The sequence below is a fragment of the Perca fluviatilis genome, chromosome 20, assembly GCF_010015445.1.
Source record: "Perca fluviatilis chromosome 20, GENO_Pfluv_1.0, whole genome shotgun sequence".
Taxonomy (NCBI): domain Eukaryota; kingdom Metazoa; phylum Chordata; class Actinopteri; order Perciformes; family Percidae; genus Perca; species Perca fluviatilis.
The window spans coordinates 2,537,655-2,609,743 of record NC_053131.1 but is presented as its reverse complement, the minus strand read 5'-3'; the positions used below and the strand labels follow the sequence as shown (position 1 = coordinate 2,609,743).

The 72,089-nt window shown below is 39.7% G+C and overlaps 2 long non-coding RNA genes and 1 pseudogene across 2 annotated transcripts; 1 reads left to right on the top strand and 2 right to left on the bottom strand.

The window, feature by feature from the left end:
- Positions 1-17,959: 17,959 nt before the first annotated feature.
- LOC120549192 lies at positions 17,960-21,025 on the bottom strand. Its single transcript, XR_005637341.1, has 3 exons — positions 20,922-21,025; positions 20,495-20,695; positions 17,960-18,687 (listed from the first exon to the last, which is right to left on the bottom strand). It is a non-coding gene; the product is annotated as an uncharacterized LOC120549192 (long non-coding RNA).
- Positions 21,026-26,469: 5,444 nt separating this feature from the next.
- Positions 26,470-28,857, top strand: LOC120549193. The gene is made up of 3 exons (XR_005637342.1): positions 26,470-26,616; positions 26,843-27,054; positions 28,009-28,857. It is a non-coding gene; the product is annotated as an uncharacterized LOC120549193 (long non-coding RNA).
- Positions 28,858-53,677: 24,820 nt separating this feature from the next.
- LOC120548879 lies at positions 53,678-54,531 on the bottom strand (annotated as a pseudogene).
- Between the last annotated feature and the right edge of the window lie 17,558 nt (positions 54,532-72,089).

Sequence of the window (72,089 nt, the reverse complement as noted above, 5' to 3'; positions counted from 1 at the left end):
GTAGCAGACGTTTTTATAAAAATAGGCTAACAATTGTGTCATAACCACGAGACTTACTGTCTCATAGTAGAGGAATTACCGTACAGTACAGGAGAAGTTCGCAGGCAGTTTCGACTTACTTTAGCTGTTTAGGTTTAATTACTAATGTTAATTATCATTTTGGTGAGCAATAATTAGCCTGTGCCTATGTTATCTCCTTACATATACCTACGCTCTCCGTCTCTGTAAGATTGGGAATGATTGAGATTTCTCTCGGCACAGCTACCAGAAGACTTCACACTTTCAGACAGGTTGCTCACGTCACATCTACGTCTTCAAGCTCAGTTGGAGGCTGCTCAGTAACGCTCAGCCAGCACTGGAAAAGTGCTTCTAATATCCTTCACTGGTCTCTGTCCATTTTATATATGTCAATGGTCCTACCCAAGAAGGATCCTTGACTTTGAGAAACGGCAGCCACGTGTGCAAAAAAACATATAACAGCCAACAGACTAAAGAAGACAGACATCAACAGGTGTTTTGAACTTTGGGTCAAGTAAAGTGGCGACCTTTCAAGTCAATCGACTCCCACAGTTGTGTAGACATCCCAGTATTAATCCACATATTAACCAACGCTTCCTCCCGCTTTTAGTGTTCCTGCGTATTTACTAACCAGCAGCTCTCGGGTCACCGGTGAAAGCCCTCTTGTAGTGTTCTCTGTCCTGCGGTTGTCTCCTTCATGCTGCCTGGCCCTGTACCCATACATCCATGCCCTGTACCGGGGTTAGCTTCTGTTTCGGTGGAAGGGGGCTTTGCGTTCTCCTTGCCCTGTCACTGCTTGCTAAGGTAAGCTAGGTTAGCCTCCTAGCTTGTGTGCGCTTCTCTAATGTACTTTCAAATTCGTGGGATTTTTCCCTGTAATAAATTGTCCACATATTTTACCACCTTCCACTGCAAGCCACTTGCTTTTCTCTGACACAGTCATAATCAAATAGGACTCTGCAGCTTTCTTCCGACTTTCGGTACCGGCATGATGTCAGGCGAGGTGCACGGACATGTTGTGTTCAATTTGACATGGAATGTCGTAATTTCTGGGTTCCCAGTCAGAAACTATACATGTCTACGGGAATTGTCATGGTCGGAAAGATATAACGTTACATGCTCTATGAAAGACATTGACAAAGACGAAAACTAAGGACATTTACTCGATAATTTTATTTTAGTTAGTTTTGCAAACAGACATTACAGTATTAGTTTAGTTATGTTTTTTTTGTAATGTGTAAGATTTTATTCTAAAATGTGACCGATGACCGGTCTGGCCCTAAAAAGGCCAGACTTAATCTGACTCCAATTCTATGGTCACTGAATAGTGATCGTTTACTGGTAGATCAGAGAAATAGACTCAAGATTCAAAATAAGACTCAAGATTCGTCAAGTTAAAGTTAATAACAAGCTTTAGTGAATGATATTGCAAAATACAATAAACTTGTGCACAAGGATCAGATTACTTCAAGATAAAACAGCCTATCGCTAAAACCAAGCAAACAGACAGAGTTTCCCCCAGCATCTGATGCCGGCTAACCCAGAACCTTTACTTTTTATTCCCTTTCTCTGCTTCATCCGTCTAACGATATGTATCACATTGTATAAACGAATGACCTCGACTTCTCATTCTCAGCTCATAAAGACAAGCTGCTATTGTTATATTTGAACCTCTGTGTTTTTTTAATCTCCTTCAAACTTACGGAGTTCTCCAAGAGTCAGGTCATTCCACTATACTTTGTGTCACATATCATGCGCTTAGAAAACACCGACTTTGTATCCTGTTCCCCCCTTGATCAGAGAAGACCTTTTCATTTCAGGCATTATCTCACCCTACTTTTGTAATGTCAAATCACTGTAGAACCAGATGGCCTCTCAAAACCCAGGGAAACGAGATGAACTCTACAATCCTGTTAGCTTACTCTCACAAATATATTCTAACAAATGCCTCGTTTTTATTTTTATTTCAGTCAACAACAATATTTAACGATTATAACCTTGGCGTGTTGTGGTCTGTGTGTGTTTTCTTAAAGGTGCTCTAAGTGATGTGACGCATTTTTTAGGCGTCACATCAGTCACGTAACATCTCCTCACTATCTGCTAGCTGCCTGTCCCCTGAACACACTGTAAAAAAAACGATGTCTCTGTAGACAGCCCAGGCTCCACAAACGGCAACAAAAACAAACTGCACCAACCTGGGGTCTGTTTCAGGAAGGAGGTTTACCAAACTCTGAGTCTAACCCTGAACTCTGAGTTGATTTACCCTGAGATGGGAAACTCTGAGTTTTCGGTTCCAGAACAGCTGATTTGAGTTGGTTCAATCAACTCAGAGTAGGTTCACTCAGGGTTACGCGCGTGCACAACCACTATAAAAAGGCAGCATGAATGGAGCCATGATACTACTATTCACCATGGCAACAACCACAAAACAAACGGGTCGGTGGAAATACTCATGGCAGAAACAGCGAGTTTGAACCTACTGTCTATGGTTTGGACCTCCTGTCTATGGTTTGGACCTCCTGTCTATGGTTTGGACCTCCTGTCTATGGTTTGGACCTCCTGTCTATGGTTTGAACCTACTGTCTATGGTTTGGACCTCCTGTCTATGGTTTGGACCTCCTGTCTATGTTTTGGACCTCCTGTCTATGGTTTGGACCTACTGTCTATGGTTTGAACACGCATTTTGTTAAAAAAGCAAGACAGCGGTTGCTGCTGCAAAAGAGAGAGAATTGGTGTGGGAGAAAATTGCTCGAGTCAATGCGTACGCATTAACAATGTATTAATTTCATATAATATTACTGGTGAAAACTGGAATTGTATTACACCTATAATTGCACCACGTCTTTCACGTTTTTCCTTCTTAAATAATCCAAGAATTTAGCTCGTTTGATGGCCCGTTTAGCCCCCTGATGTTGACTGAAAGGATTGAGAGCTCAGCCATCTTCAAAATTTACACGCAAATGTGTCTTGAGTACCCTACTGGATTTTGCTGACAAATCTGTACCAAAGGTTGAACTGTCAGCTCTGAACAAGGTGTGACAAAAACATAAAAAGTAAAATAAATCCCCTAACCCTCTGAGACCACAGACCCCCTCCCCTATTTGTAAGATGCATGACCACATCAAACGCAGTTTGCGCAAAACTCCAGCTCAAAACTACACCTCCTGTCTTAAGTCACAGGTTAAATTGAAACAGGTCTAGTGAATTATTATGTTAAACATGAACAATATTATAAACACCTTAGAACTAGGTCTCAACCAGCTGTTAAGTTCTGAGGTAGGCTGTGAGAGACAATTTCTGGAATAAGCTGTTGTAGTTGGAGCAATAAGCAGACTATTAGCTGAACAGACAGCATCCCTGAAAATTACTAACGACCTTCTAACTGTTGCAGACAAAGGACTTGCCTCCATCCTTGTTTTACTAGATCTTAGTGCTGCATTTGACACTATTGACCAAACCATCCTGTTACAGAGACTGGAACACTTAGTTGGCATTAAAGAAATCGCACTAAGCTGGTTTAAGTCCTACTTCTCTGAGCGATCCCAATTTGTTAACATTAACGATAAACCCTCCAAGCACGCTAAAGTTAGCGCATGCCCGTTCCACGGAGGGCTCGTCTTGGACCAATTCTATTTTTCTTATATATGCTTCCTCTAGGTAATATTATTAGGAAACACTCAATTAACTTTCACTGTTACGCAGACGATACCCAATTATATCTGTCAATTAAGCCAGACGAAAGTGGTCAGTTAGCTAAACTTCAAGCGTGTATTAAAGATATAAAATCCTGGATGACCCACAATTTCCTGATGTTAAACTCAGACAAAACTGAAGTTATTGTGATGGGTCCAACGCACCCCCGAACTTCATTATCTAAAGTTATAGCTACTCTGGATGGTATTGCCCTGGCCTCCAGCACTACTGTCAGAAATTTAGGAGTTATTTTCGATCAGGATATATCCTTCAACGCCCACTTAAAACAAACCTCAAGAACAGCCTTTTTCCATCTTCGTAACATTGCCAAAATTAGGAATATCCTGTCTCAAAACGTTGCTGAAAAACTAGTCCATGCATTCGTTACTTCTAGACTAGACTACTGCAATTCCTTATTATCAGGTTGCTCAAATAAGTCCCTTAAGACTCTCCAGCTGATCCAGAATGCTGCAGCACGTGTTCTGACGAGAACTAAGAGAAGAGATCATATTTCTCCTGTATTGGCTTCTCTGCATTGGCTTCCTGTGAAGTCTAGGATCGAATTTAAAATCCTCCTCCTGACCTACAAAGCTCTAAATGGTCAAGCACCATCATACCTAGAAGAGCTCTTAATACCTTATTGTCCTAGTAGAGCACTACGCTCCCAGAATGCGGAGCTACTTGTGGTTCCTAGAGTCTCTAAAAGTAGACTGGGGGCCAGAGCCTTCAGCTATCAGGCTCCTCTCCTGTGGAACCAGCTCCCAGTCTTGGTTCGAGGGAGTGAGGAGTTGCAGCGTCCACCTAACCCGGCCCACCTTCTTCTCTTCGTAGTCATCAGTTTTATTTATTATATAATTAATAATATAGCGAGAGTAGAGGGAGGCAAGCCAGTACAGCCCGATCCGGTTGGGGAGAGTTCTAGCCCGACCAGGCACCTCTCTTTAACCTGCCTCTCTTAGTTATGCTATTATAATTCTAGACTGCCGGGGAAGCTCCTTCCTTCCTATGACACACTGAGCTGCTCTCTCATCTCTACTTGTTTCCTTTTGTATCCATCCTGTCCCAGAAATGCTTGTTACTAATCTAGCTCTGGGGAGTTTATTCTCTGCAATTCCCGGCCGTATCCTGCTGCGTCCTGCTGCATCCTGCTGCGTCCTGCTGCATCCGCCGCATCCACCCATGCTCTGCAGCGCCACGTTACATCCCACAACGTCCTGCTGTGATGTTCCTATGCACAGAGTAGTAAGGATCCGGTATAGGAGACTGCACTACTCAGTATGACACATGCCCTGCTATGACATGAACTTCCACAATGACCTTTGAAGTCACTGTTCCATTATCTTTAATGTGACTACTATGTGCCACTGTTAATCACACCCCCAACCGGCCCGTCAGACACCGCCTACCAAGAGTCTGGGTCTGCCGAGGTTTCTTCCTAAAAGGGAGTTTTTCCTCACCACTGTCGCAATAGCTACTGCTAATGCTTGCTCTTGAGGGAATTACTGTAATTGTTGGGGTTTTGGAATTTATAGAGTGTGGTCTAGACCTACTCTATCTGTAAAGTGTCTCGAGATAACTTATGTTATGATTTGATACTATAAATAAAATTGAATTGAATTGAATTGAAATTGGATAGTCCTTCAACCAATCAGACCAACAATCCGAGTGACGTAGCAGTGACAGCACCATCAACGGGTTGCTGCGCTTCGGTACTAAGACTATCATTTGGGAGGATTGTACAATTAGGATATGTTCTTAAATTGTACAATCCTCCCAAATTATATTCCCAGTTTATTGGACAACATAAATTGTGTGCTAAGAATGCCAAATACAATGCACATGGAAGTGGAACAAACATGATCCTTATTGTTAAAGAATTAAAACAAATTAATCAACTAAAATAATTCAAGGTGCATTGGTCAACTATAGAAATGTACAGCATTGTATGTATTGCCCTTAGTAACAGTCTTCATTTTTAAACACATTTGAAATTTTATCAACTGCCATAATATATTCATCAAACTTATAACAACAATATGAACAGCAGTCTTCATACAGCAATATAACAGTAACAATGAGTCACATGAATAATTATAAATAAAAAAATAATGGTCACAACTTTAAATAATAACAGTACTTAAGTGAACAGCAATATGCACCTGCTGTATTTTAATCCAGGCTGATAATAACAATAGGGTAAAACCAGTGCTGGGTGATCAGAAAAGGCTCCAGGATTAAATAAATCCAGGCTGTTAGCCTGGTCAGGAGCAGGCTAGCTGTTAGCCTGGCTGTTAGCCTGGTCAGGAGTAGGCTAGCTGTACAGAATAAATCTCCATGGTGATTTATGTGCCTCCGCTTTCGTGAAACCGAATCAAGGCTTAATTCATCCAGGATAACTGGGAAATCCCGGCTTAATCCCTTATCTTGGTTTTGTGAAACAGAACCCTGGATACTATTATTTGCATGTTTTTTATTTACCAACATTCAAACAAATTAATCATATATCAGAAATAATCAACCCAAAGCTAGTTAAAACAAACACAACTTACTATACAATCTTACAGAAATCAATTACCAAAACAATTAAATCAATAGTTGTTTTGGTAATTGATTTTATTCTATTTTGGTGACATCCAACCAGTGTTCTAACCAGTTGCATATTACAAAGTCTGCAGATTGTTGATTCAGCTGTCAATGTGGAAGAAGAGCTGAGAGCACAGCTGATGGCTGTGTACCTGGTCCGGAATGAAAGTGGACAGGCCGATGATGTTGGGATCGTCATTGAAGGTTCCACTGTACTCAACCATCTTGGGGATCTCAGCAGAGTGCTACCTGCTAGGACTGACCTATGCTTTTGGATCTGAAATACCCCAAAACTCTTAAATACCTTTTTGCGGTATTTCAAAAGATGCTTGAGGAAGTGGATTCCGAAAAACTTTCAGCAACGCTGCAAAGACTGAGAATCAATGTGGTCATGTAGTTGCTGAGAGGCAGCTGTTCAGATGAGAAAATATGTGACTCCTACCCAATTGAGCTATGTGTGGAATTCGATAAAAGACTGTTATTATTGAGGTTCTGGACAGAAACTTTAATCAGACGATCTCCAGGTGTGGTCTGGCTCACAGAGTTGGACAGATTTCAATGTGTTTTGAGTCTACATTTACACCTTGCATTAATAAGCCTTTTCTCTAATTTTTTCATTTATAAGCCATTAAGCATCTGATTTAACTTTACAGGCAGTTTCCCCACAAATGACTGTTTAATGCATTTTAAGTTCAAAGTATCTTGAATTGTTAGAAATACAGGAGTCTTAAAAAAAAAAGCATGTCCAACAAAGATTACACAAGAGTGAGACTTAAGAAAATAGTGGGGATAATTTTGTTTTTGCTTTATTTTACGGATTGTGATTTTAAGCAGTAATCTTAAATTTAATGTAAAGTTACTCAAAGATAATTCCAGGATTTTTGAACCTGGGCTTTATTTTTCCATGTCTTTGGGTGTAAACACATTTACAACACAAGTTCCTTATCCCTTGGCCAGTTAGTTCTTTATCCCTTTTAAAACATTGCTCTGGGTTTTCCTTTTATCATTCTATTTTATTCAGAGTAGATGGTATAAAATATGTCTCACCCTGTCTGCAGACAATGCCCTGTTGTGTAAAGGTAGAATGCTAAAATATAACTTTGGTAATTGTTTAATGTAAATGATTGAAGTGGCTGCAGTCATGTTTTTGCATCGAACAGGTTCAGATTGTTATAAGTGTCTAACAACATTGTGAATAGGATACCTTAAGTGGTAAGACTGTAAGACATTTGTCAATAGATTAAATGACAAATGGTTCAGTTGGTTCCAGTTCTTAAAGAAAAGTGGCCAAATACTGTTCTAATGTCAGAGATGTTGCTGCTGGTTTTTTACATGTGAATGCAGAGCTTAAATCAGCTGTTTCACTTATAGTAGACATTTTCATATACCTAAAATCTGAAGCAGCAACCTTATTTGTTTGTCTTGTCTTAATTTTTTTTAGGTTAAACATCAAGGAGAAAACTCCTAAACAATGTAGTAAATGGAGTAAAAGAAATAAGTCAGTACAACACATTTAAAATAAATCATAGCCAAGTATTCAGTTATATCATACTAATGGTTTCAGTTGTATCTACTCACTTTCTAATGTTTTCTATATGGTCTTTCAATTACATTTACTTAATTATATTTGGTAATTATACTAAATCAATTCATTCAGACATAATTAAAAATATTACTAAAATCTACTCATTTATGCCTTGTTTTACTTGATTTCAAAGCTTTGTAATCTATTCAATATTTCTGAGTGTAAAAATGTTTCACTATTTAAATTAAGTAATGTGCAGTATTTCTCTTAAGAGTGTAACGTGCATCCAGCACAACGCACCAGGCTAACAAGACTCAGATCAGACTTTCAAACTAGGAGCTTCTGATCAAACATGATTCAGTATTCACTGCATTGCCTATTTCTTGCCTAAAATGTTTTCAGAAACCCATTGTAGTGTAGTTTAGCTGTAATAGATGCCTCCCTCACTCTCCCTCTCCTGATTGGTTCCAAGCTGATTCACCTGCTCCCAGCTGCACACCTGACACCCATCCACTTAATCAACTCTGCTCCATAGCAACCACTCTCTGCTGGCCTCATCCTTGGCTCAGCTTAGTCACTTGAATTGTGCGTTCCTGTTTATGTCCTTGTTTATTTGTCTGATTAGCTTCTAACCAGCTTTTCCTGTGCCATAGAATCTCTGCCTGCTCATCATAACCTTCTCCCATCAAATAATTAAATTTGTTTAACTTGATGGAATAGATGTAAAATGAATAGAAAGAATGTATGTATATTATATCCCACATTGTTATGGTGAATAAGTACAGATTGCAGCCTTTAGTGGCAATTGACTTTCAATGATGTACTATGTATTGTAGATAGTCAAGCCATTAATGTCACCTGTTTGTTGTTTTTTTGTCCAAACATGCCTCTTTCAGATATTAAAAAGTAAGGTCCTTTTTTATTTATTTTTTTATTTTTTTTACATACATTTCATGGCTAGGCTGCCCTGTCAAATGAAGGCATAAAATGGCAAAATAAATCTGTAAAACAAACAAAAAAAAGGGTATGGGTACTCAAAATTACCTGGTTTACCACACCGGTTATATCAAACAATTATATATTGTGCCTTAATTATCATAATACCCATTGTGGATTTAACAAAGTGAAAACTAACAGTACCTCTTCTCAAGCAAGAGTCTGTTAGGCCTGCTGCTCCTAGGTAGCTTCTGTCTCTCCTCTCCCCTCCCCGTCTGTCCTAATTGCATCCAATAACCGACAAGAAGGAGATGGTTAAGTCATGAATACGCATTGTGGAAGTAGCCTACGTGCTCCTTCTTGTCTGTTATTGGCTGGAACACTGTTTGTTATGGTTCCTGGGGCAGGTTGGCGCAGTTTTTTGTTGTTGTTGCCGTTTGTGGAGCCTGGCCTGTCTACAGAGACTGCTTTTTTTTTTGTTTTTACAGTGTGTGAAGGGTTGTGAGTCTTTTACGACCATGTTGCTAAGTGCTTCATCTATCCGGTCCTTTCTATTTCCTACAACACAACAAATGTAAATTTATAATTGATGCAGGATGACTACATGTAATTAATAAATGCATGCATGTAGGCCTACTGAAATGTGAAAAACACATGGTTAAGACTACGGAGTTCACACTTGAAAAGGAACAACAGAATCAGAAGAAAAACTCACCTTGTCTGTTGGATTCAGTGTGTGCAGTGGCACGATCATGCTTGGCACGGAAGAGCCTCAACATGGATGAGGTGTTGTTGGTGTAGGCCAGCTTCTGGTCACAAATCAAACACTGGAACTACAAAATAAATCACAATAAGTAGCCTTAAGTGATGTTTTCCAATGACACTATGTGCTTTTCTCATGTTTGGCCATAGTCTGTGATCATTCTTTTAAAAAAAAAGATCTCAGCCAGTGGCAGAATATGAGCCAATAATATAAGAAGTTCCTATTGCCTATAGTCAAATACAATTTCATTAAGATATAGTTTAGGATGTACCGTTGGCACAAAAAAAAAAAGAGTAATAAAGCGATATTAACAGCCAACAGCAGGGGGTGCAAATAATTAATTTCAATTAAATTTTATTTAGAGTATCAAATCATAACACAAGTTATCTCGAGACACTTTACAGATAGAATAGGTCTAGACCACACTCTATAATTTACAAAGCCCCAAAAATTACATTAATTCCCTCAAGAGCAAGCAGTGCGACAGTGGTGAGGAAAAACTCCCTCTTGGGAAGAAACCTGGGACAGACCCAGGCTCTTGGTAGGCGGTGTCTGACGAGCCGGTTGGGGGTGTGATGAACAGTGGCGATAATAGTCACATTAATAATGGAACAGTGACTTCAAATGGTAGTCGTAGTAGTTCATGTCATATCAGGGCGCTGCAGGGCGTTACAGGATGTAGCGTGGCCCAGCAGAGCATGGATGGACGTAGCGGGAAACAGCAGGGTTCACAGGAAGCTGCAGGGTTCAGCAGGACGCAGCATGACATTGCAGGGCACCGCAGAGCTTAGCAGGGAGTGCAGCAGGACCACGGCGACAGCTGCAACCAGGATCTTGGTGCCAACGTTCTCCAAGGAAATACGCTAGGGGAAAAAAAACATAAGGACTCCAGGGAGTAAACTCACCAGAAGCTAGGATTAATAACAAGCATTTCTGGGACGGGATGAACACATAGTAATAGTAATAGAAATAGTAATAGAAAGGGAGAGGAGAGAGCAGCTCAGTGCGTCAAAGGAAGGAAGTCCCCCGGCAGTCTAAAACTATAACAGCGTAACTAAGAGAGACAGGTCATAAGGAGAGGTAGCCTGTTCGGGCTTTGAACTCTCCCCTGCCGGATCTGGCTGTGCTGGCCTGCCTCCCTCTACTTTGTTATATATTATTAATCTGACGACTGTGAAGAGAAGCAGGTGGGCCAGTTAGGTGGACACTGCAACTCCTCACTCCCTAACTATAAGCTTTATCAAATAGGAGAGTTTTATGTTCATTCTTAAATGCAGTGACAGTTTCTGCCCCCCGAACCCAGATTGGGAGCTGGTTCCATAGGAGAGGAGCCTGATAACTAAAGGCTCTGGCTCCCATTCTGCCTTTAGAGACTCTAGGTACCACAAGTAACTCTGCATTCTGGGAGTGCAGTGCTCTAGTGGGACAATAAGGTATTAGGAGCTCTTTTAGATATGATGGTGCTTGACCATTTAGAGCTTTGTAGGTCAGGAGAAGGATTTTAAATTCAATCCTGGATTTTACAGGAAGCCAATGCAGAGAAGCTAATACATGAGAAATATGATCTCTTTTCTTAGTTCTTGTGAGAACACGTGCTGCAGCATTCTGAAATACAATCACTTATATGCTACGTGTAAAAATAAAACTGAAGAAGAAGAGTAGGCCTACAGCATTAGACGTGAGTTAATTTCACATCAGCAATACTGGTAAGTGCCAGGAGCAGGAAACATTATGGGCTGCCTTTATCCCTATCTTACGAATTGCATAGTCAGCTCAACATGACTGTGCATGATTATGAAAATGATCGTGCCATTTAGTGCTGTCAAACTGAATGTATTTAATAATTTCTGTTAGATTAATTTGAAACATTAAACACGTTAGAAATGAATCGCGGGTTGACCGCGATTTCACCTGGTTGTATATGAGAGGTTGTAGTGAACTCAGTTTTGCTGCTAGGATGAAGACTATGGTATTGAATTAAACAGGAAAACATCAGGCATGCATTGGTACCACTCTAAACGTGCTAACAAACAGGGAAGGGGTTTATATAACTCACAAAATGCAACCAAAAGTTTAACCAAAAAAAAATCCTAGCTTGCACTGTCTGTCTTCCATCAGAGTGCAGTTTTTCCTTGTCTTTCATATTTGGTTTACTATTGTGGAAGTGGCAAAGACCTGGTGGTTGCTTGTGAAAGTTTCACAGACAGAATTGATAGGGCCTAGTCATTTTCATCATTTCACAGCCTTAATATGAATCAAAAGTGTAATATGACATTGACAAAATATGAAATAGGTTATTCAATGTATGCATGCATCCTTAACACAAAGCAACACATTATATTTGAATAGTTATAGTAGTAACTAATACTCTTAGTGTAGTTTTGGTATAGGCCTACAATATATCTAATCCCCATGTTCAAGTACAGCCACTAGCCTACTTTATCCATGAAAGTGTTGTCAGTAATACTCTGTACTGTTTTATAATTACAAGTTTGTGTAATTTGGGGTTTCTGTAGCCAGTGACATTTCATTATTTGTATTTTATTTTCAATGCAGATGTAATGGCATTGTACATTTTAATTTTTTATTTGAAGGCTGAGGCTTCATTAATAAACACAACCCCAGTTATCATCATTGGTTTTGAGAGGTTACTTGCTGTGAATACCTTGTTTGATAGGCTACAGTATTGTGGCATAGTATCAGGACATCCTGGCTAGTGTCTGTCGCACATGGCTAGGGGCGAATGGCCAGATGATGGGCCTATTTGGGAGAAAGTCCAGGGCTGTTTTTTAGCCCCAGTCTGTCTGTCTGTCTGTCTGTCTGTCTGTCTGTGAGAAACGAAGCTTTGGACGCCACTGGTCATTATTATCACGAAACGAATCAAGCTCCGATACAAAGCTCAATTCCAAATTGGTTCACTTCTTCGATACGTGTCTCGAATCAGGGGGTTCACGGGTAACATCACTAGTGTATGCCTGTTCTGATCCTGTCAGGTGCTGCATAGGACGTAGATGAATCTTGGACCCAAATGCAGTTAAGAGATTTATTGCAGACAGGAAAACACGTACTTGGAGTACTATCCACAAGGCAAGGCAATTCACAACAGAAACAGCATGCACAGAAAACAATGAGCCGACAAGACAGAAATACAGAACAGGGACTAAATACACCAGGTAACGAGGACTAAGGAGGGACAGGTGACACAACAGGTGAAACACATCAAGGTGGGGCAGAACAATCAGAACAGGTGGGAAAACACAAGAAAGGAAGCAAAACTAGACAAGACTAGGGCGGAAAAGAAGACTTCAAAATAAAACAGGAACCATAAACAAACGTGACAGATCCATTCTCTTGTACTTCAGTTACTGTTGGAACCTGACTCCTGCTACCACTTCACTCCTGCCATCCACCGGACCAGAGAACCACCACTAGACCTCATCACTAGCCGACCTCTGACGGAACCACTACCGCTCGGAACTCACCGGACCTGTTCGCCTCCCTGGAAATACTTTCCCCCCCTTTCTGGAAACCTGGACTTATACTTAATAAGGGTGTCACGATTTTGATTTTAAATCTTAATCGACCGAAATTAAGTAACAATCTTGAATTTCAAATAATAAAAAAAAAAACGTTGATACTGCCATGCCCCCATGTCAGTCCTGTTGGCTTGTCTAGCGGAAAAACACAGGTGTTGAAGTCAACCTCCTGTAACTTAGCTACAGCCAAAAAGTTAGCATGGCAAGTACAGATGCAGGAGATCTATCAACAGAACTTGAACCCGGTTACATGCTGCCACTCCGACATGCTTCTATTCCCTAACCCTAACCCTAATGGAAACAAAAATTGTTGGAGTGGTGGGACGTTTGAAAACAATGGAAGTGCCGACAATTAGACGTCCATGTCGGAGTAGGGGTATGTCGGAATGGATGGCGGAACCCCTTGAACCCCCTCCTCTTTCACTGAAGTCGCCGGTGTGGAAGTATTTCACACGTTTTATAGCCTAATCAGAGCAGCTTATATTGGTTAGATTAGAGAAAGCAACAAGTTAGCGGACTGCTGAGGCAGCGCTGCCTGGAAGAGGACATTGGGGGCTTAAAACGCCAAACACCGCTGCATCTGCCCTCAGCATTCTCGGCAAACTTTTTTGCTTTTTACTTTTATTGACAAATTGTCAAGTTTCCAATTGAGTGAATATATAAGTTGTTACGTTATGTTGTTAATAAATGTTTTAAATTTGACAACCACACAACACATATTTGGTACACATTTTGGTACATAAAGGTGAGATATTATATTGAATAAAAAGTCTAGTCTAAAAATGGCATAGCAACCTGTGCTTTAAAAAGAAAAAGAAAGTAAAAATCGAGAATCAAACCGTAACCTTAGAATCGAAAATGTATCGAGGATTTCCAAATCCAAATCTTTGATTAAATTTTCGATTCTAAGTTCACACTCTGGCTCTGTTTATGTCTGCATTTGGGTTCAAGGAACTTATTGCTTTTGTTGACACCCATGTAGTCGAGAAGCATTTTTCCCTTCAAATCTAACTTTTGTGTGAATGTCTCTTTGAGGTCAATCCCAGTGAGTTCCTTGAAGTGGACGGACATGCCGAGTTCATGAAACCAAAACGGCAACTCCTCTCTAAGGCATCTGATCCTTTGTCCCTGGTTGACATGTTGACGCTGTGTGTAAAAAGTGGACTTCATTAGACATTTGACCTCCTCTGGATTGGCATCAGAGTGTTGGAACATCACCTTGAGTTTTTCCATCTTTTGCTGCTGGCTCTCTTGAGTTTCTTCAAGGAGCAGACATTTTACATTCCATTTAATGCATCGGTAAGTGTCCTGCATTGCTGCTCCCTGTTCTCATGAGATCTTGTCTGTGGGCTCTGAGACATCGGTCTGATGTTTTCTTTTTCTTATTTGGGGTGTTTAAGTGCGCCTCACATTTTCAATTCTGTTACGCAAATGTTTGACAAGGGAATGGTAGCCTGTTTAACAATATCACCCTCTATTGCATCTTGCAGAGAATTGGGATATTTTGCCACCATTTTTTTTGCAATGTCAGTTGAATGCTTTTTACCTACGTGAGGGCATTTTTCCATCATCTCAGTCACAACAATCCGGACCATTTGCCTCCTCAGTTTTGGGCCTGGCCTTTTTCCCCTCTCCAAAGAATGCATCACTTCCTCAAGAAATTTACTCCATGGAATTTCAAAGTTGTCGTCTCACTGTGTGTCAAGTCCTGGGCTGCTGGAGGAGGTTGACGATGAACTTCGGGGTGGCACAGAGAGCGATTGACAGTGATTGGGTAGCTGAGGGTTCCACAGATGATAGTGAGCTGTTCTTGGATGTTTGGTCTTTAAATGACAAAAAAATAAGATTATGGTTCACACTGTACAATATTACACAATGTCCATGTCTGCGTTTGATTTTGAATAGTTGTGTGTTGTGTGATGGTGTGTGGTGTTTTTACTTACATCTCTGTTTCCAAAGAGAAGTTTTCTGGCTTGTACAGATCTTAATGCTGTCATCAAATCAGCCGAAGCGTAGATCATCATACATCTCGACACCAAAGGTTTTTGTTTACTGCTTGAAGATCTGGTAGGACTTCCATGATGGTGACATCTAGGAAGGTTCGCTCTGAGTCACTCATATTTGCACTGAAGAAGAAATGCCACCTTCAAACAGAACAGAAAAAATATACAGTACATACACTTAAAAGGGCAAGGACATCAGGCATCAGGTAACACTTATATTAATGTCAAACTATTTACAGTGGGAAGTAAGTGAGATTTAATTGGACTTTATTTTGCCACAATACTGTGTTTTAGTGGAATGACTTTGGATCCATCAAGAATATATGATACCAAAGGATAGAAATTGGGCAGGTCATTAATGTTGATACACTGTAACCCAAGACTGTCTTTTGTCAGAGAATACAGATGGTATTCTGAAAGGAAAATGCCTTTGTGGATATCAATCAAATCCTACACAGATTTGTCATTTTTGAATCAAGATGAGTAGAAGTTCACCAAAATCCATATCATCATTTCTGTACACAACAAACTGTCCTTTTTTATATGCAGTGCCCTTGCACTGAATGCTGTGGTAACTGTGGTATTGCAATTGGGTTAATGTCTCGCTGTAATTAAACAGCGAGAGAAAGCGAGGCAGACGATCACAGACCGACTGAATGCGCAAGTAGCCTAAATATATACATGAACTGACCACTGAATTGAAACCGTCATAATCATTCCATTCAAGGATTAGGCTACTAATCATTTGCACAAATTAAGAGTTGTACTCTTTGCCTTAAAAGTAAGCAGAAGATAATGTTACTCAGGAAATTTACCATGAAGATCAATTTTCTACAACGCTCGAATATGATGCGTAAATATCTCTTTCACTCTTTCTCCCTCTCTCTCATGGGCTAAAAATATAAATTTCCTAAGTGATATTAACTTCCACTGCTCACTTTTAATGCAAAGTGTACAATTGTTCGCTTTTGCAAATGACATGAGTTACTCATTGAATGCTTTCAATTAAGAGAAGTAGTTCGTAAATGTATATTTTTAGATATAGCCTATCATTCGGTTGGTCCGCTATTATCTGCCACACTTTTTCTCGCATTTTTTAAAGTTTATTCTCTAAATATTATATGCTTTGCTCCCTCGTATATATGGACATAGAAAATAAAGACACTGAAGACATTGGACTCTAAAATCTAGAAACTATAAAGATAATTAAATAATAAATTCCACGCACACTGTAAACATGAATGGAACAGAGTATATTTTATATATATATATATATATATATATATATGTGTGTGTGTGTGTGTGTGTGTGTGTGTGTGTGTATATATATATATATATATGGTTACATTCAGACTGCAGGCAAATGTGGCCCAAATCCGATTTTTTTGGGGTCAAGTGACCAGGTCAGGCTTCTTCAGAAGTAGTGTGAACACTCAAATCTAGCCCAGATCAGATTTTTTCAAATCAGATTCAGGCCACTTCCATATGTGGTCCTGAATCCGACCCAGATCAGATTTTTTTCAATCCGGCCGCAGTGTGAACAACCGAGGCGGATTTGATGCGACTTTTACCTCAATAACCCTCGCCTTATGGAAAGCCAAAAGGGTCACAATTCGTCACAATTCGCACGGCGTTTTGAACGGCGTTTGTGGCGCCACCTGGCGTTTATTAAACGCCACTACACGTCTAATAAACGCCACCTGGCGGTTAATAAACGCCACCACGCGTGTGACGTCACCAGGCGTTTAATAAACGCCACCAGATGCTTATTAGACACCTGGTGGCGTTTTGATAATCAACCCCGCCCTGTGGCTTTCACAGCCAATAGATTTGAACTCTAATCACCCAATCAGTAAAGAAGGAGGTCAGGCAACACTAATCAAGCACAGATCTCCTTTGCAGCTTGTTTAAGTAGCCCAAAGAAAATGCACAACTTTGTAGTATGTTACTTTTGTATTGCCAGACATCAGTAGGCACTGGGTGCTCATCCTTTATTTAATTAATCAATCCAAATCATCCTCCCAGAAATGTAATAAAAAGTAGTGAGGAGCTATTTTCATTATTACCTGCTTAAATTTAATAAGTGCTGTCACACTAAAAACTGACTAAACGCTGTCACACTAACAACCTAATGGCATCACGTCTGCCTTTTATTGTACATTTTATCTGGGTCTATTGTTAAAAGGGTTTCAGATATGGTGATATTTAATTGCTGCAAAAACCAGTCTATTACTAAAAGACCAAGAGAGGGGTTAACATGAAGAGTAAGCAGATTTTCAAAAATACTGTACTCTTAATTCAACTACTAGGAACCAAAGAGTAGCTTACCAGAAAATCGGACAACTCTGAAAATCTTGACAAAAAGGATTAATAATTTCTGTAAAGGGCATGCAACAATCAAACCTAAATATTATTATAAATCTTATTTAATTACTACAAAACAATGCTAGTTTGGGACAATTTAAGACAGTCACAGCTGTCTTGCATACAGTCAGTTAAATAAGAATTAGTTATATCTCAATAAAAACTAAATTAAAATTATAATGGCAGCATAGGGCACTATCACCATTTATTTGAATTCCAGTAAGCGCAATTGACGCGAAGACGGCTAGATATATTAATTCTTTCCTCTACTTTCCTATCTTTATGCAAAAAACACCCACCAGCGCTCTATATAAAGCAACTAAATTAAACATACGTGTCATACTTCATTTGACCTTTCAGGAGACTTACCTTGACACAGGAACAGCAGGTGTCAGATCCCTCAACACACTCAAATACTATGGTTTATGATCTTGATTCAATTGGACATTAAGTTGTAATGATAAATCATTATAAGTATTTTCATTTATTTTTATTCCATGCATTACTAAAAATGTCAAGCTGAAAAATGTACTGACAAACAGATATAAAACATGACATTTATTAAATAACATCAAAAATTCAGCAGCACTAGGGTGCAAGTAGTCCTTTGTGCATAGTTTCTGGTATATATTTATATTTTTATATTTATAATTATATTTAAAAGGACCACGTGACATCACAGTGCTTTGCTGTCACCATTTTTGTGTCTGGTCAAAGCTAGGGGACCTACATCATATCAACCACAACAGCTAGAGGAGACGCGGAACAAATAGTTGATAATTGATGACTTGCATGTCCCGTTATCACATACTGTACATTTGTTTTTCTTCAACTGCCATATCTTGGTGTCATTCACCTCTCCTGCAACAGCGTATTGATGGGCATCTGTACTCATGAGATACTCCAGTGTATGAGGATGTATTATGTACAAGTTAATGTTAAATGTGTCAGGAAAAGTAAGTTTGGGCTGACGTATGGCTGGGCAATTTATATATAAATTTTAGAGTATCGTTCAATATGTTTGATGTTGAGATGGAAAAAAATGTGCAAGGTCCAGTGGAGGCGAGTTAAGCAGGAATGGTTCAGGAGGTTCTTTTCTTGACTGCCATGCAGGGCTGCGATGGAGAGCTGACAGTCAAGTGACACCTTTCAAAACAATGGATGACCCCGCAGCCTCCCCGGGAAAAGTTGAACTGGATCAGCACTGTTTCGGAGAATGTGATCTCCCTTACAGGAAGTTGTAGATGGAGCGGATGAGGGGAGTCACTAGCGTACAGAGAGAAGATGACATTAGTGGAAGTGACAGACATTCAAAGTTCACTTCTGTACAAGCAACACAAGATATCGGTCATTCCATCCACTCAAACTTAGAAAATAGAGAAATCCCTGTTCTTTTGTAAGTTTCTGTTTCTGTCTGTATGGAGTATATAGTGTAGGACAGATCCCTGTGCCCCAGAGTACCTGTGACTGGCTGACTTTGAAACAAAGATAAGTTTTCTTCATGTATGCTCATTTATCTGTGCGTTTGTTTTCTTTGATCCTGTCACTGCCGTGCAGTCGATACACTGTCTAACATTTGGCGCTGTGTGGGCAACTTTCCATTATATCTTTCATAATTCAAACAATGCTCGGCTGGAAGTTTTCATTCTTTGATTTTCTTTTACTGCCTATTTTGTGTAAACAGCTGGTAGCGCATTTGCTGCTCGTGTTACATCCCAACGTGGAGACTGCAGTGCACACCTTTTTCTTAACTTAAGTCACACATTTTTTTGCAGTTATGTAATTGCACAGAGTGACATCGCAATTAGATTAATCATGCAGCCCTAATATATACAGTATACTATTTGGTGTCCACCTGTTTTGTGCAGAGGACACTTATCTCTCCCTTGGTGATTGCATGCCAGACCAGAACTGCAAACTGGACTTTTGTTTTGAATCTCATTTCCGACACACCTGCTCATGATAATGCAAGTTTACAACATCCCACTGCAGGGTCATTAAAGAAACGGCCCTGGCTGCATTTGCTGTATATTTAGGATCGTCCTCCTGCATTGTCCTAAAATTGGTAAGACTCCTAGAAAAAAAGGCTCTACATTAGCTTCACTGTTCACCCAGTATGTATTTCAACACACTAACACTATTGAAACAGAGTCAGAACTTGGTTTTAGTCAGGTTGAGTTTATGTTTCATTTCAAATCATATATGCCATTCATAACAACCTAAATGTGTCACTGTCTGAGTGATGGACTCTACTCTCTAATGTTACTTACCAGCTGTTATTTCCCCGTGGCTGTCCACAGGTTACTAGTGCAGTAATAGGGTGAGTTTATACATGGTGGACCCACCAGTCAAATAGGGACACATGACATTTATTATATTTGTAACACCTGTCCCATGTAGCTACATGGTCTCTATAGAGTAGTAGTACTATGGGAAGGCGCCTGGGTTGTTTTTGTCTTTACCGGTACTAACTAATGCTTATTAGCAATCTATGTTTCTCAGTATTATTAAAATAACTGGCGGTGCCTCCAATATGAATTAGGTAAGTTTTGTGTTAACCTTGATTACTCTTTTAAATTGTAACTCAGAACAAAACCTCATGTACAAAATCTAAGACCCAAAAAGTATACTTTAAATACTATAAACTATATACTATACTATAAACCCATATAGATATTGGAATTTATTTAGTTAAAGTACAAAAATAATAAACACATGTATGGTGTATTAGAAACATAAACACAAGTGAGGCCAGTATAAATAACTCCCTATTTTTTATGACACCCAAAATAATATGTTGCCTCAATATAGCTTTCAGAGTATACTATAAAGTGTTACCTCTGCTTAGGTTTCAATAAAATAAATGCATAAATCCTTTTGACATGTAAACCTGAATAGTTATCTGTGGGCCCACACTCACACATTCATACTCAGCAATCAAAATACAAACAAAAAAACCCTGTTGCAGGCCTGAATAGAAGCTTGGGAGAGGAGGCCTAAAAATGTGACGGCCGTTTCACTTGTTTACACAACCAATAAAATAAAATGAACGTGCAATATACTCAGTACTCACGAATCCCAGTCAAGGGGATATAAAGGGGAACTTGGCGATGGCAGCAGGCAGAGCACCGGGTAAACCACAGCAGGAAGATCAGCAGAACAGAAACCAGCAGCGACAGTCTACATCACACCAGCAGGATGGAAGATCGCTCTCTGTGTGGTCCAGAGGAGCTTCCCCGATCCTCTCTCTTTTACAGTCACAAATGTCCGTCTCCTGAATCAAATAAATTAACTGAGCAAGCAGGTCCGTCCACTATTTCACGGCGAATTATCGGTAGCTTGTCTCAATTATTTCACATGCAAAGCTAACAGTATGCTACGAAAACAATGCTAATGGCAATTGTGCTATCGCTAACTGCTATTCACAGTTAGTGACACAATAGATACTACAACACTTAATTACAGCATATATAATCACACACATGCACATGTATATTTACCTCTTGTCGATTTCAATATGCCAAAACACAGCATAACTGGTTGTCAGCCTCAGTAATGGATAACAATGTCCTTCTACAACCTACTAAACCTCACGAAGTCCGTTGTTCCGGTTTAACTGGTTTTTGAATTAACTGGTGATATGTGTTGCAAGCAGGGCTGCACCGCTGCAGTAAACAATTCGGATGAATTCGCCTCTTTTTCACATTCATTTGAAAACATTACGGTATGAACGGGTTGCTGGGACAGTAGTTTTGGACCCGACAGATATACATGAGCAAATGAGTCGTTTATGTTACGAAAATATCACTCGTTGTCTGGCGAGTGTAACGTCGTGTGTCTCTACCACGGTCTCTGACTGTAAACCATGCACGGACACACCGATTTTTTAGATTATCTAGTGACATTCACGCTTTAGTTAGTTATAAAACGGTGTCCAGCCTATAGGTAGGGTAGGCCTATTATAGATAACAAACAAGCTAACAACAAAGACACCAGCACAAACCTGATATTTCACCTTTCCACACCTGCGCCTAATATCCAAATCGCTATAAAATGGGAGTTTGACCGTCCTGAGTCCTGTCCAAATATGATGAATGAGTAGTAGTGTACACTACCATAGTGATGAGAATGATGCACGTCCGTAGAATTCAATATAAAACACAATCAACGGGATAGAAGTTGTGTCACAAATTTAATCTGGTCGTTTAATCAGTCGTTGCTATCGCCACAAACATTAGTGCGAACACCTCAGAAAGTATGTTTCACTTATCCCTGTATGAAAGCATCTCAAATCAACTTGAAGTCAGATTAATAACGGAATGATAGGCTACAAATATAACACAGATAACGGAAAAGTTTTGGAAAACACACTGACGTTTGCAGTAGCCAATTGTGAACAGGCATCGACACGGCCACCTACGTTGTCAGTTTTCGTTCTTGCAGCGGCATCACAACTTAATTCAATAACAGTACAACATGGATTAAGTGTATTGAGATCGGTTAATATTTAAATACAGCCTTTAAGTAAAACATAAACTACATTTGAGGTTTTTACACCCAGCTGAACGCAGCGTGGAGACAGCGGTCAGCTGTGGCAAAATGTGATCCGCTCAGATTAACTTGTGATAGGCATTTAAAAATAGACATTTAATTATATTTCTGTAGGCTACGTAGATGTGTTATGTTAAGCTACAGCCTCTTCACAACCACATTTTTTAATATCCATTATGCCTGTACTCATTAACACTTTATTCCGTTTTGGGGGTAAAAATGAAACACGTCAGTCATGTGCAAACGTGATCATTTCATTGTTATTAATGTGTAGGTCTATCTCAGCACAGTCTCTTCAACCTGGGCCGCAAGTCAAGTGATTATAGTTGTGTTTAATTTCATATGACCCATATTAGGAATCTGAATGATATCAAACTCTCTCGAGTAGCCTAGATTTGTAATCATATACCATGACCATTTTGTGTTGTCAAAGTAGGCCAACAAATTATGTGTGGGATAAATAAAAGTCAAACTCTGAGAAAAAAAAGCTTCATATGTTCTTCACATCAAATCACTAGACTTTTGCTGCAACTCACTTCATAACTTAACCGAGACTAAGATAACACTAAGTCGCGAGAGAGAAAACGAGGATCAGCACTTTGCTACAATACAATGGCCATATGGTCATAACAATAGTGTATAGGCTACCATAAGACAAAAAGCGCGATTGGGTCGACCATAAAACACAACTAGTTGAGACGAAATAAAACACGTCAGTCATGACTGACGTGTTTCATTTTTACCCCCAAAACGGAATAAAGTGTTAAGTGGGGTCCTGCAGTGTGTTGTACATCAGTTAGTTTTCGGTATGTGAGGCAAATATGAACCTACTTTACAGTTTCTAGGTTTGCATTTGCCCATGTTAAATTGTAATATCACCAGTTAACATGGGCGTATATTTCTCTCATATGTTAACCTGTGTTAATTTAGACTAAGAGTCCACTATATAGATAGAAATCACAACACCATTTCAGCGGTGTGTAGTGTAATGGTATAGATGATGTGTAAGTTACTCCGTCAGTTTTTTTGTCCACATCCAAGGTTCGAATCCCAGCGTTTTTTCGTTTTATTTTTATTTTTTCGTTCATACAGTATGTGTCGTATTTGTGTGGATAATCCTTAAACGGACATGTATGTGTAAGTGCTACTGCAGTTTAGTTTTCTGAGCCTTTAAAGATTACAAATTCCCACACATTTTGCATGACATTATGTGATAGGGTAAAAATTAATAACAGATTAACATGAAACTTTCCCAGCTAATTACTTACTTAAGACATATTTTTTCTACAATATATCATATCCCAGTTTGCTTAAATTTTAGATACAGTGTTGTTTTAATGGTGAAATGTTTACTAATGTAAATTCACAAGTCGATCTGGGTGTCTCCGTGGCTTGCAGTAAGAAGATCGGCGACATAGTCGCCAGACAACGGATGATATTCTCGCAGTGACAACGGCTAGTGTTTTCATGAATGTCTGTCGGGACCAGAATTAATGCTCAGCAACTCGTTTCTATCGTAGTTTCACAAGAACCCGACAAATGAATGAAAAATAGTTTATTTCCTGGTTAGTCGGGAATGGGTCCTGAAAGGCCACGCCCACACCACATCTGCATCTATCACCAGTTAATTCAAAAACCAGTTAAACCGAAACACCGTTCACTTAGCGTTTCTGTCTCTCTGACTGGATCTCTGCAGGTTACATCTAAGCCCCGCCCCTCTACCTGGGATTGTAATTACATTGGCTGATAGGTCATGACCTTCCAACAAAAGTACAGAAAGACGATGATTGACATATTAAGCTACTATCAGGTTAAACTGTGTGGCAGATTACCCCTAACGCTGAATCATGTACACTCTCACTCAAACTACAGTCAACTCCATGAGCTTAAAACTTTGATCTTTATAAAAGTAATAAATGTAAATTCTTACCTTTTTAAACCTTATTTTATTAATGTTAACCATTTTAACATATGGCATTAACTTATATTTTCTTCACCATATTTATATATTTGTATTGCATAAAATTAAAAATAAATATTTAAATAAATGTATCTAGGGCTAACATTATTTAGAACATTTCTTAATGCTTTGCTGAATGTATGCACAAACACTTTGATGGTAATATACATATTGAGAGAACAAAACCACACTAGAGCAAGTCAAACGCCTCTACTCCTTTATGACTGAAGAGGGACCAACTAACTCTGTAGAAAGTTCACACAGACTAAGGAGCAAAATATCCAGAAGAGCTGCAAAACAAGTAGCCTAATAATATATATTTTTTTTTAAACGATAGTGTAGCACTGGTGTTACTCACTGACAGATAGGCCCGAGTCTAGGTTAGAAGGAGATCTAGAACTAGGACTCAGGAATAACAGACCAAGGGGTGAATTTGAACTTATTTAAGACAATAAGTAGTATTAGACAATTTAAACACATCAATTTGGTACCAAACCACACAGAAATTTTAAATACACACACACACACACACACACACACACACGCACACACACACACAAACACACGCAGGAGGTGCACTGCAGACGGAGCAAAAGATAGCTCGCCTTTGCAGTTTAACATTGCAATGCCTCCTAGTTCCTAGGTTCTGGTAACAGGCTGGAGGTTGAAGGGCAAGGCAGCTTTATTTCTTTAGCACTTTTCAGGAACAAGGCAATATAAGTGCTTCAGATAAAACATTATAGAGCAAAAGTTAAAACCTTTCACAGTGCTCATTTTTGATTTTTGATTTCATCTCCTCACACTCCTAATATCCTTTTGAAAGGTTAGGTCCTTAGACGATGGTGGCTCCAAGGATGCATTTCATTAGCAGGGTTCACTATACCCTCTCTCTCAAGAAAACTGAAGAGGTCATGGTAAACATTGATTACTCCTGTATCATGGAGTGTCTTGAACATCACTTTCTGCAACGGAAACAGATCCCAAAACAGGCCCAAAAAGTCATGCAGAGTGTGGTTTGTCCCGCTTAACCTACAAGCGGTCATGCCCTAACCTTTCAAAGGGATATTAGGAGTGTGACGAGATACTCAGCTCACAAGATGAGACACAAATTGGGGTTCACGAGAACGAGACCAACACTATTTTAAAGAAAACTTGAAAGATGAAATATGACTGAAAAAAAATCTTTTATTCAATGGAAAGTCACCAAATGAAAAATGTGCACTGTGAAAAGTTTTACCACACACTCAAATGTGTTCTCTTATGTCTATAACTAACCTCTAAAGAGCCTAATAACTGCTGCATCCCTCTCTCCTCACAAACCTGTCCCTACCACCTATTAATCAAAAAAAAAATTTCTTACATGGCACTGTAAAATTTATTTGCATCTTATTCTTTTTAGGCGGTTTTATTTTCATGACCATTTGCTCTATAATGTTTTATCTGAAGCACTTACATTGCCTTGTTCATAAAAAGTGCTATAGAAATAAAGCTGCCTTAACCTTCAACCTCCAGCCTGTCACCAGAGCCTATGAATGCTTTTGTCTTGTGCCTGGGTCATAGAGAACACTGTGGTCCCTGTCTGTCTAGGAAGTGATATTGACTGCATCAGCATCTAGCCATTAAGTTGTATTGCAGCAAACGCTGTTCATGCGTTTTGAAAACTGTAGCCACACTTGTGCGCTTTACTGGCAAGGTATCTTTTGCTCCGTCTGCAGTGCACCTCCCTGCGGTTTGTGTGTGTGTGCTGCGGTGTGTATTTTAAATTTCTGTGTGGTTTGGTACCAAATTGATGTGTTTAAATTGTCTAATACTACTTATTGTCTTCTTAAATAAGTTCAAATTCACCCCTTGGTCTGTTATTCCTGAGTCCTAGTTCTAGATCTCCTTCTAACCTAGACTCTGGGCCTATCTGTCAGTGAGTAACTACAGTGCTACACTATTGTTTTAAAAAATATATATTATTAGGCTACTTGTTTTGCAGCTCTTCTGGATATTTTGCTCCTAGTCTGTGTGAACTTTCTACAGAGTTAGTTGGTCCCTCTTCAGTCATAAAGGAGTAGAGGCGTTTTGACTTGCTCTAGTGTGGTTTTTGTGTTCACAATATGTATATTACCATCAAAGTGTTTGTTCATACAGACGCAAAGTTAAGAAGTGTTCTAAATAATGTGTAGCCCTGGATAAATTTAATTTAGATATTTATTGAAATTATTTTAATTCAATCCAAATATATAAATATGGTGAAGAAAATATTAGTTAATTAGTTAATGCCATATGTTAAAATGGTTAACATTAATAAAACGTTTAAAAGGTAAGAGTTACATTTACAGTTTTTAAAAGATCAAAGTTTTAAGCTCATGGAGTTGACTGTAGTTTGAGTGAAGTGTACATGATTCAGCACGTGTAAGGGTAATCTGCCACACAGTTTAACCTGATAGTAGCTTAATATGTCAATCATCGTCTTTCTGTACTTTTGTTGGAAGGTCATGACCTATCAGCCAATGTAATTACAATCCCAGGTAGAGGGGCGGGGCTTAGATGTAACCTGCAGAGATCCAGTCAGAGAGACAGAGACGCTAAGTGAACGGACTTTGTGAGGTTTAGTAGGTTGTAGAAGGACATTGTTATCCATTACTGAGGCTGACAACCAGTTATGCTGTGTTTTGGCATATTGAAATCGACAAGAGGTAAATATATATGTGCATGTGTGTGATTATATATGCTGTAATTAAGTGTTGTAATATCTATTGTGTCACTAACTGTGAATAGCAGTTAGCGATAGCACAATTGCCATTAGCATTGTTTTCGTAGCATACTGTTAGCTTTGCATGTGAAATAATTGAGACAAGCTACCGATAATTCGCCGTGAAATAGTGGACGGACCTGCTTGCTCAGTTAATTTATTTGATTCAGGAGACGGACATTTGTGACTGTAAAAGAGAGAGGATCGGGGAAGCTCCTCTGGACCACCCAGAGAGCGATCTTCCATCCTGCTGGTGTGATGTAGACTGTCGCTGCTGGTTTCTGTTCTGCTGATCTTCCTGCTGTGGTTTACCCGGTGCTCTGCCTGCTGCCATCGCCAAGTTCCCCTTTATATCCCCTTGACTGGGATTCGGGAGTACTGAGTATATTGCACGTTCATTTTATTTTATTGGTTGTGTAAACAAGTGAAACGGCCGTCACATTTTTAGGCCTCCTCTCCCAAGCTTCTATTCAGGCCTGCAACAGGGTTTTTTTTGTTTGTATTTTGATTTCTGAGTATGAATGTGTGAGTGTGGGCCCACAGATAACTATTCAGGTTTACATGTCAAAAGGATTTATGCATTTATTTTATTGAAACCTAAGCAGAGGTAACAATTTATAGTATACTCTGATAGCTATATTGAGGCAACATTATTTTGGGTGTCATAAAAAATAGGGAGTTATTTATACTGGCCTCACTTGTTTATGTTTCTAATACACCATACATGTGTTTATTATTTTTGTACTTTCACTAAATAAATTCCCATATCTGGGTTTATAGTATTTAAAGTATCATTTTTGGGTCTTAGATTTTGTACATGAGGTTTCGTTCTGAGTTACAATATAAAAGAGTAATCAAGGTTAACACAAAACTAATCCTAATTCATATTGGATGCAACCGCCAGTTATTTTAATAATATTGAGAAACATAGATTGCTAACAGAAAATCAAAGAATGAAAACTTCCAGCCGAGGATTGTTTGAATTGTGAAAGCTATAATGGAAAGTTTCCCACACAGCGCCAAATGTTAGACAGTGTATCGACTGCACGGCAGTGACAGGATCAATGAAAACAAACGCACAGATAATTTTTCTTCTTCATGTATGCCCATTTATCTTTGTTTCAAAATCAGCCAGTCACAGGTACTCTGGGGCACAGGGATCTGTCCTACACTATATACTCCATACAGACAGAAACAGAAACTTACAAAAGAACAGGGATTTCTCTATTTTCTAAGTTTGAGTGGATGGAATGACCGATATCTTGTGTTGCTTGTACAGAAGTGAACTTTGAATGTCTGTCACTTCCACTAATGTCATCTTCTCTCTGTACCCTAGTGACTCCCCTCATCCGCTCCATCTACAACTTCCTGTAAGGGAGATCACATTCTCCGAAACAGTGCTGATCCAGTTCAACTTTTCCCGGGGAGGCTGCGGGGTCATCCATTGTTTTGAAAGGTGTCACTTGACTGTCAGCTCTCCATCGCAGCCCTGCATGGCAGTCAAGAAAAGAACCTCCTGAACCATTCCTGCTTAACTCGCCTCCACTGGACCTTGCACATTTTTTTCCATCTCAACATCAAACATATTGAACGATACTCTAAAATTTATATATAAATTGCCCAGCCATACGTCAGCCCAAACTTACTTTTCCTGACACATTTAACATTAACTTGTACGTAATACATCCTCATACACTGGAGTATCTCATGAGTACAGATGCCCATCAATACGCTGTTGCAGGAGAGGTGAATGACACCAAGATATGGCAGTTGAAGAAAAACAAATGTACAGTATGTGATAACAGGACATGCAAATCATCAATTATCAACAGTGTTATTTTTGTGGTGGTTAAGTCTAGATTAATCATGCTAGTAACGTTAACTAGCAAGTTGTTCGTTAAGGGCTGACGGCTGGTTAACATTACGGACAAAAACTATTTGTTCCGCGTATTCTCTTGTGTGTATCACATATCCGTCTCCTCTAGCTGTTGTGGTTGATATGACGTAGGTCCCCTAGCTTTGACCAGACACAAAAATGGTGACAATGTGATGTCACGTGGTCCTTTTAAATATAATTATAAATATAAAAATATAAATATATACCAGAAAATATGCACAAAGGACTACTTGCACCCTCGTGCTGCTGAATTTTTGATGTTATTTAATAAATGTCATGTTTTATATCTGTTTGTCAGTACATTTTTCAGCTTGACATTTTTAGTAATGCATGGAATAAAAATAAATGAAAATACTTATAATGATTTATCATTACAACTTAATGTCCAATTGAATCAAGATCATAAACCATAGTATTTGAGTGTGTTGAGGGATATGACACCTGCTGTTCCTGTGTCAAGGTAAGTCTCCTGAAAGGTCAAATGAAGTATGACACGTATGTTTAATTTAGTTGCTTTATATAGAGCGCTGGTGGGTGTTTTTTGCATAAAGATAGGAAAGTAGAGGAAAGAATTAATATATCTAGCCGTCTTCGCGTCAATTGCGCTTACTGGAATTCAAATAAATGGTGATAGTGCCCTATGCTGCCATTATAATTTTAATTTAGTTTTTATTGAGATATAACTAATTCTTATTTAACTGACTGTATGCAAGACAGCTGTGACTGTCTTAAATTGTCCCAAACTAGCATTGTTTTGTAGTAATTAAATAAGATTTATAATAATATTTAGGTTTGATTGTTGCATGCCCTTTACAGAAATTATTAATCCTTTTTGTCAAGATTTTCAGAGTTGTAAGATTTTCTGGTAAGCTACTCTTTGGTTCCTAGTAGTTGAATTAAGAGTACAGTATTTTTGAAAATCTGCTTACTCTTCATGTTAACCCCTCTCTTGGTCTTTTAGTAATAGACTGGTTTTTTCAGCAATTAAATATCACCATATCTGAAACCCTTTTAACAATAGACCCAGATAAAATGTACAACAAAAGGCAGACGTGATACCATTAGGTTGTTAGTGTGACAGCGTTTAGTCAGTTTTTAGTGTGACAGCGCTTACTAAATTTAAGAAGATAATGAAAATAGCTCCTCACCACTTTTTATTACATTTCTGGGAGGATGATTTGGATTGATTAATTAAATAAAGTATGAGCACCCAGTGCCTACTGATGTCTGGCAATACAAAAGTAACATACTACAAAGTTGTGCATTTTCTTTGGGCTACTTAAACAAGCTGCAAAGGAGATCTGTGCTTGATTAGTGTTGCCTGACCTCCTTCTTTACTGATTGGGTGATTAGAGTTCAAATCTATTGGCTGTGAAAGCCACAGGGCGGAGTTGATTATCAAAACGCCACCAGGTGTCTAATAAGCATCTGGTGGCGTTTATTAAACGCCTGGTGACGTCACACGCGTGGTGGCGTTTATTAACCGCCAGGTGGCGTTTATTAGACGTGTAGTGGCGTTTAATAAACGCCAGGTGGCGTCACAAACGCCGTTCAAAACGCCGTGCGAATTGTGACGAATTGTGACCCTTTTGGCTTTCCATATAGTGGAGGCCCGTAGCGGTCCTGACGTGCAAATCGGTCATCCGGTCACACAGACCTCTGTAGTGAATTTGCAGCCATAACCCCGCAAAAGGCCAAATTAGCCAATTTCTCTCTCTCTCTCTCTCTCTCTCTCTCTCTCTCTTCATTCTTCTCCTCCTCAGCACCTGCTCATTAATGCTATGGCTGCCATTACACAAACGTTTTGAAATAAAAGTGAAAATGCTGACTTCCGTCATAACCTCCCTAACTTTAGTGCAACACATTGACATATATAAAATGGACCAATAGACCCCGTTGCTCTGGACGGAGACCAGTGAAGGATATTAGAAGCACTTTTCCGGTGATCTCTTGCTTTACTGCGCAGCCTCCAACTGACAGAGACAACGTAATTGTGACGTGAGCAACGTGTCTGAAAGTTGTAAGTCTTCTAGTAGCTGTGCCAAGAGAAATCTCAATCATTTCCAATCTTACAGAGACGGAGAGTGTAGGTATATGTAAGGAGATAACATAAGCACAGGCTAATTATTGCTAACTAACATGCTAGTTAACATTCGTAATTAAACCTAAACAGCTAATGTAAGTCGAAACTGCCTGCGAGCTTCTCCTGTACTATACGGTAATTCCTCTACTGTGCGACAGTAAGTCACTTAGTTATGACACAATTGTTAGCGTATTTTTACAAAAACGTCTGCTACGGAGCCATAACGTGAGGTACAAGGTAATGGAGCCTTTTATACATTGTCGTGTTTCTTTAGAACTAAACAATGGACAAATAGAGTCTTTAAATGCTTCAGATGTAAAGTTATTCGCAGTCAAGTGACGTAAAAAAAAAATGGCGGTCAGTGGAATGCTAACAAGAGGTGATACCTTTGTAGCAACAAAATGGTGCCATCGGAGGTTCGCGTTCAGAAGCGAAGCTTACCGCTGTCAGTACCCGATCCGTTCCACCTGCACAATCCGTTCTGCGCATGTGCAAGATGACACGTATGCCATGACGTAGGCACAGATGATAATGCTGCGTTCATGCCACCTCGAAATAACAGGCACCGCCCCACTGGTTACGTTGTTTCTGCAGCTAGATTCAGTCTAAAATAACGTTAAGTTAAACTTAATGGGAAAAGCAAGCTACAGCTAAATTAAGACATTACAGTAATAACAATAAAGACAAGTATTGAGTGATTGTATTTTAAATGAGCACAAGTAAAGTAGAACTGACGTAACAGCTGTTATATATGTTAACGTTTATTTTCAAGTTTTATTTTGAGGGTCTTTTAAAGTTTACATGCTGTCTCAGCTAGCGGTTAGCCGAATTAGCTGTTAGCTAAACTAATGTTAGCTTAACTGTGGAGGCTAACGGCAGACCGCTGCAATCAGCTAGCGGTTAGCCAAATTAACCGTTAGCTAAACTAACGTTAGCTTCCCGGGGGAGGCTAACGGCAGACCGCTATAATCATGCGCAGAACGGATCGTGCAGGTGGAATCGGTGCCGTTATTCCAAGGTGGTGGTGGAATGAACGCAGCATTATCATCTGCGCCTACGTCATGGCATACGTGTCATCTTGCACATGCGCAGAACGGATTCTGCAGGTGGAACGGATCGGGTACTGACAACCCCCTTGGTGCAACAGCGTGCTGCGTCTGATGTCATTGTTATTGTTCTTTTGCGCATGCGGGTCATTTCAAAACCGCAAACAGTTCACACTGAAATCTGATATAGGCCACATTTTAAAAGGTAATGTGAACAGCCACATAAAATATCAGATCTGAGCAAAAAATCTGAATTAGGCATTAAGACTTGCGGTGTGAACGTAGCCTATGTGTGTATATATATATATGTGTGTGTATGTTATTTCCCCCCAGCAAAATATAATGTCATAAACCATTGGGGTGTCCTCTCCCTGTTGTTACATGAATGTACAGTAGCCTACATCACTAGATAGTTACTGGCCCAGTGAACTAAGACTACAATTTGGGAGGATTGTACAATTAGGATATGTTCTTAAAATTGTACAATCCGGGCACCCAGATAGCTCAGTTGGTAGAGCAGGTGCCCATATATAGAGGTTTACTCGTCAACGCAGCTGCCGCGGGTTCGACTCTGACCTGCAGTCCTTTGCTGCATGTCATTCCCTCTCTCTCTCCTCTTTCTAGTCTTCATCTGTCCAATAAAGGCCGAAAATGCCCCCCCCCCAAAAAAAAAAAAATCTTAAAGAGAAATTGTACAATCCTCCCAAATTATAGTCACAGTTTACTGGACAACACAAATTGTGTGCTAAGAATGCCAAATACAATGCACATGGAAGTGGAACAAACATGATCCCTAAAAAATGAATCAACTAAAATAATTCAAGGTGCATTGGTCAACTATAGAAACGTACAGCATTGTATGTTTTGCCCTTCGTAACAGACTTCATTTAAAACACATTTGAAATTTTATCTTTTTAACTTTTCTAATGATCTTAATAAATATCAATATATTCATTAAACTTCTAACAATATGAACAGCAGTCTTCATACAGCAATATAACAGTAACAATGACTGTCACATGAATAATTATATAAAAAAAATAATGGTCACAACTTTAAATAATAACAGTACTTAAGTGAACAGCAATATGCACCTGTTGTATTTTAATCCAGGTTGATAATAACAATAGGGTAAAACCAGTGCTGGGTGATCAGAAAAGGCTCCAGGATTAAATAAATCCAGGCTGTTAGCCTGGTCGGGACCAGGCTAGCTGCACAGAATAAATCTCCATGGTGATTTATGTGCCTCCGCTTTTGTGAAACAGAGTCAAGGCTATATTCATCCAGGATAACGGGGAAATCCTGGCTTAATCCCTTATCTTGGTTTTGTGAAACAGAACCCTGCTTATCTCCCTTTTTTGTGGACATTATTATGATTCTACCATGGCTAAGTACAATATTTATAATTATATTTTCAATTTAAAATGCTAAATGTTTGTTTTGGTTTCCTTTTTATTTTCTTATCATTATTATTACAATTCAACATGAATATTACAGGTTGTTCATTTCAAGGAGACATTCTTACATTTACCGTATTGACGCCACTAACAAACACTAATACAATTTATTAAAAAAAGGAAAAGAAAGCAGAGAAAAGGATAATCACACACGAAGGAAAGGGAGTGACCACTGTCTACAAAACCATCACTGCAGTACGGTTAACACTACTGCCTCATACATTGCAGAACTTCCATACATATCCACAAATGAAAAATACATAAATCAAATATAAAGCATGTCTCTGCTCATTCTGCTGGGAGTCAGGCAATGTGATTTGTTCCCTAACATAATCTAAGAAAGGTCCCCATATCTTATTGTACTTATTTGATGATCCTTTCAAAGAGTATCTAATGCTCTCAAGTCTGAGAAAATAAAGGGCATCTTTGATCCAGTGTGTAAATGTTGGGGGTTTGCTGTTTTTCCATTTAGCGACAAGAGTAAGGAATGCAATGCTATCAGATTGTGCCTTAGTTAGATGGCTAGACTCAGGTGTAATACCAAATAACCCAGTTATAGGGCATGGTGAGCTTGATTGTCCCAGGAAGCCTGATATTGTATTAAAGATAGAAGTCCAGTAGTAATTAGGAATTAAGTAAGTAAGTAGGAATTCTTTTTTCTTTAAGTGATACTTTAAAAGTAATTTGTCGCCTTGCTCTGCACCTTTGTCGACGACGTAGGGGTCCAGTGCTCTCAGAATTTCAAAACATCTGTAATCTGCATCAGGAATTCATTGCATTACTTAATTTAGTTTCTTTTAAATAGTTATTAGCACTGAAAACATTTTTATCCAATTTTAAAATGTAACATCAAATGTTAAAACATTTTCATGCATACCCAAACTAGTTTATTAAAACAGTTTCAAGCAATTTGCCTATGTCCTTAACTAAGCGGTTTACGTGAGTCAGGTCTAGAGCAGGCAAAAACCTAAGGAAGAGACTGGCAAGGACCCTCTTGGTGGTCCAAGTTGGCCTCCATTAAGTGGTTATTAGTGTTAAACAAAAAAGGCATGAACGAAAAGTTTAGTGGAGAGTCAAAATGTAGGACAGCAATATTTTTTAACCAGCTGTTGACTATACCTGTCAAGATGGGATTTGAAAATAAGCGTTCGCACGTGTCTATTTTTAGGGGTATATGCAAGTGAAATACTCTGTAGAACGCAGCGCCATCCATCCTTCCCTCCTCGCGCTGCCGTTGTTCTTGTTTTATTGACTGTGCCGCTGACTTCTTGTCACTGTTGAAGCTAATGTTCTACATTAGCTTACCGGAGGGGAACGTAGCAAACATTTAAAAAAATGTTTTGTTTTTTTAATAGAAATGTTGAAAATACAGAAATTTACGGGTAAATATTTAAAAGGCATATCAGCAGGATAGAACTGTAAAATAAGGGATAATCCCGGGAAAATGAAAAGGCTGCTACCAATATAAATTAGCTGTTATTAGTTAACGTTACACTAACGTTAGTTCTTACCAATTGGTAAAGCTAGCATTGGTTAACACAGGGAAATATTTAAAGCGCACATTTTAAATTAGGTAACGTTATAGTAGAAAACTGAAAATTACTTTAGTGCCCCTATAAAACATTATTTGTTTTGGTTCTGGATGAGCAAAAAAAAACTAAACATTTCTTGATTATACTACATCAATTAGACCTACAATTTTGATGAGGAACACGTCAAAATGTGTAAAATTCATGGTAATTTTGATACAGTAATTAACAATCTTTGAAAATCCTCTCCAAATGCATATCCTAAAATTGTCCAAATTTCAGTCACATAAAGGTTCAGCATATTTCATAAGATATTTGAAAATGTGGAGTGTACAAAATTCTCAAAAAGCCATTTTCTTTATATAAAAAAGGGAATATCCTAAGTGTTCAAAAGATGATTTAGTGATCAGTGTAAAAAAAATAATAATAATAAAAAAAAATTTAGAATGGATTTAGAATGTTGAAAGAAAACACACCTGTATATATATGTATATATATATGTATATATATATATATATATATATATACACACACACACAGTACAGGCCAAAAGTTTGGACACACCTTCTCATTCAATGCGTTTCCTTTATTTTCATGACTATTTACATTGTAGATTCTCACTGAAGGCATCAAAACTATGAATGAACACATATGGAATTATGTACTTAACAAAAAAGTGTGAAATAACTGAAAACATGTCTTATATTCTAGTTTCTTCAAAGTAGCCACCCTTTGCTCTGATTACTGCTTTGCACACTCTTGGCATTCTCTTGATGAGCTTCAAGAGGTAGTCACCTGAAATGGTTTTCCAAAAGTCTTGAAGGAGTTCCCAGAGATGCTTAGCACTTGTTGGCCCTTTTGCCTTCACTCTGCGGTCCAGCTCACCCCAAACCATCTCGATTGGGTTCAGGTCCGGTGACTGTGGAGGCCAGGTCATCTGGCGCAGCACTCCATCACTCTCCTTCTTGGTCAAATAGCCCTTACACAGCCTGGAGGTGTGTTTGGGGTCATTGTCCTGTTGAAAAATAAATGATGGTCCAAAAATTTGGACTCATCAGACCAAAGCACAGATTTCCACTGGTCTAATGTCCATTCCTTGTGTTTCTTGGCCCAAACAAATCTCTTCTGCTTGTTGCCTCTCCTTAGCAGTGGTTTCCTAGCAGCTACTTGACCATGAAGGCCTGATTCGCGCAGTCTCCTCTTAACAGTTGTTCTAGAGATGTGTCTGCTGCTAGAACTCTGTGTGGCATTCATCTCGTCTCTAATCTGAGCTGCTGTTAACTTGCGATTTCTGAGGCTGGTGACTCGGATGAACTCCTCAGCAGCAGAGGTGACTCTTGGGGCGTTTCCCAATATGTGTTCTTCTATTGACTTGTGTGCTTGTGTCCCTGTGAAACGTCATCTCGTGTTGCCAAAGTACTGTCCCAATACACAAGTTCGCATTTCGCCAAGAACAGTTAAAATTCCCGGATGTATTCTTGACACGCCCATTTACCGAGGATACATCGGTTGGTAACTTGTATGAACTTCGCAGCGCCTGTATCCCAACATTCATTTCGGCATTCAATGATGGTTGGATTTCCAGTACATAGACAGCCCAAAAACGCGAGAAATGAACGGTTTATATTTCGAATATAGGCAGTCTTGCGAAAATCTTTGCCGAATTGACAATTTGCTCCAAAGTTTTCGGAGTTTTCGGAGCTCCATAAAATGACGCGGCCGCCAGCTTGCGCCTGCCGGGGCCGCTTGCTCGGCGCTCGGACAGTCACACTCGGAGATCCCGCTGTAAGACGGAGGTCTTTTAGACCGGTCCCGTAAATAAGAGGGTTTTATTTTCGCCGTTTGGATGTTCTTTAAATATCACAACACATGTGGTTAACTGTCTTTTCGGAGTTAAACTCAACAAGCGCACACACACACACACACACACACACACACACACACACACACACACACACACACACACAGCGCAGCAGGCAGAGGAGAGATATACCATAGATAGACTGTATATTATATACTGTATATTATGATTTCTATTCGGGAGACTTGTTTAAATTATGCCATAGGCTATAGCCTACATTATATTTTGTATTTAGTTCATATTTTTGGTGTATTTGTTTTCTGATTTATTAGAAGTTGAGTGTCAGTCTTTATGATAAATGAACAGTTGTACATAAAGTGGTAACATGCTATGACATGTTATGTAGACTAAAGGGGAGACACCAACCTTTATAATTTGAATTTCTAATTTCCATCTCCCTGGGCATATACAGTGCACTACAATAACATAGAAATGATAATTCCACATAACACTAATAGGAACACATAGGACACACCAGTGCATATGCCTATTTATTTGTTTAATTTAAACTGACTTAAACTTATATGCTAATAATAGTAGGGATCACGTTCCACTCTTTTGAATAAGTAAGGGGTGTTTGAGCTAAACCATAAACAATAAAATTAAAGCTCAATTAGTTTTATTTTTCAATATTATTGCAATAGTTGTAGCATTATGAGGTTTTCTTGTCCGGAGATTGTTTTAATACAAAGTGGTTATATTGTTGTGGTTTTTATTTCTAGCTGTTATTTTGGAGCCTTGCAGGTAGCCTCTGTGCTGGGAGTGTTGAGCAATAACAGGAAGAAGGCATCGTCTCAAACTGTTAACAGCGTTTTCTGTGCTTGTAAACTTGCGAGTTAATTCTTCCAAGAACAACCAGCAAGAACGTTCTCCCCAAGAACACAAGTCCGTACTTTGCATTCTTGGTATTGAGAAACGCCCTTGGTCTTCCTTTCCTGGGGCGGTCCTCATGTGAGCCAGTTTCGTTGTAGCGCTTGATGGTTTTTGCGACTGCACTTGGGGAAACATTCAAAGTTTTCGCAATTTTCCGGACTGACTGACCTTCATTTGTTAGGCAAGGCAAGGCAAGGCAGCTTTATTTGTATAGCACATTTCAGCAACAGGGCAATTCAAAGTGCTTTACATAAAACATTAAAGAGCAGTAAGAAAACAATTAAAAACAATTTAAAAACATTAATAAACAAATTAAAAACATTAAAAGACAAGAATAAAATTGATAGTGCAGTATAAGAATAAAAGTTACAGTGCAGTATAATAAATTAAAGTTAATAAAATAGATTATTTAAAGAAAAGCAACATCAAAAAGATAGGTCTTTAGCTTAGATTTAAAAGAACTGAGAGTTGGAGCAGACCTACAGGTTTCTGGGAGTTTGTTCTAAATATGTGGAGCATAAAAACTGAACGCTGCTTCCCCCTGTTTAGTTCTGACTCTGTTAAAGTAATGATGGCCACTCGTTTCTCTTTACTTAGCTGATTGGTTCTTGCCATAAACAGTTGTCCAATAGGGCTGTCGGCTGTGTATCAAATTGACTTCTACACAACACAACTGATGGTCCCAACCCCATTAATAAGGGAAAAAATTCCACTAATTAACCCTGACAAGGCACACCTGTGAAGGTAAAACCATTTCAGGTGACTACCTCATGAAGCTCATTGAGAGAACACCAAGGGTTTGCAGCGCTATCAAAAAAGCAAAGGGTGGCTACTTTGAGGAATCTAAAATATAAGACATGTTTTCAGTTATTTCACACTTTTTTGTAATGAAATAGAGAAAACGCATTGAATGAGAAAGTGTGTCCAAACTTTTGGCCTGTACTGTACATACATATATATCGCAGCAATATTATGTCCTAATGCAACCTACCTGAAATGTTGTTTGACTGTAGCCGGAGAAACATGCAGAATATCTGCAGTCTGTGACACTGTAAATCCACATGACTTAAGGAAAGATAGTTGCTCTGGAGAGATGGAGAAGTGAGGCGGACCTCTAGCACCAGTCCAAGCCAGTGGAGCCTGGTAAGATGAACTGGCTGCAACAGAATAACGCACAATGTCATTCAAGTGAATTTGAGAATTTTATTTTAATTTTTTTTATTTGAGAATACTGAAGCAAGAGAGGGAAGACATGAAGCAATCTAGTTACAAACGTACCATCACAATCTGTGATGCAGTGTAATTTTAACTTACCTTGTTGTTCATGCCATCTACAGGTAGTTGCTTCATGGATATATTGAGCTAGGTCTCCAAGTAAGCAATCTGTTGAACATTCAACAGCCTCCCAGGTAACAATTTTAAGGTTAGTTTTTGGTTCCCATGGAAAGTTTTCCTGGCATTTAGGGAACATTAGTTTTTGGTTACATCGAACGTTCCCAGAACGTTGCAACCTTTAGAGAACGTTCCCCTACCGTTGTAACCTTTTAGAGAATGTTCTCCTAACGTTGCAACCTTTAGAAAACGTTCCCCTAACGTTCCCCTACTGTTGTAACCTTTAGGGAACATTCCCCTAACGTTATTTTTTACTTTATTCCACTAACCTTTAAATAACTAACGACTGTGGTACCAATTTTATTATTAGTTTAAACTGTCTGTGCATGAGCAGGAATGAATGAACAGGCAACAGGCAAACTTGATGGGATTTAAAATTTTAATATAAAATTAACAAAATACAAAAAATATAAAAGGCAATCACAACAATCAGAAACTATACAAATAAGAAAAAAACAATAGAGTGGGATCTAGAGTGCAAATGTAGTGCAATTGTAGTGTGCAAAGATGCATATTGGAATGATAATGTAATGAATTATTATATATTAGCATATTAACAAATACAATTGCTTTAATAAAAAAATACAAGCTGCAAGATGGATGGAAAAAATACCAAAAAATAAAAATAAAAAATAGAGCTCCATGGTTTGGCTTAGTCCTTCTCAGCTGGCCTAAAAAGAAAGAAACAAAAGTTTGATATGGTATACTAAGAATCAACACATGGACAAAAGCAAGACCTTGCCTTACTAACAACTCTGTTTTTTCACATCATATAGAAGCATTTCAATTTACCGTCTGTGTGGGGCAAACTTCCACGTCTGCTGCAGTCAGCGCGGGGAAGGTCTTCTGGCAGGCTGCTAGAGTAGAAGTCAAAATGAAGCAAAGTTACAAGTCAAATTAAAACCTCTTATCAGCCAAGCTAAGCATAATACTGTGAACAATAAAATAACCTGCCTGTTATACCCCTGCATATAGTCAGGTCCTGGAAGGCCTTCTTTGCCTTTCTTCCCCGCAGGCTGTACTCTTTCAGCACGTTATTAGTTGCCAATCGCCGTAGCGTGCGTCGGACTGCAGTACCTGTGGTCGGACCTCCAAGCGTTGTCAGGAAAAGTTGCTGTAAACATATAGAAATACAAATTATACATGTGGAATAAAGTGGAGAGCTTGCACAATCTCATTTAGTAAGAGAAGTCAGTTCTGTTATGATGATATTTGAATTTATGCAATTATATAGTGTTAATCTTAGGGCACTTAATTACCATTTTTATCCTCCTCTCCGGTCGACCGAGACTCCAGTCAAATTCCTGCAGCTCGGTGACTGTCGAGCAGGGCGACAGCAACATGTCCTCGCCTGGAGCAGAGGAAGGGGACTGGGAGCTCCTTAACAGCATGAGCAGCTCATCCATCTTCTCCTCAAACGTGTCCAGCCGCTGTGTCAGGCGGGCAATGGATGTCCTCACGGCTATGGAAAAATGAACGGTGTTAGTTTTAGTTGTTATACATTATAAACTTTCATATGTGAACAACTTAAGTGAGTCTTCTTACCTCTCATTTCCATCTCCATGGCTCCATGGTCTCCCTCTGTGTGATAACTTACCTCCCTCTGTGTGATGAGTTTGGTTGTTTACAACAACAAAAAAGTTAAGTTACTCTCAAGTTCCTTGTCATGAAATTGTATTTAATTGGAAATGGAAAATTCAAAGCCACTGTACCTTTAACTGGGTCCCAGGCCGAGCTTGCTTTACAATAGACCCATCCAGCTCTGGGCGACCGGCTGGTTTCCTGTGTGGTGTTGACTCATCTAAAAAGAAAGTTGATATGAATATTGGTCAGTTCATTTATGGTATTGTTCTTGCACATTCTATTGCACATGCTATTGCAAAAGATGAACCTATTACATTAGACAATCGCTATAAAAAAGACATCTGCTGACCTGAAAAAAGGCAGGAAGAGACAAATACATCAGAACAGTCACGTGATATGCACCAGGTTGAGTGTCAGTAGTTCCATGGTAGGAAATATGACTCTGATTTCTTAAATGCATGCATAAATGTTAACTTACGGACAGGGCTTCCAGACACACGCTCCATCATGGAACGCTTTCTTTCTTGTGGAACGGATTAATCTGAAATAAAAGACCATACAATTTGTACTGATTCCAAAAAGAATAATAATAATACATTTAATTTGTAATGCACTTTATATTTACGCAAAATACCCAAGTGCTACATGATAGTACTAAAAAGAGTAAAAATAAAAACACATGGAGAGCATGAAAATAAAAATAAATGAATAGAATGACATGAAACAAAAACAATAAGGAAAAGGGCACGAGTTCACTCAAAAGCTCTCCTAAAAACGTGGGTTTTAAGGCCACGTTTAAAAGCATCCACAGTCTGTGGTGTCCTCAGGTGGTCAGGGAGAGAATTCCACAGACTGGGAGCAGCTGAGCAGAAAGCCCGATCTCCCATTGTACGAAGCTTTCTCCTGGGAGGATTCAAAAAATATGTTGAGGCCGATTGGAGGGTACGTGTTGAGGTCTGTAGGGTGAGGAGTTCCTTGAGGTAGGGGGGGAGCTTCACCATGGATGCACTGGTAGGTAAGGAGGGAGACCTCGTACTCAACCCTGAGTGAGACAGGAAGCCAGTGGAATGATTTAAGGATGGGGGTGATGTGGTCATGTTTGCGCACCCTCAACAGGATCCTAGCAGCGCTGTTCTGGATATACTGCAACTTCTGAAGGCTTTTCTCAGGGATCCCGGTGAGGAGCGCATTGCAGTAGTCCAGCCTGGAGGAGACAAAAGCATGGATAAGAAAAGAATATTTGAATTGTGTAAATAATGTAGCTAGTCTGTACTTAAGAGGTCTTACCATAATCTAAATAAACAATGGATGAGGTGTAATCATTATTTCGTGCTAGGTTAGCCTGCAGTTTTGTGAACAGAGCTTCTGTTAATACATCTATGGCTTTATCTCTCATCCACGTTACAGGCTTTACAGCATACAGCCCTCAGATGTATCGTAAGATAAGTGTTAAACTCTAAACGTTACATCCATGTAACAGGCTTCACAGCATGCATGCATACATCCATACATCCCTCGGATGTATCCTAAGATAATACCATGGATGTATTAATAGAACACATGGTGAATTACAGCCTCCAATTTGGACTTGCATTCAGTGAGTCCAACTGAGTTCAGCTCGACTCGCTGTATAATGTTGGCAACCATGTCGGAGCTTTCTTTAAGTTGTTCACCAAACTCTCTCACTTTGTTGTCCAGGTTCCTTATGGTGGTTAAAATATCACCGAGGGAAGGCTCAGTCTCTGTCGCCAACTTTGATGTATCTGCGAGCAGCGCTCGCAGCATAGCTAGCTGTGGAAAGCTAACTTGTTTCCTGCGTTAGCATTCGGGCTAGCAGTCTTGAACGGAGGAAAGTCTTTACTGTTGACAGCCGACAATGTCTTTCTTGGTATCTTGGTCCTACCTTGTGTTATAACACCGTCGGTGAAGTGTAGTCAGCATATGTTTTAGTCAATGGCAGTATTTCAGTTCAAATTTGGGACCAAACGAACAGATCTTAATACCTTTTGTTTGCCCTGTTCGCCAGGTAGCTATACGGAAGTTAGAACAGGACTTGAATCGGTCACCTGAAAGCAGAGGCACTGTCTTCCCCCTACTGGCGTGGGGGTGTAACGGCTGGATTTGTACACTGTACACTTGTTAGAAGTGAAATGAAAGAAGTGAATTTTCTTAGTTGTGAAAATCGTTCTATTGATAGATTCTTGTTTTAAATATGTTCACCTAATACCGTTTAAAAAAGTAATCAAGCACAAAAGTATAGTTTTTAACAAAATTGTTATCAGCCAAAAAATGTATATATTCTCTTGGTATGTTGTTTATCTTACTATTTTTGAGTGAATCTAAATCTAAATCTAAATCGAAAAAACAACCAAACGCTTGGTTGGTTCCCTTAACGTTTAGGGAACGTTATAACCCTGAGGGAACGTTCCCTAAACGTTAGTTTTTGGTTTGGTTCGAACTAACCTTTAGGGTACCAGAAACAAACGTTCCCCAACGTTCCCTAAACGTTCTGTGTTACTGGGGTTGTGCCATAGATGTCCCTTCCTGCAGTGCACATTATGTGCTTATTAAAAACAATGTTAATTACGTTAGCGCCGAGATCAAAAGATGATGCGTTAAACCGATGTCATCTACTGATAAAAAACGTTAACGTTAGCCTATTGTGAATACTAAACAATTTTGTTATGCCAAATGCAGTTGCAAGTTTTATAAAACGGTTTTATGTGTGATTGCATTCTAACGTTACTAAACAAGCCAAAATATATAGTTCAACTTTTATTTTGCTTAAAGCTGGTTACACACATAGCCGACGGCCGACCGTTGACAGAAAAGCCAGTCGAAATGATCAGTCTCACCGTGTTGGTCCAAAAAGTGCCACAGAACACACCAAAGAGACAAGACGAGATGAGACGTAATACATCTCTATAACAGCAGGCGGCGCTAATCTGTATTGTTGCCCAGGAAATGAAAACCGGCAGCTGATTGGACGAACGCGTCACATGGGTTTGTTTTCTCCGGAAATTCAAAGCCAGACTGTCATGGCGGCTCGTTCAGAATACGATCTCATATTGTACTAAAACAGTTCACTGAAACGTGTTCCTGAAAACATTTGAAGAGAACTAGGCCATGCAGTTGCTGAATCTGTCTTCATTTCAGATCCACAAAGGTCAGTTTAAAAGATTTTACTCATTTTACCCATTTCCGTGTGAGTCCCGACTGCCCTTGTCAGGTAGGCCAAAATGAACGCCGACAGCCCCCCAAACTGACGACGGCATGGGACACACCGAACAGATTTGAGTCACTGACCTCGCCAGACTGTCCAACGGCCGATAATCTCCTTGGTGTGTCAGCACCTTTAGTTGTTGGCTCTAAATTCGTCTGTGTATTAGCTAGCCAGACTGCTCTATTAATAAAAAATAAATATAACTCACTAAATTACCAACTAAATTAGCGGCCTATCGATAGCCTAATGTTACACATGATACACTTTTGGCTACCACAAAATCACAATAGCTACTACAAAAGCACAAGTTGACATTACAGTGCCATGAATGTTACAATGTAGCTGGTAACGTCAGCTAATGAGCTAGCTAGCAAATAGGGATGAGCGAGTACAGCATTATCTGTATCTGTTAACCATATGAATTATCTGTATCTGTATCTGTACTCGGACTGGGCCGGAAGTGGACAGCATTTAAACCGGAAGTTGGTCGGGTTGTCTTGAAATGGGCGGGGCTTTAACCGGTATGTTATTTTAAGCATGCAATTGATATGGGTTGATCAGAAATTGTTATGTGAAGTAAAAAAACTGGTTAGAGCCAGCTGACGGTTTAAAAAAGAAAAGAAATCTCTGACAGGCAGCGACGCAACACAAGTCGGATTCTACCAAGCACCATGTCTGAACAAACCCCACGTTTACCAGAACTCTACTGGTTAATAAGTAAGTACTACAAACTGAAGTAAAAAACTAACCTGAAGCTAAAGAAACCCTAAACATTAACGGAAAAGACCCGCAAGCCTGAGGGAGAGACAGAGCGAGAGAGAGAGAGAGAGCTGTTCTCTTCTCAGTGTTCTGTGTGAGTGAGCAACACAATAAATCTGTATGTGTGTAGGGGAGGGGCGCTGTGACTACTAGCCTATCACAGAACGCAGACACAGTCAGCTACCCAATGAGGATTTTTATTCAATCCGAGCACAGATATTGACTCGTATTACTCGTATAATACTCGTACTCGGCAAAAGTGCTTTATCCGTACCGGATACTCGTTTCAGCCGAGTATCCGGCTCAACTCTACTAGCAAACTACAGTGTTAGCATTTACGTCATTCTTCTTACTCGTTTATATATTACATAAAATATCTGCATGCCTTTAATATTGACTTACCTTTGAAAATAATATGTAAAATGTAAAGGTATCTTCATGAATTAAGTCAATCCTTCTGTCATAAAAATGTCCTGCTGTCGATCCAATCTCCATCTTCACTGTCCAAAATGTTCAATTGGCATGAAGGTGCTACGCATGCACGTAGCACTAGTTTTTCTTTTCTGGTTTTAAAAGACGGTTGGCATCCACAAAGTTATATTGACACCAACTACTGGATTTTAACTAGCAGATTACAAAAAACGGTAACACTTTACGTGACAGTACCGACATAATCGTGACATGACACTGTCATGAATGTGTCATAAACCTTATAAACAAGTCATAAACCTTTATGACTTCTGTCATTAAGTGTCATTCGGTTTTTGTCATGACAAGTTGACATTGTTGGGCTTGTCTTGATTATGACAACTTGACATTAATCAAAGTGACATTACCAGAAGTTGTCTTGGTCATGACAACTTGACATTAACCAGGATGACATTACCAGAGGATGTCTTTGTCATGACAACTTGACATACAGAAAATCCACCTCTTTTTGTATTCATGACATGTTGACCTAATGATTATTATAATTAGATGTGCAAGGTTAGAGACCAATTCTAGCACTTGGTCAGCTAGATGTGTGACAGGATATTTCACAAAACTGGCTGTCATGACACTATTATGACAGTGTAACTAATACATATTTTTACCTCAAGTAAAGTGGTACCAATTGTATTTGTCATTAAGATATCATGGATAAGACTTGCTGTCATTACCACATTATGTTAGTGTAACTAATACATTCTTTGACCTCAAGTAAAGTGGTAACATTTTATTTGTCATTAAGATATCATGGATAAGACTTGCTGTCATGACACCATTATGACAATATAACGAAAACATTCTTTGACCTCAAGAAAAGTGGTACCATTTTGATTTGTCATTAAGATATTATGAAGGATAAGACTAGCTGTCATAACAACATTATGACAGTGTAACAAATACATTCTTTGACCTCAAGTAAAGTGGTACCATTCTGATTTGTCATTAAGATATCATGAAGGATAAGACATGTCTTAAGAAGTGACATCGCACACCAAATTACCTTTCTAAAACATTATGTGATGTAAAAATCTTTGTTGACAGTAGTGTTATGTAGTAGATACTAGTGTGAATTTGGACCAGAACCAGAAGAAAACTGGATTATTAAAAACCAGAGAATTGAACGTCAATAAAGAGACTAGAAAACCAGGATAAAGTTTGAGAAGTGTATTAATATACACAGAAATATGGCATACCTACAGATAAACTAACTGAAAAAATAAAGTGCGCACATAAAAGAAACACTTTTCAGTTCTATGAGCTCAATTGTTCTTTGATGACAACAGTTCAGAGATGTTCAACATTGGGGCCAATATGAGTTTGGTTTCCGTTTGTCCTTCCACCATGAAGAATGAATCAAGGGAAATCCGTCTAAGTTCAGAGTCTCGATCCTGTAGCTCGCCACCCAGCCCACTGAACTGGGAATCTCTAAACCCTGGAAGTCTCTGGGATCTGAAGAGTCGATGTGATTCAATATCCCTCTGTGGACTAGACCACCCCTGTGTGGCCTTTTCACCTCCTCCACCTGTAGATAAAGCCAAATAATTTCTCTCAATTACTATTCAGTAATAAAATTAATTGCTTAGGCTACAATGAAAATAAAATGAGATCATATTTCAGTTAACCCCTATTGAAATATCTAAACCTCTATTTAGTTTGTACAACCGTTCTTAAATTTCTTCTCTTAGGTATCAAAAGCACATTTATATTAATAGGCAACCTTTATATAAACAATACATTTCTAACTCAAGTTGTATGGAACCTTAGCAACATCCTTGCAGCAGATCAGTTAAAACTTTCCCGGATTTTTCCCCACTTTCATGAAAAACACTCCTGGTTTTCCTCAAAGGGCCCTTTATCTCATTGGTTGAAAGCAAGTCGAGCTCTGATTTAAGTTTAAGACGTTTCTCATACAAATCTGGCGTGGGAGACCTAGCATAATGTTCATCTAATTTTGAAATATCATTAGCGAGTGAGATTTATAAATGAGGTATATTTTTAAAATATAATTAAAAAACATTAATTTATGTGAATTGTATGTAAATAGTCTACTATATATTTGATCATAGACCAATTCAAATATCTGAATTAAATGTAAAAATAGAAGAAAATTAATTTGTCCATTTGTTTTTTGGGTAACACTTTACTTGACAGTACCGACATAATCATGACATGACACAACAATGCATTTCTAATTCAAGTTGTATGGAACCTTAGTAACATTAACACTATCCTAAATATAATTGCATAAATTGCATGTAAAAATCTCTCAAATTGTAATATTTTCCCATAACTTAAGCTACAGTGTTGTAATCTAGAGGCATTAAGACATGCGTGCTTATTTATCCCTCCCTTACGGTGGCCGACAGGGGCAAACGCCCTGCAACTTCAGGAAACACATGCAAATAGACAAAACACAAGCAAATTAAGAAAACAACTACATTAATTTGACAACACATGCGCAGCATTCAGCAAACGCGCTGCAAATACACACAACACAACCAAATATAAACAGTACGCGTTAAAAGCAAAAGAAAAGCAAACCCCAAAGAAGCGATGCAAAAGAAAAACAACTTCATTAATTTGACAACACACAACACACGCGGATTCCCAAACGCGAACAAATACACACAACACAAAGCCAAATACATAACGCGATGCGAATAAAAACGATGCAAAAGAAAAAAACACCAAACCCCCGAAAAAAATGCAAAAGAAAACCCGTGCATCCAGATATAACGGAAGTTCTCCAGGACTCTAGAGGGAACAGCTGATCAGCTGGATTTTCGCACCCTTTTCTGCTTTTTATTAGAGTCGGGTATGGCTGCATAGTAAAAGAGAACTCCTGTCTCATGTCCTTATTAATAACATAATATAATATTAGTAATATACAGTCTCTGCTCCCGTCTCAGCAGGGACGCTGGTGCCGTCGCTTTCAAAATAAAAGCTCGCGTTTGGTCGGCTCGTCTTCCTTTGGTGTTTTGGATGTTTTGAACTAAACAGTACGGCAATCATGCTAATGAATACAATAACGTTTTCAGGGATGTATTACTTACAACACAATGGAGCAAGCAAAGCAATTTTGTCTTTATGTGCAGGCGGGATTTAGGCTATTCAGTTTGATAAATCCCACGGTAAATGGCTGGTTTACTAAACAGGGGGGGACTATTTTAAATAGTCTATTTTTTGTATTTCAAGAGCGTATTGCTCCACAATATGAATACAGATTGGTCACTTATTTTGTTGTATAATCACAATATTACACTAGCAGTGGAACAGCTGATTTTTTGGGGGGGGCTGGGGGAAGAGCATAGCCTACTTAGTCTATGAGAGAGAGAGAAAGAGAGAGAGAGAGAGAGAGAGAGAGAGAGACGTTCAATCTCAGAACGGTGTGCAACGGTGAGATCATAGACTGTAAATATTTAGTCTATGTTTGAGATATGTTTTCTCTCGGTTGGTGGGTCAGGTCACAGCTGATAGGCCTACTCAATTAGCAGAGTCTGTAAACGTGTCCGTAAACTCGTGGTAATAAAACATTTAAAACTGTTACAGTGTTTAACGCTGACGTTTGTTTAAGCCACATATGAAGAGGGTTTAATTTCCAGGTCCGAAAGCGCATCACTGAAGTGTAGACCTCCTCAACTGTAATATTGTGATTATACAACAAAATAAGTGACCAATCTGTATTCATATTAGTGGAGCAATACGCTCTTGAAATACAAAAAATAGACTATTTAAAATAGTCCCCCCCTGTTTAGTAAACCAGCCAATTTACCGTGGGATTTATCAAACTGAATAGCCTAAATCCCGCCTGCAAATAAAGACAAAATTGCTTTGCTTGCTCCATTGTGTTGTAAGTAATACATCCCTGAAAAAGTTATTGTATTCATTAGCATGATTGCCGTACTGTTTAGTTCAAAAACATCCAAAAAAACCAAAGGAAGACGAGCGCCGACCAAACACGAGCTTTTATTTTGAAAGGTCGAGACACGGCACCAGCGTCCCTGCTGAGATGGGAGCAGAGACTGTATATTACTAATATTATATTATGTTATTAATAAGGACATGAGACAGGAGTTCTCTTTTACTATGCAGCCATACCCGACTCTAATAAAAAGGCAGAAAAGGGTCGAAAATCCAGCTGATCAGCTGTTCCCCTCAGAGGTCTGGAGAACTTCCGTTAGAAATCTGGATGCAGCGTTTTCTTTGCATTTGTTTTCGGGGTTTGTGTGCTTTCTTTTGCATCGTTTTTATTCCCATCACGTTTATGTATTTGGTTGTGTTGTGTATTTGCATCGCGTTTGCTGAATGCGCGCATGTGTTGTCAAATTAATGAAGTTGTTTTTCTTTTGCATACGCTTCTTTTTTCGGGGTTTGCTTTTCTTTTTGCATCGTTTTTTAAATGCAGCGCGTTTTATATTTGGTTGTGTTGTGTGTATTTGCAGCGCGTTTGCTGAATGCTGCGCATGTGTTGTCAAATTAATGTAGTTGTTTTCTTAATTTGCTTGTGTTTTGTCTATTTGCATGTGTTTCCTGAAGTTGCAGGGCGTTTGCCCCTGTCGGCCACCGTACTCCCTGCACCGGTAACAGTAGAAAGAATGCACAAAAAATTAGCCTCTTTAAGTTAGCTACTTCACCATAAACTCCAGTTAAACAATTAAACTCACAATTTGTACTAACATTCATTCAACAAAAAAACCACAGCTAGCAATAGTATTGAAAAGCAACATTACTTTCCATAACCAATAGATAGAATCATTAGCCTTTTTACAGGCAATATGCAGTAGCTAGTCTGCTAGCCTTTTGTGGCTAATTACCCTATTAGCATATGAATAATAAAAGGGATGTTAGAAGACGTAAATCTGATTGGTCAGCTCACGGACCAAAGTTCACCCATTGGCTTATTTACAAGCCCATCAGTGTTTTTCAAGCTTTAAAGTAAATAGGAGTAAATAAGAGGAGGCTGTTAATAACGACAGTTAGTGAAATAAATCAGTTCTACATACTAAATACTATCTAATACTGGCTATACCTTGTTGTAAATAGAGCGAAAGAGAGCTGTGCCTGAATCAACTATTGTCACGGAGTTATAGTGCTTGGGCGCCGCGTTGCATTCTGGGACATGGCGGCCATGTTGATGTAAACAAACAATGTAATACAGCAATTCGAACGAGGAGAAGAAGCAGAGTTGGGAGCAAGTTAAAATCCAGAAAAGGATGTGGAATTAACTGGGATACATTAAATAGGGAAGCCAGGGACCGGTATGTGGACAAAATCGGCACTATTGAAGGTTTGGATCCTTATGAACTCCCCAACAAAGATTGGAGCACCGACGAAGACTTGCTGCCGCAGTTTTGCATACGACATCTTCGCCTACCTTGTTTGTGGTGTGAGCGCCTACACTTCAGAACAGTTCCGAAGCTACAAATCATTGGAGTCACATGTACAGTTCACAAATGGATGGGTTCAGGAGCTGATCAGAAAGATCAGAAAGCCGGCAAACAGTGAGAACACCGTAATCCGGACAAAGGTAAGCTACACCGTAAGTGCTAACAACACATGTAATACTTTTAACTATGTGTTTCAAAGGTGTAGTTAGTAGCTGTCAACCCTCCCGTTTTCCAGGTTTCTCACGTGTTTGAGCTCCTGCTGTCTTCCCGTTTTAGTATTTTCCTGTAAAATATACAGTATTTGAATACTCTCATAACATTAACTTTAGCCCTTCCATCGGAACTGTCAGTCTCTTAACTTTTTTCCTGTTGCTACCCCTTGCCCTTCCAGCGAAACAGATGTTTTCAAAGTATTGTTTTGCTTAATTGAAAGCAACCTTAGCGTGATGTTGGCCTTTTTAAGATAACAGCGTGGTTGTTGTGAGACCACGATTTCACGCCAATCTGTAAGCAAAGTCACTTTAGATCTAACTTCACACAACTCGCTTAGTTAATGCAGCAGTTTTGTAGTACGAATTTTTGCTGTCAGCAGAGGGATAGCAACAGAAAGATGAAAGTTTAAATTGTCCCGTATTTTGGTTGCGTAAACCCTGGAAATGTCCCTTATTTTCAATGTTCAATGTTCACTTAAGCTACATAAATTAATATTCAGATGTTATACTTTGCTGTCGTATATATAAATGTCATTTATATGTCATGTATACACATTACTGAGGGGTTGAGGTTAATGTTTGGATTCCTGCATATAATGAAACATAATGAAGTGTTGTCCTTATCTGTCATTCTTAATGTAAAGTGTTACTTTATTATTACTGCTGTTTTTTCCAGTTTTAAGACAAATGAACACATGTGTAATGTATGTTCATTTATGTCTCCTCAGGTCTTGCACTCTCAACGCATCAATGAGACTCCTCTGAAGCCATGGGTCATCATTGCCAACGATGGCCAGGTTTGCTGTGCACACTGTACACGCATGACTGGCATTGCAGAGTCATGTACACATGTTGGGGCTCTACTATTTAAGAATGAGGCAGCAGTCCGCATCCGTGGAAAAAAGACCGTGACAGATGTGCCTGCTTACTGGAAAATACCATCTGAAATTGACAAAGTCCACGGAGAGGTCGCCCACAAGATGGACTTTATTTCTGCTAAAGCTGAGGATTGCTCTGGACAGAGTCATCGATGATAACAGTCCCATGCCTGGCCTACGGACGCGAGCCAGCAGACACACGCCCCAAGCCACATTGGACGACTTGTCGTCACTGCTCCCTGTTCTCCATAAACATAGGACAGTTTATATGTCGACAATGGACACCTACTATCACGACTATGCTGACCCTGTCCAGCCAGCTGTGATGCCAAAACCCCTGCAAGACCATCTGCGTGACCCACAGTTTGATCATGCTCCACTATCTGTCCTTCTCCAGCACTGTGAGAAAGTGAAAGACATTTCAGCTGTGACAAAGGAACAAGCGGACATCATCAGCACACACACTGTAGTATATAGGGCCGCGCACTGATACACTCAAGGTTAAGGAGCCGTGCACAGGGATACGGTGCCTTAGAATAGTTGGGAATACGATGTGAGATGTAGCTACGCATGATAGTTGTATGGTTTGTGTTCCATGTGGTTATAAGTGTAAAATAAACTTCCACTGAGGAATCTACATCTGCTCACTATCATGGCTATTACAACGAAATACTACACACACAAAGCAGCAGCATAAGTCATCTGCCTGGTATGGAGTACGGGCAGGGAGACTAACCGCCTCAGCTATGCATCCAGTTGTTGTTTGCAACATTGAGAAGCCGGCTGTGTCGACGGTGAGAAAATTGTGCTACCCAACAGCACTGTTAACTACACAAGACACAAGATGGGGAATTGAGCATGAGGAGACTGCAAGGAGTGCTTATCAGGCCAAACAAGCACCACACCACACTGACCTGAAAATTGAGCTGTCTGGATTCTGCATCAACCCTGGGTTTCCACAAGTAGGCGCTTCACCCGATGGATTACTTCACTGTATCTGCTGTGGGAAAGGCTGCCTGGAAATAAAGTGTCCAGCAAAACACAAGAATACCACTGTCCAGGAGGCTTGTGATGGTGACAGGGACTTCTGTCTCCAACTTGTGGACAACACATTTAAACTTAAACAAGGCCACAGATACTACAAACAGGTGCAGACACAGATCTTTGTGACTGAGTCCAAATACTGTGACTTTGTAGCAGAGGTGTATAGTCCAGGTGCCAGAAAGTAAAAATCCTGCCATGTTTTTGGATCTGCCTCTACATCTAGAACAGGTGTTTTCACTAACGAGCTCATCTACCTGGTAGAGGAGCTGGTTTAGTGATGGTTGGGACAGCTGCTGGACAGGATTTCTACTTTCTGGCACCTGGACTATACACCTCTGATTTGTAGTGTGGACACAGAAAGATATCGTTGTTGTCCGAGTCATACCAGATGTCAGGTTCTGGGAGTCATGTCTGCAGAAGGCACAGGAATTTTTCCTAAAGGTTTCCCTCCCTGAGCTCATTTGCCGCCACTACACACAAGAGGCCTCCACACCGCAGTCCTCGAGAGTTATGGCTGTAAAATCTTGTAACACTGTAACAGTCCCACAAGTAAGAGGTCAAAAGAGAGCGAGGAAGAGGACCACAGAAAATAAGGAGAATATGTGGTGCGTGTGTCAAGGGCCTGAGGAACTGGATGACATGGTTGCGTGTGACAACAAGAACTGTGCAACACAGTGGTTCCACCTTTCCTGTGTTGGACTTGATGGAACCACTGCAGCAGGTGACTCCTGGTTTTGTGATGCATGTCTGTAGTCACACAGCTGTCCAAAGACATATATTGTATATTATATATACATATAGTGTATAGATTTTTATTTGTATCCGTTATTGCATTGTTATTGTTTACTATATTTATAATTTGCACTACCTCATTTTCTTTGTGTCCATTGTTATTTTATAGATACCTATTTATAGGATTGAAAAAATTTATAAGAAATGTATATTTATTATTACATAAGAAATTGCACTACCTCCATTTTTATTTGTATCCGTTATTGCATTATTGTTTACTATATTTATAATTTGCACTACTTCCATGTTCTTCGTGTCCATTGTTATTTTATAGATTACCTAGTTATAGTATTGAAAGAATTTATAAATTTTTTTTATTTATTGTTATATAAGAAAGTGCACTCCATTTTCTATGTGTTCCCTTTTTTATTTGTAACCTTTTACCTTGAAGTATTCCAACTGCACTGCACCGTTCTGTGTTCTCAGGTTGCACTACTTGCAAATAAACACTGAAAAACATCTGATTGTGTGACACTTCTTGCTTTTGCACAATTTACTGTTACAGTTTGTCCAGAATCCCACAGTTATCAGTTATGTGCTTATCACTGACGCGCCCCCCCCATCCCTTCGAAATGAACGAAATTGAGCCCTGTGGTGTAATACTAATAAGGTACTTCATAGTTGTGTTGTGTTTGTAGTGGGAATATGACTGAGCTTGAGCTTTAAGATTTGATGGTCTCTGTATGAATATTTCGAAACAGTCCAGAATAACGGCAACACGCTTCCCAAAGGCCTCCACAAACTGATGGGGCATAGTTGCATGCAACGCATCTCGCCCTGGCCAGTTGATCAAAGGGCTGGTGTGCGCATGCAAAACATTTATGATGTTACTGAAGGTTTTGGAAACAGTTTTCTGTCTACACAAAAAAGGTGGGCAATGTGTTGTATTGGTAAATTTAGTCTAAGGTGCATGAGAGTCAGGAAAAGCATCTGAAAAGGTGACAGTACTTTACTACTCTGTGTCATGTACGGTCCAACACAGGCTAGAACACCCATGACAACTTCAAGGTGTGGAAGTCCAGTGTAGTACTTCACTTTGACGTTGTCATCCTTCAGGAAATGTTCATCCATTTTTCTCTGGCCAAGCTCACATTTCAGGGCCCTGTTCTCTTCCAGCAGCCGGTCGATTTCATCGCGCCGACGCTGACAGAAGTCACATTCTGTCAGCAGTCTCTGGTCAGCTCCATCCTCTACTGGTGCTGGTTTCTCCACTGTGGATCAGATAAGGAATTTGTTTAGATAAATCTGCCACATCCAGCTGCAACAGCAACAAAAACTATATAAGGTCTTGTATCTGCTGGCTCTATAAGGCTTACCTGGTGGAACAAGGTCATCAATAACTGTCTCATCCATCGCAGGTGTACTGTCAGTCCTTTGCCGTTTTATCGTTTCCTGTCTGTCATAGCGTGCAGTCTTTGTGGCCTTCATCTCAGTGTGGCCCAGGTTTAGTGATGGTGCCCAATCTGGATGCGAGTTGTACATTTCATTTGCTGGTTTTCCTGGTAACACAATCAAAATTATCATCCCATAGCAGAAGTGTTGAAAACATAGAACCATAATGTTGTTATGTTTGTGTTGTGTTTGTGTGCGCGCGCATTCATGTGTAACGTATGTTACAATGTAGCTATGTGGTGTCGCGGTTGAAGGAAAGAAACAATGTATAAAAAGAAAATCGTACACCATCTTTAACTTACCGGAATGAAAATGTAGGGAACAGACTCTCATCGACATCGGGATACTGTGGAAGGTTATGTTTGGTCGTCTTACAGCCGCGATCCCCGCGAGCCGACGACTCCTTGTTATCTCGGAAACTTGGTCTCCGTGGTTGCGCCTCCAAGCAGGAAAACGGTGGAAAGTTAAACCATTTTCGACCTTTATCCCATGGCGATTATGTATTGGCGCTATTACACCCCACAATACAGCAACGGTTTACCATGGTTGAAATAGTATAAGACACACAACTGAGACAGACGTTAACGTCTATATAAACAGTGCGCAGTAGATTGATTAGTGGTTAGCGGTAAAAGAGGCCATCAACATGGCGGCCACGCCAAGTAATGACGTCACGACGCCCAAGTCCTATAGGCACCAAAATGGTGAGTCACTCCTTAACACTAGAGTTTGCTAGCATCCATGTTAATCGGTGCTAATAGCGCTAAGCTAACGGGTTAGGTAAGGTGCTGTATTCATATGCTAATAGGGTAATTAGCCACAAAAGGCTAGCAGTCTAGCTACTGCATATTGCCTGTGAAAAGGCTAATGATTCTATCTATTGGTTATGGAAAGTAATGTTGCTTTTCAACACAATTGCTAGCTGTGGGTTTTTTGTTGAATGAATGGTAGTACAAATTGTGAGTTTAATTGTTTAACTGGAGTTTATGGTGAAGTAGCTAACTTAAAGAGGCATATTTTTAGTGCATTCTTTCTACTGTTACCGGTGCAGGGAGGGATAAATAAGCACGCATGTCTTAATGCCTCTAGATTAGGTAGCTTAAGTTATGGGAAAATCATACAATTTGAGAGATGTTTACATGCAATTTATGCAATTATATTTAGGATAGTGTTAAAGGGGTGATAGAATGATTATATAGGGTATTTCACACTGTTCCTTATGGTCTCCTAATGGGGTATGTAACATTGGTTGGGCTGAAAATGGCCTGGTTGATATTTTATTGGCCCTTATGCATCCCTGTGTTTTGGCCCTATTTGTAACAAGAGCTTTTCTTCCAAATATGGTATGGTCATGAATATTTAGATGAGCTGCGCGCTGATTGGTTGAGCGACTTGCCATACGCAAACATTAGAGACGCGCGCTGATTGGTTGAGCGAATCCCCAATACACATACATTAGAGAAGCGACAGAATCTCATATTCCAGACACTGCAATGTTTCATTACCAAATTCACTTCTGAGACTATTTTAAGCGAGAAATCAACTATATAAAGCTCGAAATATGGGCCGTTTTACAAAAATTGATGGCTAATTGCAAATTTGGTAAGACGTGTCGGACTTTAGGAGCTCTACACAGTCTGACGAGAAAGCGGCAGCCTGCTGGGCTCCATACCCAGGGAAAAGTCACCCTTCGCGGATACTGCACTATGGGGCTCCGCGGCCGGCTGCCGCCACTTATATAACATCATTCCCCAATGTCTTATAAAGCTAACCGTTGTGTCCGATTTGATTTTAAGGCATTTTTATGAACGCGAGGCGTCTTTGTAGGACGAGCAGCTGCTTGCTATATGTCCCATTCATTACAATGGGGAAATCCCGCAGCTAGCTAGCTACACTGTCGCCATAACTAAATTATATTTACAGTTTGAATTTCGTCACGCCACTTATATAACATCATTCCCCAATGTCTTATAAAGCTAACCGTTGTGTCCGATTTGATTGTGAGGCGTCTTTGTAGGACGAGCAGCTGCTTGCTATATGTCCCATTCATTACAATGGGGAAATACCGCAGCTAGCTAGCTACACTGTCGCCATAACTAAATTATATTTACAGTTTGAATTTCGTCATGCCACTTATATAACATCATTCCCCAATGTCTTATAAAGCTAACCGTTGTGTCCGATTTGATTTTAAGGCATTTTTATGACCGCGAGGCGTCTTTGTAGGACAAGCAGCTGCTTGCTATATGTCCCATTCATTACAATGGGGAAATACCGCAGCTAGCTAGCTACACTGTCGCCATAACTAAATTATATTTACAGTTTGACTTTCGTCACGCCACTTATATAACATCATTCCCCAATGTCTTATAAAGCTAACCGTTGTGTCCGATTTGATTTTAAGGCATTTTTATGACCGCGAGGCGTCTTTGTAGGACGAGCAGCTGCTTGCTATATGTCCCATTCATTACAATGGGGAAATATCCCAGCTAGCTAGCTACACTTTCGCATAACTAAAGTATATTTAGAGTTTGAATTTCGTCACGGCATGAATATTACAGGTTCCTCAAGGTCTTACAAAGCTTAGCTAACACTTGTCCGATTTCGGATTTCAATTGAATGTATTTTTGTGAATGTCAGAGTTAGGAGGAGGCTAGCTAGCTCTCATTGATGGACTCCATCTCACCGCGGCTCTATCAATGAGACTCGCGGACAAGAGGCGTTTATTTCCCCGATTGATTGTTTAAATAACTCAACACACATACCAATTATAAGATTTACTGGAACCTGCGGGCTGCGGTAAAAGATTGCGGGCGTAACAAGCTCGCTGACACTGCGGTCAGGGCGGCGATGTAGCAACCCAGGCAGCACCAACACCGGCACTAAACTCCGACACACAGTCGGAGAAAATTTGCAATTAGCCATCCATTTTCGTAAAGCGGCCCATATTTGAGCTTTATATGGTTGATTTCTCGCATAAAAAAGTTTCAGAAGTGAATTTTGTAATGGAATAGCAGAGATCTGCGTGACCTAGTTAGATTCAGAAAACTACCTGATCTCAGGTCAGTTGTGTAGCCTATGTAAATGTTGGGGCGTGACCGTTCTCTTAATACACCCATGGCTGTGACAAAGGTTCCGGTTTTTGGGAGGTTGACGTCAACTTCCAGCTTTGTTGAGATTTGCCCGTTTTCAGCGGCAGTTTCAAAATATGAGATTTTCATAGTAAAGGGGTGTCAATGGGATTTTGAGCTTCTATGTATGTCCTATTTACCCACCGAACTATCGTTATTCAACTATGACAGGGTAAAATCGGTTTTGCATTCTATCACCCCTTTAATGTTACTAAGGTTCCATACAACTTGAATTAGAAATGCATTGTTGTGTCATGTCACGATTATGTCGGTACTGTCAAGTGTTACCCAAAAAACAAATGGGCAAATTAATTGTTTTCTTCTATTTTTACATTTAATTCAGATATCTGAATTGGTCTATAGTAGACTATTTACATACAATTGACATAAATTTATGTTTTTTAATTATATTTCAAAAATGTACGTCATTTATAAATCTCGCTCGCTAATGATATTTCAAAATTAGATGAACAATATGCGTCTCCCACGCCAGATTTGTATGAGAAACGTCTTAAACTTAAATCAGAGCTCGACTTGCTTTCAACCAATGAGATAAAGGGCCCTTTGAGGAAAACCAGGAGTGTTTTTCATGAAAGTGGGGAAAAATCCAGGAAAGTTTTAGCTGATCTGCTGCGAGGACTACGTGCTAAACAAATTATAACTGGTCTTCGTCTAGATAACGGGGAGGTCACAGCTGATCAAAATACTATTAACGACATTCAGAGATTTTTATTCTACTTTGTATACATCTGAACCCTCTTCGCAGGGGGATATCGAAGATTTTCTTGGCCGACGAAATGTCCCCACTTTATCCTCGGATGTTCGCAACCTTTTAGAGGCGCCGATTTCTCAGGAGGAAGTGGCGGCGGCTATCTCTTCTTTACAATCCGGCAAAACCCCAGGACCTGACGGCTTTCCGTCAGGATTCTATAAAAAATTCTCAGTACAGCTCGCTCCTTTTTTGACATCTGTTTTTTCTGAGTCTCTTAAGACCGGGACTCTTCCCCCAACGTTAAATCAAGCCTGTATCTCTTTATTACTGAAAAAGGATAAAGACCCCTTAGACTGTGCGTCATATAGGCCAATTTCTCTGCTCAACTGCGACGTTAAAATTTTAGCGAAGGTGCTTGCCTCAAGACTTGAAGATGTCCTCCCCACTATCATCTTTCCTGATCAAACAGGGTTTATAAAAAATCCTCAATCATTTTTTAATATCCGCCGCTTACTTAATGTGGTATACTCTCAGCATCAGGCCATTGCAGAATGTTTGTTTCTTTAGATGCAGAGAAGGCGTTCGACAGGGTTGAGTGGGAGTACCTTATTTTAGTTTTAGAAAAATTTGGATTTGGCCCAGTTTTTCTTTCCTGGATTAATTTACTTTATAGTGCTCCCTCTGCAGTAGTCCTAAGTAATGGTCTTTACTCTAGGCCATTTAACTTGCATGGCGGAACCTGACAGGGCTGTCCGCTAAGCCCACTACTATTTGCTTTAGCTATTGAGCCCCTAGCAGTCGCCCTACGCCAGAGTCAGCAGATCACTGGAATTACCCGAGGTGAGACCGTGCATAGGTTAACTCTATATCCAGACGATCTACTGCTTTTTATATCAAATCCACAAACTTCTTTACCTGTGGCTCTATCTTTGCTTGAGAATTTTGGTCGGCTTTCTGGCTACAGGCTTAATCTGCACAAGAGTGAACTTTTTCCAATTAACAAGGTAGATACGCAATTACAGTATTCCAACATACCTCTGAAACTATTCCAGAATAAGCTCACTTATCTTGGGGTCTGTATCACTCGCGATCATAAGCATCTTTTTAAACATCATTTTGGCATACTTCTTGAACGGATTAAGAAAGATCTTTCTAAATGGTCACCTTTTAAAGATTTCCCTTATTGGGTGCATTAATTCCATTAAAATGGTGGTGCTTCCTAAATTTCTTTATCTCTTTCAGTGTTTACCTTTATTTCTTCCCCTGTCTTTTTTTAAATCTTTGGACTCTGTTATCTCTTCTTTCATTTGGAATGGTAAGCACCCTCGTTTATGCAAAGCATACCTTCAGAGGCCTAGATGCAATGGTGGTATGTTCTTAACTAATTTTAAGTTTTACTACTGGGCAGCTAACATCCGAAATACACTTTATTGGTGGCATTATCACCTTTTGTCCAGTAGACCAGCCTGGGTGGACATGGAAATGAATGCTTACAAGCAAATTTCCCCCCTAGCACTTCTTGCATCTAATTTACAGTTGACTTCTTATGCTTCTGTCGATTGCCAAGTGGTAAAACACTCGTTGAGGATTTGGACCCAATTCAGGAAATCATTTGGTTTTAGGGACTTCTTAGCCCTGTGTTCCATAATCATTTTTTTTCACCTTCGATGCAGGATGGTTCATTCAAGAGTTGGCCTCGATAAAATGTTTCAAAGATTTATTTGTGAATAATGTTCTCGCTTCTTTTGATCAATTGGTATTACGTTTTGGTCTTACCAAGTCAGATTTTTTTAGATTCTTGCAAGTACGACATTACGTTAAGTCACTCGTACCAGACTTCCCAACGATGCCTTCTGAAAATCCTTTGGATAGTTTCCTTTCATGTAATGTAATAGCTAAAGGCTCAATCGCTATTATTTATAATTTAATGATAAATCTGGCATCTTCATCTCTGGATAACATTAAAAGAGCTTGGGAGGAAGACCTTAATAGACCACTCTCCGAAGACACATGGAACTGTGTTCTTAAACAGGTCCACTTATCATCAATATGTGCTCGACACTCGCTTTTACAGTTTAAATTAGTACACAGAGCTCATATATCCAAAGTTAAATTAGCTCAAATGTTTCCTGATACTAACCCTATGTGCAATAGATGTCAATGTGCTGAGGGAACGTTAATACACATGTTCTGGACATGCCCCAAATTAGGGCATTACTGGCGATCCATATTTCTCACCCTTTCTGCGGTCCTTCAGCATAGATTAGAGCCAGAACCTCTGGTGGCATTATTTGGAGTTGCTCCAGAGGAGGTATGGTTGTCAGCATCAATGTGTAAGGTCCTTGCTTTCTCTTCCCTGATCGCACGTAGAGCAATATTATTAAAGTGGAAAGACCCCTTGCCACCCACTCACACTCAATGGATCAAAGATATGATGTCTTGTCTCTGCCTCGAAAAAATTAGGTATTCGCTAAGAGGATCGGAAAAACAATTTTTTAAGCTGTGGCGCTCTTTTATTGAATATGTTGATAAGTCTGTTTAAATAATGCCCTGGACACTTTATTATTTATTTATTCATTTCATTTTTTTATTATTTTTATTTATTTTTTATTCTTTATGTACAGTGCCTTGCGAAAGTATTCGGCCCCCTTGAACTTTTCGACCTTTTGCCACATTTCAGGCCTCAAACATAAAGATATAAAACTGTAATTTTTTGTGAAGAATCAACAACAAGTGGGACACAATCATGAAGTGGAATGAAATTTATTGGATATTTCAAACCTTTTAAACAAATAAAAAACTGAAATATTGGGCGTGCAAAATTATTCAGCCCCCTTAAGTTAATACTTTGTAGCGCCACCTTTTGCTGCGATTACAGCTGTAAGTCGCTTGGGGTATGTCTCTATCAGTTTTGCACATCGAGAGACTGACATTTTTGCCCATTCCTCCTTGCAAAACAGCTCGAGCTCAGTGAGGTTGGATGGAGAGCGTTTGAACAGCAGTTTTCAGTTCTTTCCACAGATTCTCGATTGGATTCAGGTCTGGACTTTGACTTGGCCATTCTAACACCTGGATATGTTTATTTGTGAACCATTCCATTGTGGATTTTGCTTTATGTTTTGGATCATTGTCTTGTTGGAAGACAAATCTCCGTCCCAGTGTCAGGTCTTTTGCAGACTCCATCAGGTTTTCTTCCAGAATGGTCCTGTATTTGGCTCCATCCATCTTCCCATCAATTTTAACCATCTTCCCTGTCCCTGCTGAAGAAAAGCAGGCCCAAACCATGATGCTGCCACCACCATGTTTGACAGTGGGGATGGTGTGTTCAGGGTGATGAGCTGTGTTGTTTGCGCCAAACATAACGTTTTGCATTGTTGCCAAAAGTTCGATTTTTGGTTTCATCTGACCACAGCACCTTCTTCCACATGTTTGGTGTGTCTCCCAGGTGGCTTTTGGCAAACTTTAAACGACACTTTTTATGGATATCTTTAAGAAATGGCTTTCTTCTTGCCACTCTTCCATAAAGGCCAGATTTGTGCAGTATACGACTGATTGTTGTCCTATGGACAGAGTCTCCCACCTCAGCTGTAGATCTCTGCAGTTCATCCAGAGTGATCATGGGCCTCTTGGCTGCATCTCTGATCAGTCTTCTCATTGTATGAGCTGAAAGTTTAGAGGGACGGCCGGGTCTTCGTAGATTTGTAGTGGTCTGATACTCCTTCCATTTCAATATTATCGCTTGCACAGTGCGCTCCTTGGGATGTTTAAAGCTTGGGAAATCTTTTTGTATCCAAATCCGGCTTTAAACTTCTACAACACAGTATCTCGGACTGCCTGGTGTGTTCCTTGTTCTTCATGATGCTCTCTGCGCTTTACACGGACCTCTGAGACTATCACAGAGCAGGTGCATTTATACGGAGACTGGATTACACACAGCTGGATTCTATTCATCATCATTAGTCATTTAGGTCAACATTGGATCATTCAGAGATCCTCACTGAACTTCTGGAGAGAGTTTGCTGCACTGAAAGTAAAAGGGGCTGAATAATTTTGCACTACCACTTTTTCAGTTTTTTATTTGTTAAAAAAGTTTGAAATAGCCAATGAATTTCGTTCCACTTCATAATTGGGACCCACTTGTTGTTGATTCTTCACAAAAAATTACAGTTTTATATCTTTATGTTTGAGGCCTGAAATGTGGCAAAAGGTCGAAACGTTCAAGGGGGCTGAATACTTTCGCAAGGCACTGTATGTATGTATTTGTTGTGTTTGGTTGGAGTTTAATGTTTGTTAGTATGTTTGTATGTATACTCGGTTCTTACAATTCTATTTTGATTTAATGGACAGTATGGACGCTATTCTAAGGGTGGGGGGACTGTGAATGTGATTTATGTTGTTAAAAACAATAAAAACAAACTTTGAACAAAAATGTACGTCATTTATAATATGGTTGAAGACCTGTTGATTCACCTTACATAATTTCAACGTTAATTCATGTGTATTTACTTGACCTTTTTACAACCTTTTAGCATTAGACGTTGTTTTAACTGTGTTTCACGGTTGAAACGACAACTGACATTATTTCAACCACATTTCAACTTTGAAGGTTGGTCCTGTGCCGGCGGGATACATACATCAAGAAAATTCATGAATATTGTAGGAAAAGATGCGAACGATTCTACTCTGGCTCAAAAGGCCAGAGTCTTTTTAGAACCACCGGTCACTTCTCAAAGTTTCCCCTTTAATTATTGTGTTCGTTGAAAGGCAGACCAGGAAATGAACACTCAGGATTCGTTCAGTTAAACTATAACAATCTTTAGTAAAATGATATTGCAAACAGATATTTCATATGCATATGGATCAGCCGCTCCTTCAAGACTTTCTCTCCCTAGCCACCAACAAAGTCTCTCTCTCTCTTGACACCGGACCTTCCTTGTCCCTATTCTTTTACTCATCTTCCGGTTCCTCCTCCCGCCATTGCGTCTGGGCCGCCAATCGTTTGGATATCACTCCGAGAAGATGGAAAAGTTGCGCGCTAGCCTTGGGATCGCTCTCATTCTCTTCTTCTCTCATGGCCTAAAGATTGTCTGTTACTTTAACATATTTCATTAGGTGCATTCTGTTCCAAATGTTTATTAAACAAATCAGGAGCACTTTTGCTCCACTAAATTTGAACCCGTCTTATCTTACACATGCCAGAGAGGAGGAGACAGCGAGGCCATCCCAGGCTACAGGACATTCTTATTCTGAACCCAATATATTTCTACAATATTAACTGAGATACCCCATTATGTTGTGAGCAGTAGGCCTATGTGTGCTGTTGGCAAAATTGTGTCTAATCTGTCTGTGTCTATGTCTGACCTGGGCTGTTCATGTTAAAAAGTGTGATCGTGCACGAGCACTACGGTCATAGTCACTACGGTTTTAGTTCCGGGAAATCTGGACACCCTATCCTTCGAACATCTTAGTATAACCAAGAGCTCAAACGCAGACAACTACGTGCATACAAAAAAAGTTGGTTTGGTTGGGAGGTGGGGGGTGCATTGTAAGACCGTCTAGCTCGTGGCCTAATAGACAACACAAAGCACAGATCATAGACAGCTGTATCAGTCAAAACATAGGGAGCTGTTTTCTATTTTGACTTCTATTTTACTACTTAATCACATGTGGATCATTTACATATGATTTTTGTACCACAATCTAAATATAATAACAATAAAGAAAATATATAAATGTGTGTCCGGACTTCTTAACCAAGTAATGATACATGATACAGCAGATACAAATATTGAGGGAATATAGACCTAAGGGGAAACATTTTGGTTACCTGAGTACATATGTATAGAGTACAATCACACTGTGATTGTGTATTTAAATTGCTGTTTGTTAACACTGACTTTTGTCCTTTCTGTTCTATTAAAGATCACTATTGCACACCAAGTAAGCAAAACAATTTTTTTAAATTTCATTTCTGCAAACACTTGCACCACTTGCACTTGTACTTGTACAATGACTTCACGCTGGTCAAAGAGGCGGAAAATTAAATCAACGCTTAGGGCCACAGAGTCAGAAATCCTGCAGCAGTTTGAGAAAACTTATACTGATCCCGACATGCAAGGCAACTCTGTCGCAGAACTGGAACATGTTGGATGCCCAAGTGTAGCATTGGAGTCAGGGGTTTCAGTTTGTAGCTCAGTTGTGGACCAACCAGGTATAGGGGAACATGAGCAGAAGTCAGCATTCAGTGAGACTCATCTGTCATTCGACACTGTTCATGACTGTCCATCAGCTAGGCCTGTTGATTCAAAATCAGATGATTCTGATGCTGAAAGTGATGGTTCGAGATGTATCTTCTAAGTCACTCCCCCAGAAAGCTTTTTCACCTGGGTCTAACATTAGGCGAGTTAACGGAGAGTAGCGTTAGCCGCTGAGTAGCTAATGGACCCACGTTTGTATCTCTTAAATGACCCCACTAATAATGCCCGAAATGATACCAAAGGTCTACACTAGTCTATATAGGTTATGCTCTCATAAAACGATGGATTGGAAAGTTTGTGACACCAGAAGTTTATGAACACTTGCCTGCTCTCTTCTGCTCTCTGTTGCTGTTGCTGCTACCTGCAGTTGGGACGAGTGCTTAGAGGGGCCGTCAATAAATACAACCGAAAGAGATAAAACAAAAACATGTATTAATTTAATGATTAAATAAGGTAATGTCTCCAAACTTACCTCAATTATTACTTGTCTCCTGCTAGTTATATTACAGCACTTACTTTAAAAATAAGTTAAATTAAAAAATATTTTTGTTGCATCTCTTTTCGGTGTTGTAATTTGTAGATGTCCCTAAGCACTCGTCTCACAGCAGCAACAACAGCAGAGAGCAGAAGCCAGCAGGCAAGTGTTATTTACATAAACTTCTGGTGTACTTACAAACTTTCCAATCCATCGTTTTATGAGTGCATAACCTATATATACTAGTGTAGACCTTTGGTATCATTTTGGGCATTATTAGTGGGGTCATTTAAGAGATACAAACGTGGGTCCATTAGCCCCGCGCTAAGCTATTCAGCGGCTAACGCTACTCTACGCTAACTCTCCCAATGTTCGACCCAGGTGAAAAAAGCTTCTGGGGGGGTGTTTGGCTCTTGGTCATGGTGCAAAGGACCCTAGGGTGAAATTACTCCGAACCATCACTTGAAGCTCCAACATCAGCATTAGTGACGAGTCTAAGATTTTGGGCCTCTTCCTTTTCTGTCTCACTAGCCGCAATGACTGCACTCTTGAGCATTTTGCGAGTGTTTCACCCAGAATTGCCAAGAGATGCTCGGACAATTCTCAAGACGCAAGGTGAAATAAAACCTATGAAAATGGAGGGAGGGGAATATTACCACTTTGGCCTAGCCACAGGATTAATGTCAAAACTTAAATCTTTGAAGCTGCCTGCTAATTTGACCACAATTAAGCTGCAGTTCAGTATAGATGGTTTACCCCTATTCCGAAGCAGCAGAACTCAGTTCTGGCCCATTCTGGCTACCATTAATGCAGATTACAGCAGATCACCATTCCTTGTCGGCCTCTTCTGTGGCTTTACCAAACCAAAGAGTGTATTTGAGTTCTTGGGCCCATTTATTGAGGACCTTAGTGGTATTCTAAAAAATGGCATTGCTCACAATGGGCGGCAGATAATGGCAGAAGTGTGCTCGTTTATATGCGATGCCCCAGCACGAGCTTTTATTAAAAATTTAAAAAGCCACAACGGTTATTCAGGCTGCGACAAGTGTTTTCAAGTGGGTGAAGGGCACAACAAGATGACATATCCGGAAAGCAATGTTAGATTGAGGACAGACAGACTTCAACTCTATGACTGATGATGAACACCACTTAAAACAAACTCTGTCCCCGCTAGCTAGTCTGGTCAAAATGGTGACAATGTTACCATTAGATTACATGCATTGTGCTGTCTTGGGGTAACCAGGAAGTTGCTATATATTTGGATGAGGGGCAAATCATGGCAACTAGGTTGTCCAGTAAATCAATTGAAGAGATTTCCATTAAATTGAAGGGACTAGGACCTTACACTCCTTCTGAGTTCAGCCAGAAACCCAGGCACGTCTCTGAAATAGATCGGTGGAAGGCTACAGAGCTTCGATATTTCATGCTTTATGCTGGCACAGTAGTCCTGAAAAATACCATTGCCCTTGAAATTTATGAAAAAGGAAATGATTGATTGCGCTCAGGGGTTGTTGACTTCATTCATAACTCACTTTGGGCAGCTATATGGGAAAGGTGAAATTACCTACAATGTCCATCACCACCACTTGGCGTCAGAATACCGTCTGTTTGGTCCCTTGGACAACATTTCCGTATGAGAATTATTTAGCGCAACTGAAGCGCCTATTGCGCAAGCCTCACTTGCCTTTACAGCAAGTAGTAAAAAGGCTTTCAGAATCACCTGCACCGACCTCGGACACTGGGAAGAAAGGACAAAAATTCATGTATCCTCATTATGATGGCCCGTTGATTTCTTCATTAAGTTAGGGAGACCAGTACCGTAAGCTTGTTACGGAAAAGTAAACATTATCATCTAGGTCTGGGGATAACTGTTTCAAATTGTAGATGACATTGCCGTTGTTGAAAACATTGTCAGGGTAGTTCAGGAGACTTGCATCATTTTTCGAACGTTTATCAAGAAAGAGTCCTATGGCCAGTATCCCTTTCCATCTGCAAACATTGGGGTATATACAGTTTGGGGGTTGAGCAAGAATGTCAGTGTGACGAGGCTTCAGCACATTGGCAAAAAGTACATACTTTACCCTGACAAAACACAGTTCATCGCCATTCCCATCATTCATACCAATTAAAATGTCCAAAATGTCCAAATCAGTTCCTATAATCAGTTTATGCACTCAGTTCATCCGTTTATCACTTTATAAGTTAATTTTGGTGTGCAGAAGGGAAAAGGAGTTCAAATCCCCTGCCTTTAAAAAAACAAAAAACAATGTTCCATTGTACAGTTCAGCAGTGGTGCAAACGAAATTGTGCCAAACACATGGGTTGAAGGGGATAAAGTCTTCTGGCCCCCATACCCTCCTAAGGACTCTATTAGGCTGAATGCAGCCATCCTGAAGCGAGAACAGCCTGGACATGGATGGCACACATATCAACCAATCCGTCTCCTCATAACTCGTGGTGGGTGTTCTCAAATTTGCTTTTGACAATAAGAATCATCATCAACAATCAATCAACATACCCCTGTCTGAAAATATTTCTCCTGACTCTGACCGTACTTGACTGTTATTCTATGTTTGTAGATGGTCATGATGAGGCAGCGAGGAGCCTGCAACGATATATAAATAAAGATTGCGACACCACCACATCCAGTCTGAGGAGGAAGAAGGTAATAATGAATGTCCATTTGGCAGATGCTTTTGTCCAAAGCAAACATATAAGCGGTTTTAACCATTTGCTGTTGACATGCGCAATTAAACAATTGTTGTGTTTGTTTAACAATGTGCAAGTTGACAATTTAATTGCTCCCTTGTTTACTTTTAGACCCAATCCAATTTATCATTCAGATGAGGAGCCCCAGAATGAGCGCAGAGTCGCCCAAGCCCCCAAAGTGTTATTTCCAGGTATAGTTAGCCACATTGTGGTGTGTGTGTGTGTGTGTGTGTACATAACAAAGTAAGCTTTTGCAGAGAATAGAGAATCTAATTACGTATGACACACATCTGCCCCTAACCACCTTTCCTGCCCCCACACCATCTTTTTTTTCTTTAAACAAACCAGCAACCCAACAAGCCAGTCAGGACAGCCAACCATCTCCTCCAAGGATCTATCAGACCCTCCAACACCCCAATTCCTCCAAGTTGTCTTGCCCCAATGTCCCAGCATTGTTCCTTGGAGATGAATTGGCCTTCTCTCCACTCACTCCAGTGCATCTACTCCAGAGGCCATCTCCTGAAGGTATGTTTTTAAAAATAAGTAATTCATGTCAAATCAAACATTCAAAATTCAAACCAAAATGTAGTTTGTCCTTTGAAATGGTTTAATTTCTCTCTTCATACTTGTTACAGATTCTGCAGACACTGCCAGGCTGGCATTAAAAGGCAAGTACAGGAATGTTATTTTCTAAGGATTTTATTCATATGTGCAGCCTGGTCTCACTGAATTCCGTAAAATGGGCACGGACTGGTAACAGCTCATTCCGTGGTGGTGGTACGGAATGTGTGAAAATTCCGTGTGGCCACCACGGAAAACAATGCCAATGTAAAGTCAATGAGAAGATGACGTAGCACGGTAGTGAGTAGTATGTAAGGCCGGAATTCCGCGCAAGGGGGTTGGTTGGGGTGGTGGATGGGTAAAACACAGGACTTTCACCCAAGAGAGCGGAGTTCGTGTCCCGCGTGTGGCTTGCGTTTGTCAGTTGTGTTTTTTTTTTTTTTTTTTTTAAGCATGTCCCGCATATGGCACGGAACAATAAGCCCACCCACCCAACCGCTCTGTTCTTCTCGCGTGTCACGTAAGCCCGTGTTTCTTTTTCGGCGATCCGTGTTCATTTCACGGAATTCTTCCGTGGGCCCATCACGGAATTTGGCGATACGTTGGCGATCCGTGTTCATTTCACGGAATTATTCTGTGGCAGTTTCACGGATTTTGTTGCAAATCCGTGAAACTGCCACGGATTTTGAGTTAAGGGCCCGTGTTCATTTCACGGAATTCTGTGAGGTCAGGTTGATATGTGCTAGGGGCCCTGCTTTATCTTTCCTCAATGCTTTGAATCATTGAACGATTTACCACCTATCAACTGTTAGCTTAAACCAATGGATGGAGACATTGCTTACACAACTGTTCAATAGTTTGTAATCACCATTCATTTTACCATTTGGCCTCATTATAACCAGACTCATGAAATAGTTACCTGGAATACACTTAGGACTGTCTAAGAGTCGTCTCATACATGCTGAGCAACTTTTGGTCGACTTTACATCACTCATAATAATCTTGAAGCCTTGAAGTTGACTATTTCAAGAGGCTTTCTATAATGAAGCCCAATGGAAAAGTGGTAATCCCAAAACCTTTCAACATTAGTGTATGTCAATGATAAAAGAACATTAAAAAGCATTAAACATTACACATTAATTTAAGTTGTTTTGATTATACATTTCTTTGTTCAACATCTTCTGAAATTTTTAAGTAAAAGGGTGTCAGCTTTTGCATTCAAATGTTAATATTTTCTTTGTCAATAGATGTGGCTATGCAGAAGCTACTCACTGCGATGACAGAGTTATCTAAGGAGATGAAGGACCTGCGGGAGGAGTTCAGGAAATTCCACCAGTCCTGCAGGTGTGGACAGTCTGACTCTGTGGGACTGCTGCTGGCGGAGCCCTTGGAGCTGCCCCTCCACACCATAGAGGCCCTGGACCGTGCAGAAGAGACACTGCAAAATGGAACAAACTGCCAAACAATGGTAGTTGTTTAATAGTTACATCATTCTTCTGTTAAAAAACTTCATTGATATGCACAACTTCCTTAAAATGCCTGACAGTTATGACAGTAGACACAAGGTAATTTGTATTGAACCTTAGTCTCAGTCGTTCCACATTAGGATGCCAAAAGTCCCAGTCAGCATTTTACACTTCAGTATCTCCTAAAAACTGCTGTTGTTTAAGTACGACTTTATCAATCCCAGTTATATTCAGGCAGAAAAAAAAAACAATTCTGCACAGACCAAATTGGCCGAAAATGACGTTCGATCTTGAAGCGCTGTACAGGGTATTTCACAAAAGCAGAATTAATAAATCCAAGACCCTGAGCTGTTTTTACTCTGGAGTTACATAAGGTCACTGTAGCTTTGCACCGCCATCATCCGGACAGATTGTGCAGTAGCCTACATTAGGCTACACTAGGGATATTATGTGCTGTTGACTGTAATAGCGTTACTTATTAGGCTGGAATCTATGAATATGTTGGCATGATCAAATGTTATTCCAGTTAACCCTGCAAATTTGTTATACTTTGCCAGACTGCCCGTCTCACCATTATTGGAGGGACCACCCTAGAGATGAGGGTCCGCCGTATGATGGCACACATGCTATCAAATGAACTGGCTTCAGGACTGAACTGGGCCGGAAAGAAGCACAACACACCAACGGCCCTTTAAAGAGTTGCCACTCTGCCGATCTATGTTTGGTAAGTCCTGCTACATTTTCAATCACCATTATATGATCAATTATAGGCTGCAAGCCAGAGGGCCTTAATGCACCTCACCCCACACACCACCAGGAATCTTAGCACAAAGTTAACACAATAATCCAACAGAAACCTCAGCATTCAGTGACTTTTAACAGTGGTCTATTATTGTTAACGTTCACAACATTAGAAAAAACATTTTGCTACATTGCTACGCAAATTTACTGAACATTTTTTCTTAAAATGATTTGAATATTTCATTCTTAAAGTTTCAACTAGCCCATCTGTGACAGACATCTCTCCTGGTCAGCTCACATCACCACGTGCACACAAAAGGCTAGCCTACTTTAGCCTAGCCTACATTCACTGTAGACCTGAATGGCTGTGATTGTCTCAAAATACATATCTTTCTAAAATATATCTGTATAAGTTATGTATATAAGGTTATGAGTTCTCATAATACCGTATACCAGGTTCGTTTCGTTTTTGCAAATGACAAGTGATTCTTTGAATGGTTTTAGTTAAGAACAGTAGTTCGGAAATGTATATTTGTCATCATTCAGTCAGTCCACTATTATCTGCCATGCTTTTTCTCACGTTTCTGTTTTTATAGAGGCAGAGTTTCCTTCTTTACATATTATATGCTTTGCTCCCTCGTATATGGACATAGAAAAGAAAGACACTGAAGAAATTGGACTCTAAAATCTAGAAACTATAAAGATAATTAAGTGATAAATTTCATGCACATTGTAAACATGAATGTAACTGAGTATTCATCAGTTATGTCCCCCCAGCAAAATCAAAGGTCAAAAACCTTTGAGGTGTCCTCTCCCTGTTACAAGAATGTACAATAGTCTACACTATAAAGTTAGGGGAGACCGGGTACAGTTGTAACACAGGGATAGTTGTAACACTACCAGTTCCACGAATCAGGGATAAGATAGGAGTCATGTGACAGTTTCAGTTTTCTCAGGCTTCCTTTACGATCCCACATGGAGGTTTTCCAGTCTGTGTTGCTACCTCTCCTGAAGCTACAGCAGAAAATCTAATTCTGAGGTAAGAAAGTAAAAGAAAATAACAAGATAATATATTTTTTAGAACTTCTACCGTTGTAGATGATGTTGTGTGAGTTACCCCACAGTCACATCAGCTACAAAAGAGAGCGACATGCACTCGCTTGTGGGTGCTCCTGGGCGTGCCTAGCCTACTCCTGGTTGCTTGGAAACAGTAAACAGAAATTCTCCGGTGCTACCTTCAAGCACGTCTTAAAAGTTACTTCAGAGGTATTGTTAAGTCACAAGAACGATGTTTTTGGATTTAAAAGTATTTATTTCTCGATAAAAGTAACAAAATATATGAGATAAAATGCCAAACTTATCAGATATATACAGAAATACGATGTCCTGAAGCGTTTTCCGCCATCTTGAATTATTTTCTTAGACTCGAGCCACTGACATACGCTTTGTCGCATCGCTCATCATTTG